We start from the raw sequence: 66,905 nt of genomic DNA, 5'->3' as shown, positions 1-66,905 counted from the left end.
AATCAAGTCTGTTTTGGACTGATAAAAGAGAAACCAGCCTCAGCTCCACAAATCGCTTTTCTGATTTTTCTCCCCACACAAACAGCAGAGGGGTCTGGGCTACCAAAACAGCCAGTTGTCTCCTGGGCCCATGCCCTCACCCCTGTCTTCCTTCTGATGCCCTCTCACTCTGCCCTTGTTCCCTGACAACAAACAAGTCGACACTCTCCCCTCCCTTTCAATTACGGGTCCTTTCTGACGCTCACCATCCCCATACATCCCTGTTAGCAGGGCAGAGGAGGAGGAGAAAAGGCAGTAAATTGGAGAGGGCGACCCCTGAGGGGATAATCTTTGTTCTGTGGCATGTTGAGGGTCAGCTCTTTGCATCCTGCATAGCAACGAGCAGAGCATGAGAAGGAGAGAAGAGAGACTGATTATTCTGATTAGCTATGCATTCTTCCATCCATTTAACCCAATGCAACGCTGCCATCCACACATACACACACGCACTTGCACAAAGCCTGACCAGCCAGCCAGCAGATCCTGAGATAAGCAAGCTAAAGTGCAGCATGTCCACAAAGCAGAATGCACACAGAAAATCATCAGCAGACAGACATGTCGGTCCTCGTCTTTTGACCTCACAGATAAACCACTAGCTATATCAACTCAGTCACAGCCTGAAAAGCCATCATGCCCCCAAAGTGGCACGGCTTCTACATCAAATGCTGTGTGTGAATCAGACTCGGGCATTAATAAATAATGATTTGGAGTCTGTTTAGGTCTCTGCATTCCCATCTCTTAGATGTGCGGTCGCCATCAACCTCTCTGTGTGTGTGCATGTGTTTGTGTGTGGTTACTAGTGGAGACCTACTTTCCGCAAAATGCCAATTGATGGTAGTCAAGTCAATGGCATCCTTGCAATAGTCATCCACACAGTCAATTACCTCACAGAAAGGCGGGTTATCTCCCAGATAGTCTGCGCTGGAGCTGGCAGTGCGCCCGGAGTGCCTGTTAGGCATGAATGTCTTTCTTGAAACAGCTCCTTTTTTAGGAAATAATAGGAATTCAAATATTGGGCCTGTCTGCAATTGACACTGGAATGTGCAGAGAAACTGAGGTCAAGTGAGGAGAGCAGTTTTCACCTACCTTCTCAACTTGGGTTATGTTTAGGTTTATTTCCCATTAATTATCCCATGAGTGATCATCTTAGGTAGCCTATTGGTTAAGCAGATTTGACCATACATGTAGCTGTGAGGCAAGTTAGAGACACCGGTTTAATCTCACGACATCCAGTTGATACTATGATCCATAGGCCATATGGCTTATTAAGTATTCTAGTAGTGTTATGATGTGGGAAAGAGACAGAAACTGGACTGTTGTATTGCCAAAATGTTCCCCTTGTTCCTTTCTTCACACACAATCAGGGTTTTCATCCGTTACATTTGATGTGTTTGTTAGCAACAAGCAGTGTTGGAGGAGTTACTTGAAAAACAAGTAATTGCATCACTTTCCTGATTACTCATCAGCCGAAGTAATTTCTTACATTACTCAGCAATGCTTTACTCCTCAACACTGGCAACAAGTAGTTGGTGGCATTACATGAAAGGTCAGGGAATTACCACAGTTTCCCAGGATACATCATCTGCGAACAATGAATGTCTGTCCATCAAATAGTTGTTGAGGGATGGACTAAAGTGGTGGACCGACTGACCAACCAACATTGCCATCCCTAGAGCCACGCTAGAAAGCCTGAGACATAGCTTCCCACATGATCAGAATGGACCTACATTAATTCATGTTATAAATGTTTAGGCACCTTCATTAACATTCAAAGTACTTACATTTTATCTTCCCTTTTCTTTGTACAAAAATCACTGTTTAGTGTATGTAATATGCTTTGCAAGCTAATGAATTGTTTTTCTTCATGTGATCTATTCTCTTACTTGGTGATCCTGTTATCCTATTTAGTGTGTTTGTAGTGTGTGCACAACATTAGGACAATGGTTTTGACTTCCTCTAAAAACAAAATCAGTCCCCTATGAGACTATAACAGTGTGAATGAAAAAGGTTTTGACCAAGTATTGTTCTTTAAGCAGTTATTTGAAATAAACAAAAATGGAGTGGCCTAAAACAAACAGGATGACTAGCTAGACAGAAGGGGGGGGGGGGGAGAGAATATGAATACAACTCATCTAAAACCACCCAGGAGTTTGCATCTAGCATGTGTTAATTGAGCACTACAATAAATAAGCACGCATCAGATGAGACCTTCCCATTCAGGCGTTGATCAGCTATGGGAGAGTGATGAGAATTGACTGAGAGTCTCAATTTCCAATAGCAATCACAGTGTGACATCTCCTTCCCTAATTAGGACTGGAGGGTGGAAGAGATGAATCCAGTGGGAGCTGGTATTGCTTTGAATAAGTTGGCGTCTGCTTTAATAGTCTCTCTCTTTCTCTCCCTGACCTGTAAAGGATGTGGACACTGTTGAGCCTACGCACACATTATGTCGGCAGCTATTGTCGGCTGCTGGGTGAATTACATACCACATATAGTGTTACTTTTGTCAAACAACTCTCTGATTTGCTTAAACTGAACAATTTGGCTTCATGGGGAATGTAAGTTATCCCGTGAAGGCTGAATTTGTTCTGGTGAAGACAGAGGAAGCAACATACTTAACAACGTAAGTAAATTAAGATGAGAAATATGCATTGAAGATGATAATAACATGCATCTGTGTGCTGTTAAAATAATTTCAGTTTAACTTGTTGATGAGATATTTTCGGGACGGGCAACACAATTGCAAGTGGTTAGTTCTCTCTGACTGCATGAAAGCGTGACAGACAGAACCCACTCACATGTAGGTTCATGGTAACCACAGAGACGATATATTCCAACCAGACAGTGTGAGAAAATTACAAAGGCATGTCATGACTTGGCAATTTTGCGACTCCCCACATGGCCTTTTTGGGGCCTCTTGTGGCCTCTACAATGAATTATTGTCATTTTTGTGTACACATTATATCATATTTATTCTTCATTACTGGTGCAGCTCCATAGTTTTTATTATCATGTATGTTATTGTACATGGAATATGTTTACTTAACCTGCGTAACTTCACCTAAAAATGAATCAGTCTTATTCCAAGAACATGTTATTCCTGACAAAATATATGGTGTTTTGATGCAAGCAATCATGCAAGCATTTCTGTACTTAAATTAGTGTAAACAACATTGATTATATTCACAAACCTGTTTCTTTAAGTGAAAGTTATGTCTATTTAATTGATACTTTCATCATCTACAGTATAATAAGGTTGATCCACTAAAGTAAGAATAACTGCTTAAAATAAATGTTCCCAATTAGTAGGAAAGAAACACCGGTGACAAAGCTGTACCCAAAAGTAATAAAACATTAACACCTTATACCAAAGTGAAATGTTGCTTTATATGTCAGCTGCTATGACATGTCATCTTACCATAGCTAATTAGCACATAGCAGCAAGTGTTTAAACCAGCAGTGTCAAGAGCCACAGGTGTCAAAGTAATACTTTATGATAACATACATTTTATTGGATCACAATAGAAGAAGATGCATGAAATGAAAATAGAGATGCAAATCCTGACAATATTTTTTTTTTACTGTTTTAATGAAGTCTAAGGCCATGGACAGCACTGTGCACTCAAGCACAGCATGTAACAGCAACTTCTCTTGCCCACTGTCCACACTCATTTATGAAAGATCTATTAAAAACAGGCAAAGGCTAGACTGTCCACTCCACTCCTCTATCTAAAGTAAAAGGCAGCAGAGAGGGTTGTCAGGTGTTCTCCATTAGTGGTAAAAAGCAGCCTCTCACTCCCTGCTGACTGTACACTCACATAGCAACATGGAGGTGTGTGCATGTGTGTGTGCCTGTGTGTGTGTGTGTGTGTGTGTGCACGTGCACGTGCACGGCCTGAAAAAGAAAGAGACATACAGTATCTGAGAAGGCAGAGAGAACAGAGCAGTAACAGAGAAAGATGCAGGTCACAGCAGCAGGTAGAAATCAGATTTTCCTTTTTGGGCAGTCACTTAGTTTCCAAGGTAACTTTAAACATGCCTTCTCTAAAAATCTAGTAGACATGACCCAGTACTGCCTCAGTGGGCAGTGAAGGTGAATCCATCCAGATCTCAGAACAAGTTCATGGAAAACTACAGAAAATGTGTGGTTCCTCAGAGAGAGGTATGTTGTTTTGTTGGTACAGCACTTCTCCATTAAATAAGCATAACGAAATGTGTCACAATCAAAACAACAAGAAGGAAGAAAAGATTTGCTGGAATCTAAATAAATAAAAAGACTCCAGTGTCAAGGTCCTGTGCTTTGTACAGTAAACATCCACCCCTCAACATGTACAGTACTTAAAGATACAATAGTCAGTGAGTGTGTGACACTTTTCCTACTTTGTTACAACAATATAACAGAAACCTAAGCAGAAATGGGTCGGGTTTGCCAACATTTCAACAAAAAGTAAAGAGACTGATAAGTTGACTTCCTGTTCACGCACAATTCCTTCATGGCAAAATCCTGTCAAAGTAACCGTAACAGCTTAATTATGTGAAAGCGCCTTGTGGGTACTACATCGTCTGTTTGCCTCAAATTAACTTTTAAATTGCTTTTCCTTTTGGTGTATCTTTCTGTCCCACGAGCAGAGACTAGAGAGGTAGAGCTGCAGTGAACAACAACAGAAGCCCGTAATGTGACTGAACACCTCCCATTGTTTGTCATGTGTGGACGTGTAGCAAGTGTGTGTGTGTGTGCGCGGTAACTTTCCCTGGATCGATAAAGGTTTATGAGACCTTGAAAGTGTATAGTTTAATTTCATTACATACATCCCATAAACACTTTTTCATGATGATTTGCCTTGCGCATAGTTTACAGTGTGCTCAGTTCCAGGCTTAAAGTCATTTGGACTGCAGTTTATGGTTTATTTTTGGGGGGGGCTAAGTTTCTCTCTCACAAACACACAAACTGCCTCCTCTCTGAAACCCAACCTGGATTGGGTTGTCCAATATCATGGATCACTCTGGATAAATAAATTTGCTTTCCTGCTTCCTCTCCACTCAATCCCGTCTCCTGACACACACACCACAGGCCTCTGCAAAGTGTTAGCACCCGCTGCCTGTAATGTGATATTACAACAATTAGCAATTAGACACTATACAGCACTGGTACATTGAATTTATGTTTCTGTCTTCTGCAGATGCGATGGTGCTGGGTGTCATTGGGAAATTTTATCACTGCTTGGGTAATGGAATTGGGGAGGGAGGTGGGAGGGGTCTGAGAGATTGTGTTGTCAGGGCTTCCTGACAGACGAGCAGAGCTCTTCCTCGCAGACCCTTACCACCCTCATCCCGACGCCCCTTCTCCTGCTCCTTGTATTCACTTTCAATTTAATGAGCTTTATTGGTATGAAAGTTCACAAACAATATTGCCAAGGCAATTACACAAAATTGACATATAATTTAGATTATGATTAGACCTTCTGTGAGTGCACGCTTCTGAGTTTCTGTGTGTGTGCGTGTGTGAAACAGAATAATTGAATTTAAAAAACAGAACAATAAAATAATTACAGCAACGTGACAGCTCACGACAAAGAAAAAACAAATGGGCAGATGATGAGGAGAATGTTAACTGTTTCATGTGTTGATCAAATGTTTTTTATTCTGCCTCCACTGGAGGTTTTGAATTATAAATTGGTCAGAGGATGTGTCAAATTCTTTACATTTATATGTTAATCATCAACTTTCTCTAGGCAGCCAGGGTTCTTTGAGTCTATCATAAGGTTGCGGTTAATGAGTCTATATATATATAGTTCCACTGGTCAGGTAGTCTGCTTCATAGAGATTAAAAGCACTGAAGTTTGCTATATGTTTTTCTTTGGTTATAAGTTGGTTGGGACCAGTGGTGTGAGGGCTGTTAGTGGAGGAGACCAGCGGACTCTTTGCTATGAGAATTTCTATGAGAATTTCAAAAACTGTCCCGTCAGCACATAGCAACTCAAAAATAACTGTCAGGTATAAACGTATAAACAGAAAATTAGCTTTTTGTATTGTCTGTACCTCAAAGTATGTGTCACAGGACTATACAGAGAAGGATGAATTTAACTAAGAAATTCTTATTTCTTATTCTTCTTTTCCTCTTCTCTTCCTTTAAAGAGACAGTGTCGTTTTCAGCCGCAGTAGGCAACTGATTTCAGTTTTAAAAAAAAGCTCTAAAAATACTACCTGCTCAACAACAAACGGCAGGCAGACACAGTTAGAGACCAGCTGGTGAACAGAGTGGAGCATTTAGCAGCTGAAGAGACAGATATTTCCCTCCAGAGTTTGTGGAGACCAAAAACAGAGCTAAAGGAGAGTGAATGTCGGACTAACAGTCATCAGGTAGCCAGAAACACGACTCCAAATGAATGATAATGTTGCTCTGTAACTGCTGGATGTATAAGCAACTGTCTGTTAACAGGTTCGCCTTATCAACTTGTTGATGTTGTGTTCACAACTTGTTCCTGCGGTTCCTGAGTGGCAAAAAGAATTGCAGGTTTAAATCAAGGAACCCTCCTGAACCAATCATTATATTTCCTCTCTCTGTCTTCCTCATTTGGGCCATGTCCACATCAGAAACAATCAGCAGTGAAAATGATAGGTGCATTGCCAAAGCACGTTATTATGCTTTGGCGATAATTGAGGGTCATAGATGTTACCTGCCCAGCAAGGCTGAGTAATTCCTGGGGTGATTACTGAGGTGTTATTATTTAGGACCCTCAATCATTCTTGAATACTTGTACATGCAGCTGATAACAGAAAAATATCTCAATGACAACATCTGCACTGTTTGAGCAGCTATAGTGAAACACAAAAGAAGACATCACAGAGGGTCAGAAGCCACAGAAAGACGGCTTCTTAACATCACTGGCGAGCAGCATGGTAGCCATGTCTGTCATATTTATTACTGGAAATCATCTTTTTCAGAAAGATTACTCTTTTGATTTTTTGAAAGGCTTGATTTTTAGTGGTCAAAAATACTAACATAGCTTTATATGCCTTACACACACACGTGCGCATACGCGGTGGCTGTCTCTCTGTCCTATAAAGCCGCTAGATCAGCAGCAGATAAGAAGAGCAGTGTGTGAGAGAGATTATGGTGAATATGAAAGATCAACAAGGGTAAAGGGACAGATAGGAAGGAAGACAGAAATGGAGACAGCAGAAGAGAAAGAGAGAGAGAGTGCATGTGTGAGTTCTTTGGGAAATCATGGAATATGCAAGATAATTACTGGTCAGACTAACTCAATGTTGAGCTCTATAACATGTGTTTCTGTCAGAGGAATGGGACGGAGGAAAAGGGCTTAGAAAAGATGTATGTTTGTGTCAATGTTTCCATGTGTGCGTCTGTCTGTGTGCATGTGTATAAGTGAGTGTGTCACCCCTCTGAGGTGTAGTTTAAAGGCAATTTAACATTTAACAGCTAACACCATAAAATAACTAATCCAAAACCTGTGCAATGAAAAAGTTGAGGCTTACTCAGGCTTACATTTACCACAAAGATACACACTTTGGAGGCACACACATACATACAAAGAGCAGATGCACTCACATATACTGAGACACATAGGCATGCATACAATACATGAACACACACACCCCTTGGGGTTTATCCTGGGTTACCTAAGATCCCATTTCAGGAGATGGGTCTCCGCTTGGATTGGTTTCCCACTTGGGAGAGACATAAATGGATTGTAGGGCTGTCCTCTGATTGATAAACCATGTATGTGGTTTCCTTTGCTATAACCCCCCTGTGTGTTTGTGTGTGTCTAAAGATGAGATGGTGGAAAATGGAAGTGTTACAGATCGAGCTGATACTGAAGGACTCTTGATGTGATGTAGCAGTGTGCGTGCATAATTGTGTGAGTTTATAAGCTTCTTTCATTCAGCTCTCGAATAGCTGAGGCAGTAAAAGTGTGATTGACACTTGCATGTCAAACAAGGATCAAATCAAGTCACAACAATTGTCTTCTTTGCAAAAGGCAGCTGGTAGCTTCTCACAGAGAACACAGCACAAATACATAGCTTTGACACTTGTGACTTGGCATGAACCAACAAAATGCCAGTAGAGGAATAATTGCTACTGTTCTCTTCGTATTATTATTTTATTTTAAAATGTATGCTAAAAGTAACCAGGCTCATTAGAGAAAACAATAAGAAAGAAAAAAGTTATGGCCTTGAGTGAACAGTGAGTTTTAGATCTTGATAAGCTTGACATGTATGGGCGTGGATCACAAGCACAGTCTCAGAAAGGACTGTATAGAGATTGTAAGACATTTGTAAGGATTTTCTTTTGGCACAGACACATTGATTGAAGCTAAGTGTAATTCTGTCTGTCTGTCTGTCTGTCTGTCTGTCTGTCTGTCTGTCTGTCTGTCTGTCTGTCTGTCGGTCGGTCTGTCTATCTGTGTCTCTACGTCTATCTCTCTCTCTCTGTCTCTTTCTGTCTGTCTGTCTGTCTGTCTCTCCCCCTCTCTCTTTCTCCCTCCCTCTCTATGTCTCTCTCTCTCTCTCCCTCCCTCTCTATGTCTCTCTCTCTCTCTCCCTCCCTCTCTATGTCTCTCTCTCCCTCTCCCTCTCTCCCTCTCTCTCTCTCTCAAACCCAACCGGTCAAAGCAGAAGACCGCCCACCTACAGTCTGGTTCTGCTCGAGGTTTCTGCCTCTTAAAAGGAAGTTTTTCTTTGCCACTGTCGCCAAAGTGCTTGCTCATGGTGGGAACTGTTGGGTCTCTGTAATAAAATTATTAAGAGTCGGTCTAGACCTGCTCTATTTGTAAAGTGTCATGAGATGACTTTTGTTGTGATTTGGCGCTATATAAATAAAATTGAATTGAATTGAATTGAAAAGTGTATTTGAAGGCATGCAATACTCAAGTTCATCAAGGGCATACAGTATCCAAACAGTATTTCACAGTCACTGTCTAGCTGTGCTCAGTTCAATGGGAACAATGCATCAGACACCAATGTTTTCCTACCAAACCATTTAACATCAGAGCTAGAAGGAAGTGTATTAGTATTGTCTGAATCACAATCAGCATTTTTTACAAGTGGCTTTTAACTTGAATGATGTGCTTTTATTGAACAGATTATAAAGGATATGCGGCACATGTATTAAAGAAAGGTTTTAACAGATGACATTGGTGTTTGACATGTATGCCTTAGATTACAGTCTATTACCATTCACTGTTACTCATGGTGAACTGGTGTGGAAAAACACTCTATGAGACTTGAATGGGACCGAATATAAGACTTGAATGTTGAATTGTTGTGAATGGCATTTAGTACGGTTTTGGGGGATGACCTGTGCACATGACATGTGACACAGACAATGAAAAATAGAAAAAATGACATCAGTATGATACTAAATGACAGTACATATTAGACACAGCCCAGCCAGTTTTTGACATTAGCTTCGATTGTTTTGTTGAGTTTATGAATAATGAACTAAGAGGTGGTTCAATAGCTACCGTAGGGACATTTGTAGACTGAAGATGAGACCATCCAATGACCAAATGATGTCACTCAATGCTAATTTGGGGGCAAAATGGATGGCAGGTCAGATCAGCTCCAATATAGAGGACATGTCTCTTTTGTATGTCTGTCAAGTATGTCTGTACAATCTCAAAATAAGTGTTTTTAGCACTTGAGAAAATGTAAAAATGGATTCATCATCAAAAGCCATGGGATTGTATCCTGCACTAGGCAGGGAAAGTGAAAGAGAAACGTCATCTGTTCTTTCTGCATCTGTTGTCAATGTTCTTCAGGAGCCGCATCCCCCAGCTGCTAACCCTGGAGGATTGTGACTCAGCTGGATAGAAACAGCGCCCATGTGTGAATGGGTGCTGGTTTTGCATGGAAAAACAGCATGCAAGAAATATGTCAAAATCCCGCTCTTTACCCTGAATTATACTATGAAATTATCAAAAAAGCAAAGACAAGAAAAAAACTCCACTGTTGACCAAGATGTTTCTACTGGCAGCTTGTGATTTGCACATAATGTAAATCACTGATGGAAGGTCACACCCGCTGCACATCCTCCATAAAACAAGCCACTCTTTAGTGGCAACAAGTAATTAAACGGAGAAATGTCTTCTATCAAATGAAGTTGAATTTTAGTTTTCATCTTCATTAGCAAAGCATACATTTATAATTAGAATCTCTTAATAAGAATGTAATTGCACACAGATTGCGCAGGTGTAGTTCACAGGGTGTCTATTCAATGATTGATAGCAAAGGTTGGCGAGGAACCACATACGTATGATGCATTACAGATACATGCATAATATATTCTAACACATGCAAACTATATCAAGAACTGATGTAAACCTTCATGATGCATTATGATGTCATATTAAAAGCAGCCTTAAGGCACTGCAAGTATTGCCGAGCATTGCCATTAACCAATAATTGCCCATATTTGCCTTATTTTTCATAAAAGTTAGTCTGCTTGATGTGTTGAAAACTGCTATGTATTTGATCCTTTACACATTTTTTGGTTGCTTCACATAAACTAAAAAGAAAATGACACTTCCGCTGCTCATGACATTTACTACACAGTAGCAAATGTCAAGATGTAACACACGCACATATCCTCATTAAAATGAATTCCGTTCGGGTGTAGAAATATGAGCAAAAGCAGACTTGGATGGAAAACCAGTTGCAGTGTGAGGCGTTCATTGACATTCATACTTGTGTTTTCTGATGTTATTTTTGAGACATATCCAGGAATATGGGGTCTGTGGGTCGTGCAGAGCCAGTATTCCAAGTCAGCTGGTGATTTTCCTCTAACAAAGCTGTGGCTCTGCTTGTGCCGCCACACTTCCACTTTGAATGTCTTGTCATGCTCTCTCAAGGTTGTGAATGTGGACTGAGGTGTTGGGATCAACAAACAGCATGATGGTTGTATCCTGCCCCTGTCAAGAGCCCTACAGCAAAGTGTGTTCACTGGATACTAAACCAATATAGCCAAACTTAACTAGAAGCAGAGAATGAGCTTAAAAAATGCACACTGCTGTTCATAAGACTTCACATTTCATAACAGGGTTAAGTGACTGGGCAATTGTGACACTGTAGACCATGTTATGACTGATAATGCCTGATCTTAATGCTTAATACGCGTGTATTATAACCCACTAAGTAGGTATACTTTCATAATGCAATATAGATATGATCTTCATATCAGGTGTTACTCAAACCTTCAAGAAGGTGTGATTTAATAGGGGGTAGATAAGTCAAGTGCTTTTTTGAATGTTGTTTTTTTAACCCCCAAAATGAAAACTTGATTTTGCTATGCTAATGCTACAGGAGATAGCAAGTGTTGCAGCTCACACATTTAAGATACCATTGCAACATAAGAACACGGTTTTCAAATTTAATTTCTGTATTGGTTTACTGTTAAAGAGGTATTCCGACAATTTAACATTGCACTTCTATAACATTTGGGGACTTGCATGAAACAGATTAAAAAAAGAATGGTCACAATTGGTAAAGAAGAGGCCAAGATATCCTGAGTCATAGTCATGGGTCTAGCCATGTATCCTACCATTCCCATAATGCAACTTGATTATGTCTTCTTTTAGACCCTGCCTGCCTGGTAAATGCCCACATCCTTTGACCTCAACACACCTAATTTGTAACACAGGGCATCTGTTAGAGATTTGAAGTCTCAAGCAAAATCTGTTTTTTTTCTGAGACTTTAAAAAGCTCATAGCTCAGAGCCACAGACGACATACAGTTGTTCACACGCAGAGTACTGATTTTTAGTGTGTAGAATCGGTGGAGTGTCACTTTAGTTTTGTATTTTGCAATGCATGAAAGCACTGCACTAAATACTAACAACAGAGAAGTATTACAGTTACCACTCTTCTAATCAGATGTCAGAACGTTGATAAAAGTGGGGAGTTTTGCCCAAAAAAAAGCCAACATGGTTTTTTAAATCCACTGAAGCATGACGTGGGCAGAATGTTTTGCTGCTTATTATGCTGCAGCTGTCAAAGCTGCTTCTTCAGTCCAAACTGGATTCAACTTTTTTTAACCTCTGGGTCTTGGAAACAGACCAAGCATACCAGCGACAGAAGTAGAGCAGAACATTACACCAATGAGTAAGAAAGAGGCGGAAGCCGAGAGGGGACAGTTTAGAGATAAAGGTTAGGAAGATGAAGGACAGAAAGGGAAACAGAGAGAGAGAGAGAGTGATCCATACAAGCTGCCCAGTTTGGCTTCGGTTTCGACAATTGAGAAACAGGAAATCAATAGTGGCAGCCATCCAGGCAGCCAAAAAAATGGAGGCCTTACAGTGGCACACAGCAAACGATGACTACACATTAATAAGGAAAATGCTGTTTGGGAGGAAAATGAGACACCATCATACTGTTGTGGCCTGGTAGTGGAATGAGAAAGAGACATTGAATGGGTGCTGCAAAAATATGAAATTCAATGCTAACAAACACACTTTAAAAATGCTCACGTTGATGATGGTTACTTAGTGCAATTAATTAAAACATGACAATGTGCTGTTTACCCTATGGCTTTACTTATGTATTGGTCGAAGATTGAACTGTGTGTAAGACTGAACAGCAGAAAACCTTTCTTCAAAGCCTTGAACCACTTTTAGTAAAGGTTAAATTAGATGAATCTACTGGGAGTTGTTTTGAATATGCTATTGATTGCGGGGACTGTTTTTGTAGCCTTCAGTTTCCTTTAACCCTCACATAAAGGCATTTAATTACAGATAAATAATGGCTGAGGATATAGTGCAAAATTAAATATATGTCAGTTAAAATTGACACTTCAAAGCATAAAAGTATACACACAGCAGGTGACTTTTAAGATTAATATAGCTTTGTGAGCAGGTCATTTTGAAATTTGAAACCTCTCCTTGTCATCCATTACAGGCCCTCTCACGGTAATACAGACCTCCCAAATCATCAGTAATTCTTCTTCATCCTTTCCACTGGTTTATCTCACTCTGTTGAAGTCATCCAGCAACTGAAGAGAAGTGTGCTGTCAGCTTCTTTCTTAAAGGTCACATGGGGAAAAAATGACAGTAATGGCTACACTGGGATTGGATCTTCCACCATCGCTGCTAATTTCCTCTTAAACCTGACCAAATGTCAGCGGCACGCCTGTTTGAGGCTCCTACAGCATAGTGTCAGTTTGTGGTGGTTCATGATGGGTGGGTGGTAATGAATGGGGCTGGAGTCATTAGCTATGGTATGAGAGAGGATTATGCCTTATGTGTCTCTCGGTATAGAGAATATTAAAGAATACATGCTTATAAAATAGATAGCATCCATAGGAATATACTTGGGGTCAGCAGAAACAAGTTGTGAACACCACATGGTGAACTTGTTAGCAAACAGTTGCTAATTACACATCCAACAGATTCGCAGCAACATTATCATTAAGTGATGAATGAGAGCCCAATAGTTACGCTCTTTTAGCTCTGTTTTTGGTCTCTACCAACTCCTGAGGGACATTTCTGGTACTCCAGCAGCTAAAGCTACACTGATCTCCAGCTAGTCGCTAACTTTACCTGTCTGCTGTTTGGTTCTGGGCAGGTAGTGTACAGTGGGTTTATCAGAGCTTTTCCCACACAGCTGCCAGCTGCATCTGGAAACAATGTTAATGAGAAAGTGAACCAAAACAACAAAGTCGTGGGCCAGAAAACAAAAACAATGAGCTTAAAAATGCTATAAAACTTAAAGAGCTGAGAGGAACTGCAGAGTCGGGTGGCGATTTTCTATGAATTCATCACCATGAGTGACCCCTTTCACATTCCACATCATTTGATCTGTTGTTACTGACTGAAAAACATTGATTATAGCCGCATTAATGGTTAAGATAACTTTGACAGGTTTTCTCAAACTTAAAGTCAAACTAAAGGGAAACTCACAGTAACCTGGCTCTTCTCCAAAGATTGTTGGTTTTGACATGATTTAAGCAGGAACCTACATCAAATAGTAACTGGAATTCTCTCTCTCTCTCTCTCTGATGTCCGTTGTCCATGTCTGTATCATTTATTTGCATTGTAAATGAGAAAGGAACATCACCTGTGCTGAAGTGAATGTAATGCATCAGATGTAATTACACACATGCTTTCATACTAACAAGTGCTCATCAAATTTAATAAGACTAATGAGTGACTTTACCATTACACTGTGTCACACCAGCACTGCCTGGAGAACAGACTATAACACACGAGACAGTGAAACTGATCCTGTGATTACTCTGGACATGGTCACCTTCCATTGCATTTACCGCACGTCTGAGATCATATCTTTCTCTACTGTCTGATTCAAACTGGTGCCGGCTTTTTGAAGAAGGAACCACTACATCAGCGCTTTCCTCACTTGTGCTCATTCACTCTTGTTCTAATGGTTTAGAGGGAGTCTGAGACAGAGCAAGACAGAGAAAGTAATCACAGTCGAGATATGAAGGCACAGATAGAGTAGCAAGAGAGACAAAGAATTTAACAAAGCAAAATCCAATACAAGGATGGTGTATATAACTGATGTTAGCCTATTAAGGCGGTGAGAGTGGCAGGCTTCCTTGTTTGTTGAGCTGTAAGGAGATTACTTACCACCGGCCACAACATCTTATCCCCCAAATCCCTCTCACTAGGCGGCCTCCAGCAAATACACATCTCATGCTCCTTGTTGCCACCCAATCCTGGCACGGTGCTTCATCCCGTGTTGTCAGGATATAAAGAGAGAGCTCTAAAAAAGCCTGAAGGGGACTTTCATTTCATAAAACATTATTAAAAAAAACAACGAATTCCGGCCATTTTTTACATTAAAAAAAAAATGCACTCTTCATTAGAAATAAATGGGAGGCAGTGTTAATATATAATTTCAAGGTCTAAAAAGTCTCATGATATCTGCAGTTAGAGAGTTATGTGTCAACATATGCCATGCTTTTATATGCAGCACAGAGGATGGATCATAAAGAAAGCATAGATTTCAAGCCCATCTTTTAATTAAAAATACATCAAACAAATATCAGTTTATCAATCTTGCAGATCTTCTCCTACTGTGTGCATGTTGAATGACCCAAAGAGGAGAAACTTTGATGGAAAAATCGACAAGGGATGTAAAATGAGAATTACACAGGGACACGCAGGGCAAGTTTTAAGAGACCTAAATGCTGTCTGTAACCCAGGAAGGTTGTTCAAGGTTTCAAACACCTTGACAAAGGAGAAACTACTACAACTACTTCACATTTAGGCACTAACTTGCATAGTTTTGGCTCAGTTTGGGCGAGGAGGAGGGTGAAGAGATTACGCTCAGGCTGGCGGCCGGCCAACTTCAACGTTTGAAGATTCCTTTTGATCATAGCTACATATGTTTTCTTTTTTCACAGCATTAATTAGTGCAGCCGGCCCACAAGACTCATCGCTGCCATCAGAAGCCTCTTTAGTCAAAATTCTCCATTAGTGAGCACACATGTTCGCACACAAACACACTCAAACAGATTTGTTAAGTAAATTAGAGTAGCTTTATAGCAGCCCTCTGTGAGCAGTAAACAGGCGTTTACATCACTATAAAAAATTGGCAGGATGTTAGGATATGGCAGAGAGCCAGCAACATGTTGTAAGAAGGTTTCAACTTTTAACCAACCTTACCTCATACATGCAGTCATTAAAAATAAATGTTATTCTAAATATGTATATATATTCATCCCACTTCCAAATTTCCACCTTGTAGAGCGTGACTGCAAAATCAAATCAAACCCGATTGGGAAAAAAAAGATAAAACTGCTTAACTCTCCCAAACAATCCTTCGTCTTCCCATCCACCCTGTCAATAAGTGCACTAGAGATGTTCACACTTTGTCTAATCCAGTTTATTCTTTCTCAGTAAAAGAAAAAGTTGGAAAGGGGTAAAAAGTAAAGCAATGGAAAAAAAAAAATATATATATAGAATTTTCCACGTTCATCTTCCCATTTTATAACCACATTACAACCAAATAAAAAGCAGCTCTACACTAAAGTGTAAGTGAAACGCAAAAAGGGATTAAATAAGGTTTTCTTTAAGATACAGAATATTCATTCATTGTGCATTTTCTGTTCATTTCTTCCACAGTCCACCAGGAAAACGTTTGGAAAGTAATTATTTGCTTATTTTAACTTTTAGCACTCTGCTCACCCCTGCCGCCACCTCCCTCCTCTACAGCAAGAAAGACGGAGGGAGGAGGGGGAGACAGAGAGGGTGAAACATGGAAAAATAGAGCAATCAATAAGGGAGAAGATGAGAAAAGGAAAGTGAAAGGCAGGAGGAGGAGAATGCATGGGAGCTCATCATGCTAGCTGGAAATGAAAAAATGGAGCATTGAAGGAAGGAGGGACATTAAAGTACCGGTAAAAAAGGGGTGAAAACCAAACAATATGAAGTCTTGTATCAAAGCTGGTGCCAAGAGTGACCTTAAAAATGTGGATAATTGAAATGAAGGCGTAAGACATTATGAGAAACCTGAACTATAACAACCATCACCCATATTAAACAGGAACCTCTGAGTGACGCTCTGCCATCTCAGCTTCAGTCCAAACTCAAAGTGTACAGCAATGTTTGATTTTACCTGCTTGTGCTCAATGAGAACAACAGCTGAGCACAGAAAACAAAACAGTGTGAGTGTGTGTGTATTTGCAAAAGCATAGTGATGTGTGGACGTGTACAGTGCAGACATTTCAGGTCCAGTCATAAATCATACGCACACTTTAATGCACGTCGTGTCCTGTAAATGTTGTCTTCTTGAAGTTTGTACACACCAGCACATATAATCCACGTTTCTGAAAAGAGACTATGGGTGGGAGGACATGTCTTCACGTGGAGAATAAGGAGATGAAGACTGAGACGAAAAAAGAGGAAGACAGAGAAAATCTGCAACAAATTAAGTCTTGATCAATCGCATCCCGACATTGAAGACAGATCTGTGAGGACAACCAGCTCGCTCCCACCAGCATCATGTGTTTGAGTTACAGCATCACCCCAGTTTCATCGTCCACAATGGCCTCCTCAACAAAGCATAAAACAAACAAAAGGAGTAAAAGGTGTCCTATAGAGTAAAAGAGAAGGATGCGAGTTGGTGGGAGGAGGGAAAAGAATGGGCTTTACTATCCTGATAACCTGAGGTGGATGATTAACAGGTGTTTCTAAAAGTGAAGGATTAGGGGAAGTGGACGGCCAGGGAGTAAGACACTGACTTGAACTGAGGCTGGCTAGCTCGGTTTGCTTCACAAAGTCTATGCTTGGCGCAGAGTACAAAGCAAGCTCTGTCTGATTTTGAGGTAAAGAGCAGTCTATAAACAACGCCAAAGCAGAAGTGTACTCAAAGGGTAACCACCCCTTCCTCCTCCACCTCTTCGTCATTCTTGTTTTTTCTTTTCTTTTTTGAGGTAAAGAGTATAGTCTTAAACTGGCTTCCGGGGACAAACATTTGTATAAAGCGTTGTATTTCTTCTCCTCATCCTTTTAGTCGTTCTTTCTCTGCTCACACTTGTGTAGTCAGGAGCTTGCAAAAAAAAGTGAAGAAATTAAAATTGTTCTGTCATTCCTGGGTTTGGATTTTCCAAAAGGTGTCTTAGCAGCAGGGATATGATCAAGCCAACAGAAGCAGGAGCCCACCAGGACATGGGGAACAGTGGGATTTAAAAAAAGAGCGAGCATAATTTAAAAGAAAAGAGTGGAGATTTGTATCCAAAAAACCTGCAAAACGGAAAAGGAAAAAAAAAAAAATCAAATCCCTGTTAGTGCTTAGACACCGTCTGAACACAGAGATTCTTCCGAGGGAATGGCTGCTCAGGAGCACTCTTCTCCAATGCGCTGGCACGAGCGGCCCACCTTGCGGTCGAGCTTGACCATCTTTAGGACAGCCTCCTGGCGGCCGCGGCCCAGGTGGTCAAACAGACAGTCATGTTGCTCTGGGAGCCGATGGAGCATACAGAAGACATAACCTGGAGGGCGGGTGACGGGGATGGGAGCAAGAGAGGGAGAGTGGTGAATTTGCCAAGTTCAGCAAATGGCTGTAGTTTAATGAAACTTATAATGACCTCAATAAAAAAATAAATATCATAAGATATATAAACAGTACATTAAACATGTATCTCTACATATAGGCTAATTATCTGAACATTTTTGAAACCATTGCAAATGAAACAAAAGGTATAATAGCAACAAATACTGTGTGGTAATGCCAAAGATGCATCCCCATAAGTATACAAGTCTTTTTAAATGGCCAAGGGCAGATAATATTTATTGCCTTTATGAGAGGTCTTGTTACCAGAGCAGACATTTTATTTGACGGCTTCCTCTTTTGACTCCATTCAACAAAAGGTAGACAACCCTCATCTCTCTCACCGACTCTCTGTCTACTGTAACACTCTCAACAAAAAGCCCTGCCACTGTAGGAGGCTCGACAAGCTCAGAGAAGCTCGTTAGCTCTCATCGCCTTCAATTCATTCATTAATACACATAATAACACTACTGGCATTCAATGAGCGGTGATTAAAAGCCCCGTTTGACAGCTTGTTGCTATGCAATTAAAACCTATGTGATTACAGCGCACATAAATGGAGTGGAAGGGAGAAAGTGGGGGGTGGGGTGGGGGGGTGTCTTCTTTTTATACAACTACTTCCAGTTGCTTACTGCAATAAAAGAAAACAGACTTGAGGGGGCTAATGCAAGATACTTTATACTATGTATAATATCATTTACAAACTATCTATTCTAAAGGCAAAACAAACACAAATGATCATTCCTTCAGGACATTCATTTGCCAAAGAGTTTAGCTGCCTGACAATAATCTGTGTGGGTTACCATAGATTTCCATTTCACCAGTTTGTCCCTAATTGAACTGCACCCACTGATAATAAGCCCAGTATTTAGGACTCTTTCACTACAGACTGTGATTTTGTTGTTCCAAATCAAAACAATTTCCACCAAGTGCTGCTGCTGACGTTTTACAACTTAACTGTGAATCAAGTTGAGTTTTAAAACATCAGTGAGCTGGCAGGAAATGTAGTGCTTTTGGATAATATAATAAAATCAGTAAAAAAAAGTTTTTACTGCATAAAATTGAAGTTGTCTTAAATATGTATTCTACCCAAAAGGTAAAAATGAAAATAAAGCAATTTTATGAGAGCAAGGTCAAGTTGAAAAACCTACAGTACATCCAGAATAACACCGCTTATTTTCACATAGTGGAGCCAGACCAGTCGACCAACAGCTAACATCTCGATGACATCTCAACATAATCAATGTCACTTTTTCAGTTACCGATCATGTTAACACCAAACTACAATCAGAACTCTCTCCACTATAAACTTTTACAATATTGCGGTTTAAGCCTCTAATGTCTAAATGAATAAGTTACATTTTACCAAACTCTTTGTATTCAGTAGAGAAAGTAAATATTGCAACACATTAATATTGAGATATGATATTAGATGCTTATCTAATGTTGGTCTTACAGCCGAGGCCTGGTGACATCCACTGGTTAATACTTAACCATACAGCTTAAATTATTAAACTAATTCAAAATTGGTTACTGGTTATGGGAAAGATATTGTAGTGAGGAGAACCTGTATGATTTAATTAGCTTTTTTTAAGTTCCACTGTCTTTAGTCATACAGTGTCATACTTGGTGAATATTACACTCACTGGGTAACACCACAAGTCTGCCAAGTGTGACAGCGTTGTATGAGATATTTTGCTGGAGCTATCTTTTCTCGCCCATTTACAATCTGAAAAGAGTTTGTGCTTTCAGCTCATTATCAGACCTTCTTGGCTTACACTGTGAGACATTCTGCAGAACCATTAGCAAAGTAATCTGCAATTACTGCAATAGTCAGAAATCACTATAATTGCCACCATTTCCCCTTCAGTCTGTAAAAAGCATGTTTTCATAGTAAGCACTGGACTATCAAGGATGGATGGCCCGTGCATTAAGCAGCGCCTAGTGGGAAAAAAAGGCAAGTCAATTTCCAATTTAGAAATTATTGCGTTAGTTTAAGCAGATGGTCTTTAAGCAGTGAAGAGCTGTGACTTTTTAAGTACTTTAATTTGTATGCAAACAAGTTGATTAGCAAGCAAAGTATTGGTTTAAACTGCATTAGTGTTTGTGGTAATTGGCTTCTGTTTTATGTGCAACGTGAAACATTCAGGCTTTCTGTAATTGTCCCCTAAGGCTAGCAAAAGCACTCTGGACATCGACATCTCTGTCAACACTAAAACACACGCATGGGCAGTAGATGCATTTCACTGCACTGGATGTAAAATTCACAAAAGTATGACCAAGTTAACCAACAAGTATTTATGTATTTATGAGAACAATGTTAACCACTGCAAAAGTCGTTTATCACCTCTTTAATAACAGCTTCCACTACTTACTGTCTATGCTCCTGTGAGTGGGCCTATGCATGTATTAGCGTGTATCTGTTCAAGGGTTAAAATACGTGTTCTTGTGTGTGTGTGTGTGTGTGTGTGTGTGTGCGTGCGTGTGCGTGTGCGTGTGCGTGTAGAGTTGTATCACCGTACCACAGCGACAGGAACCCAGCTCTTGCTGTACCAGCTCCAGTTTGGTTTGGCAGCGATGGCAACGTTTGCGGCTCCGCTGTTTAGAGCCACCGCGAGACGAGGATGATGATGATGATGATGATGCGGACAAAGATGACGATGATGATGAAGACTCCTCACCCTCTGGCACCTCACCCACTCTTGCTCGCTTCTCGGGTGAGACATCGCTTTCTGACTCCGAGGCTGGAGACATAAACAACCAGCACATGCACACAAAAATAAAGAGAAGAAAAAAAAGACTGTTAGCTGCAACATAAATTCTTTTTCGTGTTTAACATTTTTGCATTTTTAACAAAAGTAAGAAAATGTACAGTTAAGAGCTCTTGGATATACTGTTAATGCAGTGAGCAGCTGAAGGTCTGGAGCCAAATGCAAAATGAATAGTAAAACCCTGATAGCTCAACAGTGGGTCTTAGACATCTTTATCCTGTTTCTACTGGGCTAAAACTTGTCTACACAATTTAGTTACACACCTCCATCCCATCTGTTTATCACTACTGTTCAACAAAAGGTAATTTCTGGGCAGAATGTCCGCTGTACTTCATTCTATGTTTCAAATATCCAACACTAACAATAGTGAAACAAAATTGATATCAGCACAAAGGCAAATAGACAGCTATGAAGAAATTTGTTTTCTGATACAAAAGTGAAGGTTAATCGACCTGCTAGAAATGATTTTAAATAATTAATCTACCAATATACTTGCAGCCAAACCTTCTCCACCTTTTATTACTCCCTTACACACATAATAATCCAAAAAGCATTCATCTCCTGTGGGTCCAGGACCGCAGCTAGACTAGACTAGCTGTGGTCCTCGACTAGAATTTCAAGAGAAAACCTCCAATAATAAGCTCCATAACAACTTTCATTTAATATATATATATAAAAACATCATCTCTGATTTAGTGAGGTCTGCAACTAGGAGAGAACACATGATGGCGCACAGGAACAAAAACGCCTCTTAAATAAAATAGGCACGTTGGAGATGAATGGTTCTCCTGCATTAGATTACATTAAACCCGGCACCTGACAGGAAGAGCATATAGCGAGTTCCACTGGTCGGCTGGAATTTCAACTCAGCTTTTCTCATCAATCCTGTAGACTTTTTCCCTGGCCCGGCCGAATGCTGATCAGTGCTCAATAAATCTCTGAGAACTAGGCCAAGCTGAGCAGCCAGATCCCCCTCGCCTGCCCCATCGATCCCCATATGTGGGAGAGTATGTGTGTCTGTACATGTTGTGAAAAAAATGTTCCTCCTTGCCTGCCTTTTGTTATCCTGGTAAATCTCTGTGTCCAATTTACACCAGCTGAAACATCAAATTTGAATATGAGTCAACAACAAAGACATTTGAAGGCAAGACATTTTACACTGTGAACTGATTTTATGAGTGTAATAGGTTGACTGGAAAAGCCAAAGTGTATCCAGGCATTAAACTAAAATACAGAGGGCACCATTTTGAGAGACTGTAAAAAGTGAAGCGTCAACTCAGCCAAAGCAGGTTTAAATGATGCCTTGTGCACGTGTGTGTGATCACATGATCACACTGCATTAGACAAGGGATCAACATGTTCACACACTACTGCTGAGCCTTGCCCACTCGGCAGTTGTGTTCACGTGTGTGCAGCAGGTTGTGTCACCAAAGGATGAAAGCATAATAAAGAGAAATCTACACTAGAACAAAGTCTGCAGTGTTTAGACATCTGCGTTGTTCAACTTATATTAAATCAATGTTGCTGATAATGCTATGGTTTGCACCAGCTCCATGCATGTACACGTTTCAGCTCTGTCAGAAGTGCTTCATTGGGACCTGCTTCCTCTTCAAGTCTATTTTTAAAATTTGTAGAATCAAACATGGGACCTTGTTGTTGTGATGTGACAGTGCTAACCACTCCCACCACAATACTCCCCTCTGTGTGTCTACTGCATATGTATGTATGTATATACTGTATATTTGTAGCCAGCATTCACTCTAGTAAACGCTTGGCTTTATATTTGCACCCTCTGGCAGATACACTCTGTTGCGTCCCCAATATCTGCTGTTTCCACTGGAAGTACAATTAACCTGGCCTTTTTGGATCAATCCAATACCATTGATGCTATTGGGTCCTCCACTCCAGTGCCTTTAAGTGGACACGACAAGTACACAGTGCAAAAAGCAATAATGGACATTGTAATGGTAGAGCTGAGGCCTACCTGACTCAAAGGAGCGTTTTGTGGGAGTGGAGAGCAAACTGAAGACTGTGTCTGAGCTGGATACTTCTGAAAGAGAGATATATAGATTTAGAACACACCAATAAATAATTCACCAATAAACCATCAAAAACAGAAAATATAATTGTAAACAGGAAAAAAGTCCTAAAATGTACACACCAACACATAAATAATCATGCATATGCACACACTTCCACACATACACACTGTAAAATATGAAGACCAAATATAGAAGCCAAACAACCGTGTGAAGAATTGGTAAACTGTAACTGATTGACAGATTAAGTCGTGTTAGGTTGCCCTGAAAGGAACATAGTTTATAAATCATAACAGCCTGAGGACAGAAGCTGGTGGAGAGTCTTCTGGTGGTTGCCCGGATACCACGGTACCGTTTTCCACACAGTAGCAGGATGAAAAGACCGTGACTCGGGTGTGTGGAATCCTTTATTATGCTGTGAGCTTGTTTTTTTTTCCACAGAGACTGTGATAGATATCTGTGAAGGAGAGACCGTAGTGTGCATGTGTAGAGACTGAAGGGTGTGGGGGGGTGGTATATCATCCACCTGATCTGGATACTGTTTTAAAAGTTGGTTGGCAATGAACACTAGAGATGCAACTGAGTCAAATGTACACATTTGACCTTTTTAGATATACATATACTGCAACTCTGTTAGTTGTAGCTTAAAAATCATGCCTTGACTTTTCCTAGAATGGTGATATTAAACATTTCCTTAGGTAAAAAAGTGGTATTCATTATTTGCTCTTAGTAATATTAATGCATTTAAGTGCCAGCTCGGAGTCTTGTAATCAGACTTTCTGCCACAGATGAGGACTAGTCTGAGCAAAATGAGCCACAGCTTCATTCACAGCTTACATGTTTCCCAACGAAACATGTAACCTGTAGGGCTGCAACAAACAATTATTTGCATTATCAATTAATCTGCCAATACTTTTCTTGATTAATCATTTAGTCACAATTTTTGAAAAGCCTGTGGTGACATCTTCAAATGTCGTTTTGTCCAAACAGTTCAAAACCCAAAGACATTCAGTTACATTTCATAATATAAAACAGAGAAAACCCTAACAATTTATTAATTATGAATTAATTAATTTTTGGTAGAAAAATTACATAAACAATTAATTACAAAAATAGTTGCACATGAATTTTCTGTCAATTGACTAATCAATTATTTGTTGCAGCTCTAGCAACATGCAATATGTAACATTTTAGCATCAGTCTCAAAGTACAGCTGAGGCTGATGGGTATCCAGTCATTCATTTTATGGAAGTTTTAACTTGTTGGTGGAGCATGAATGAGCCAACATGAATGAATGAGTTTGTGGGTGAATTACCAAAAGAGCGTTTTTCATCAAAAAATCTGCAACATTCATGTGCTTGTGTATATTACTAAAAGGCTCCTGCTGTAACAGAGGAGCAGGTTAGTGTGGGCAAAAGTTCCACACATTCAGTGGGTAGCCACTTTATTGTCCTGTCCTGGATTGGCCTCCGCAAATAACCTTGTCACTGTATAGCGATGACCGATGCCCTGGCAATTGTAGGTGTCCTCTTAAAACCTTCGCTTCTGAATGGATACCCTTTCACATCATTCTCTCTATCTGTGCCATGAGGACAAATATAGCCAGGGCAGGGGCACTGCAGCTGCTGCTTCAGTTGGCAGAAACTAGTAGCAGTCTTTTGTGCATTAAAACACACCATATTACATAGCCTAAGTTCTAAACTTCTGAGTGAGAGTGCTCCACTCTCCATAGGTTCAATACATTTGAGCCGAAAAGAAAACCTGACAGCATGAATTTCTTACTGATTAACTGCCGTCTTACCGTCCTGAGCAGGTAGAGATGCCGCTCCTGTCTCTCCTGGCGAAGGGTCTTCCGATGTGTTAGGCATCGACATCAGTGACTGACTAATGCTGCTGTTTGTTTCATTACAGAAGATGTCTGCTTGGCTGCCGCTGGAGCTTGAGGAGGCCTTTGGGGCACAATCGTCGTCTGGCTGTTTCTTCTGAATGTCTATCGGGAAAAAAAGTCAAATGGTGAGACATTTGTATGCATCTGTGCATACATGTTGGAATGCATCTATCAGCTTTGGAGCTATGAAGTGGTTGTTAACTTGTAGGCCAAACAAGAATAGCATAGGGGGCTACTCTGGTGCATCTTTGGATGATGCTCAATTTCATTTAGAGATGGTGGTACACTGACAACATTCTGTTCAAATGTAAATTAACATAGTTTTCTCTCATCTTACTGGTGAAAAGAGGCAGCAAAAATAGCAACTGCTTCATGGATTGTCAAGCAAATACCAACAAAAATGTGAGTCAAATTCCAGTTGGATACAGGTAAGGTATACAAGTTGTTGCTGAGAAAATGGTAAAATGCAGTTTGAAATGTCCTTTCCTTTAAACTATTTCACAACAATCTGTACAGTAAAATAGACTTAGGGGTGACCATAACAGTCCACTTTACCCCCTGAGTTTCTTCTTCAGACTTGTTTCCCCACTTATCACTTCAAGGCCTTTCCACAACAGCTACAGAAGTGGAGACAGTCTTTGACCCCCACCCCCCCGACTTACACAGCACTATGTTAGACACAAGATCAATCAACCAAACAAGCACAAAGAAGAACAAGAACTTACCTGCAAAACATTTTGAGCAGAGATTCATAGTTTTGCTTGACCTGGGGAAAAAGAAAGGAAAGAAACTGCGTTAATCAAATAGCATGTGTAAGACTTCCAAAAAGATACGGTGGTATGCAAAAAAATGCTTTTTGCTGGTGGGTATCCACACAGCAAGAATAACAACATGTTTCAATGACCCCAAGTCCCAGGCTGAGATTTTATATCTCACCTGGGATCCTGGAAGGGAAGAAGTCAAGATGAAGAGTGTGATCCAGGCTACAGTATTAAATAATTCACTGAATCCAAAGCTGCCAAGCTATGAGGCTGTCAAGGTCTAAGTAGCAGACAAACAAGGGGGCTACATCAACTGAGGTGTAACTTTTGTTTAGAGAGGTCATTTTAAATCCACATCAAGCTATTTTTCAATATCAACATTCAATCAAATGAGTTGTTCCAACAGACAAGCTCACTAATGCTGACTGTAACTAAACAGCAACAGAGAGTCATAGTAAACTTGTGATTGGTGAAGGATGTCCAGCATCTCCTACCAGCTAAAGACCCAGATGTGGTTCTCTTAGAACAAAAAGCAGGTAAATACTGTACTTATATTCATCAGGTGGCAACAAACACAACTCCAAATTGATGTACATGTGGTGTGTCTGCCGGCAGGTAAGTGAATTAATGTTTGCTAACATGTGAACAGTGGAAACTTGATACACCAATGTTATGTTAGAGCTGTTTGAATGCTTTGGAGACTGTTTTGGACTCTTTCTGCCTCCTTGTGGTCAAAAACCGCTTAATGCAGCTATAAAATAAGCTGGTTGAAAGTTATTTGTTGTTGCCTGCCTGTTTGTCATATAACAATTCTATTGATTAGATTTTCATTTATTCTTACATAGTTATAGATATTGGTCAAGGTCAATGGTCTAACAAACATTGATTCTGTAAAATGTAGTAGCAGTGGAGTTAAAAATGTCAGTATGGTGGAACGAGTTGGCTCAATTTGGCAAACAGATGATTTACAACTAAAATATGAAGGCTTCTAAACCATGTGTTGGCGCGTGTACACAGCTGACGTGACCATAGGCGTTTTCGGACCAAACCGTTCTGGGGGCTCCCTGAGAGGAACTGCCCTCTGGGGAGCCTCAACTACATACCTTCAGGGGCTTTTTTTCTGTTTGCATTCACACCGCCAATGATGTAAGCCAGCGGTTGGTACAGCATCACACACACACACGCACACGCTCACACGCATGCACGCACACACGCACACGCTCACACGCACACACACACACATATATTCCTCTTTGATGAGTCAAAGTCATGTTGTATTTCCCCCCGTCACATATACGCTCAATAAAGCCTGGACTTCACTTTGGGCCCATTTGTCCAAGTTTTGGTATACTTTATAAGGCTGCCATTATGAGCTCTTAAGAACTATGATCGTTCCCAGTTGGTGCAGTGCAAACACAATAAAAAGGGGCGGGGTCCTCCAATTAAGAAACTAGAACTATGAAAAAGTTCCTTCGGTCTGAAAACACTTATTGAGTCAATTGGTCTGATAAAGGTGAGCAAGCGGCATGAATGGAGAAAATTATAAATCTCATTTCCCTCTTTACCAGCTACCAGCTAAAGCTTCTATTAGCAGAGTCATTCGTGTATCTCAATGGAAACATTCTTACTGTTACTGAAGCATACTTTTCCCTTTTTAATTATGGATAAAGACCTTTGATTTACAATAGCTGTTAGCTAATAGTACTTGTTATAGGGTTGCTCACCGAAGCCTTGCTGATTTCAGTGGCACAACTCTGTCACGACAGATGGCTCTGGCTTTCCTCTGAGAAGGCTCCTCTCATTTCCTCTCCAGCCCTCGTCCTTACTGTCTGCGCACTGAGCGTGACGGTCGCTGCTATCAGTCACATTCTATTTATTTTGGGTGCTTTGTTGCACACCTTTGTCCTCATTTCTAAATGTAGGGTCAGCTGCAGTCAACCTGATGGCTGTCTGTGTGTCTGTCTGTCTGTCTGTCTGCTGGTGTGTGGTCTTGGGAGTAAAAGAGAAAGGAGGAAGCAAGAAGTAAGGATAGAGGAGAAAACTCATCATGAGACACAGGCAGGGAGGAAGCCGATACTGGGTAAACAAGTCATATCCTGTTGTCAACCTTACAAATCAGAAGTAATCAAATCACAGATTAATTAAGAAACTCAAAGGGGTGAGAAGGGATTCGAAAAAAACCTGCAGGAAAGAAGTTTGAATGGAGTGCACACAATCAGTCTATTTCATAGTTGGCCCACTGCTGTTACTAATGAGAATATCTGATTGGAACAGACAGGAAGATGGGCTCCATTGCCTTGGTGATGCAGTTTGAGTGACATGAGGCCTAAAATTAAAAATAAATTCCTAAATACAGAGAGAAGTCTGTTAAAAGAGCATTCACAGACATTTTGTCACACATGGACGTGGCTGAAATGGTCATTAGACAATTGTATATCTATCAGGAAAATAACAGAGACAGAAGGGCTCAGCTGTGTTTTATGTTACAGGGGGAGGAGAGATTATAATCTACAGTTTTACATTTGCACCTAGAACATGTCCAGTAGTTTTGCTTTGCTGATGGGCCCTGCAATAGAAACTAAGGGCAGCACAAGTTTGTTCAGCTTGTCCACCAAGGATTCAAAATGGCAACTTCCATGTTGAAAACACATATAAAAATCCCTGAAAAGAACATTGATCTGAATCGTTTTATAACAACAGGATTATTGAGATTTCATAATAGGCAACGTAGCAATAACCTTATGATTTATACAGCTGTATAGTTGCTTGCTGGAATATAGACAAATAAGTGGATCGGGGGCCTCTCTCACAAAACAGTCCATTATAAAGCGGAACCAGACAATGACCCCTGGGTTGTGTCTTTTGCAGAGTGAAAAGCCAAACTACAGCTGCATGGAAAGTTTACACTTTTCTCTAAGGTCTGGAATTTCAATGATTGTGAGCCAAAAGGAGAGTGCCAATTTATTTGTTCGTCATTTTACTTTATGTAATGCAACCTCTGCCAGCCATGCATTCAATACTTCTATAGTTCTGAAACATTTTTTGTTATGGATAGCAATATAGGGCTAATTAATGAACTAATTGATGAAGCAATTACTGGATTAACCCAGCAAGTCTCTACAGCAACCTTCATTACTTTTCAGTATTATACATCTTTTGTGCTAATATGAAATCATTACAAGTTGGTACTGTGGTAGTCAGGAATTTTAGAAATCAATTTATTTCTCATGTATCACAGTGTATTACAGTTTACTTAAAACAGGAAACACAGCATTGTAAATCAGCTTTAATAAAATAAATGTAACATTAAGGGAATGCTCCAAGGAAACCCTATTCAAGTATCAAAACCTAGCAGCTAACCACAGTAGCAACAAACAGAAGCTGTGTCTTTAGCCATGTTTTTTTTAGCAAACAGAACGTTGGGACATGACGGAGATACAGGACTATGTTCAACTTACTATGTGAGACAAGTCCCAGTTAAGCTGCACTTGCCAACCTTGACAAGGATTTACACGAACACATGCACACAACTAACAGAGACCAACACAAACAATCCACACCTGCAAGGTAAAGGAATGTAACATTCAAACACAACTAATAGCATGAAACCTGCACAAGCACATTGTAAATAGCCAGGCTTGTATCTGTTACAGGCATGATAAAATTAAGCTGCTACAAAAACAGAAATCTTTATTGGATGTGAAAAGTTCAACACAACATTTATGATTACTAAAGGCAGCTGTAGTTCAGATTTATCCCATTTGCACTTAAAAATCATCTTCTCCTCCACCAAATCAGGCAACCTAAACAAGGCATTCAATCTCCTTGCTTTATTATGGTAACATTTACAAGCCACAGTGAGTGCAGCTCTGCCAAATTAGCTCTAAATTTTGATTTTACTCAAGCACTCCACAGCAAGAGTATCATTATGAGGCGCACAGACACCTCTCTGATACAAGATTTGAGAAAAAGTGAACAAAAAGGAATGAATAAACATTTCCTTTCCCTTCGTTTTTTGCCTCTCCTGTCAAAGATCACTTTGAGACAATCAAGCATTCAGCTCTCACAGGGAAATAACAAAAGGAAGTACAAGCATTAATCTCTTGCTAAATGTCAGATGCAATTATGGTTTATGAGCCTCAGAGCACAAATCACAGCCATACATGGTGCACCTGAATGTGCCTCTTCAAACAAGTTTGAGGCAGAAAGAGACAAGTGGAAGTCAAACTGTGTGAAAGAGACACATGAGAAGTGAGTGCCCTGACGCTATGCAACAACCTGAAGGAACTTGTGTTTCAAATGTTGTCATACATCATACTGACAAGCCTGCAGCATACAAAGCAACTTACAGGTGACTCCTACCAATAGCCATTTTTTCCATCCCAAATTCAATGACATAATGTAATAGTCCTTCCTGTCCTATGGGTGATCCAAGGACACACACACTTATCACAACAAAGCTTACAAACAGGAGAATCTAATTCAGGGGCTAGATTCCTACACCAAATCCATCATGACCAGGCAACAAGGCCTGTTGCTCAGTGTACCCTCAATATCCCACAAGCCTTTGTGCTCTGGTCAGTGATATAATGTAATGGAGACATCCTGAAAACCATTGTCAACTAAGTCAAAGAATGTGTGGTTCAGGTGCTCATTAATTACTGCTAAATGTATCACCTTGTAAGGCACATTAGTTTTGGTCTCTGTGAGACCCCACCATCAAATCTGGGGTAAAAGAGCAAAGGCAGCTTGGCCTTCATTTCCTATAAAGTAGGATAGCACCCAACGATCATTTTCATTATCGATGATTCTACTCATCAATTTATGAAGTGTATGATGTCACTGAATGTCATGTGAGGAAATGGCAAACCCAAAAAGTCTTAAAAACAGCAAGGGGCAATACTCCAGTAGTAGTGTTTCTTATCTTCAATGGGGGACGTGCATCTTAAAATCTGAATTGACTCATATGCAGGAAATACTGTAATTGACAGCCATTCTAATTTGACTTAAAAAATAAATATCATCTCTTACATCACAATGGCTGAACATTATCTACAAGTCATGCATCGTCAACTAACAACTTATTCAAACCAGCATTCAAAATGACTGCATATAGCATTCATTTTGCATTAGTGACTGGGTAAAAATTTCACAAGGACAGATAGACTGATATTACAGTGAGAACAGTAGTGAGTGAAAATGAAATCATCAGTGCCCACACTCTGTCTAAAATGGGCCGCAAAATTGTGGACTTCCTCAAAAGAGTTGCAAAATTGGGGCAAATCAGTAATAACAGTCTGTTGTAAATGTGAAGGACATTTAATGCAGAAAATAAAATACTTTCGTGAGCAAATTTGGAACTTTTAGTGCTTATTTTTGACACTGTAACGCAGAGATGCCATGATTTTGGTGCAGACTCCACAGATATTTGGAACCCCGGTGAACTCTGAGAAAAGCATTCGGAAATGTGCTTGTGTTCGTTGAAAATACTGTCTCTGGTACTGAGATCTGGTGACAACATTGCAACAGTTTTTGTTTTCACTTAATTTCCAGGATTGTCACCTCCAAACTGATCACTTCCTAAAATATGCAAATAGTGAATTAGGTAAGGGAAAGAAAACAAACTATTCTATTCATAATCTAGAAAAAAACAACATAGTCCTCACTGGCCTGGTGGGGTGCCACAATGCTTCCACTCATTTACCAGTGAGCTGAAAATGTAAGACTACAAACAAATTATAATTCTCTAAAGTCCAAGAAGTCAAGCATATTATGCCCCAAATGTTTACATAACAAAGCTAGCCCTGTATAAAGTGGAACCTCTGTACCAAACTTGACTCATGATAACCTTTAAGTTAGCCCACCAAATGCAAATAGTAAACAAACTGTAAATCAATCTCAATTTAAAGCAACTTCAAGTTTTTCTATTTGTATATTTTTAAAATTTATGTGCATTACTTTTAAAGTGCCATTTGAAAAAAAAAGATTGCCACTGCAAATGGGGCTGTTTATGTTAATTAACCTCTGTCAATTAAAGCAAATATGTAGCAAATTGAAACACCGAATAGTACACACCTGCATAACACTCGTGCATGTCCATAAATGCCACAAAACCTTCTGATATATTGGGTTCATGACTTGAGTTTGGCAAAGTTAACGTGTCAATAACACTTGACACAAGAAAATGTATTCATGAGGATTAATGTGCTTGGGAAAACTTCCTGTGTCAATGTGTGTCCATATTGTTGTCAGTCTGTGCAACTATGTGTCAGTGTATTAGCACATATCCTGCTTTTCAGCAAATTTGAACCGATAACCATCGGTGCCTAGTTTCCACCCAAGTCCAGTTTATGGTTAAACTGTTCTGTGTGGTATCTCTAACCAACTGCTTCATTCATGAACTGATACTTTAAAACTAGACAGTTTATTAGCGCTGTCACATTACCTGGAGGGCTAATCCCGCACTCCTACCCTGCTCTCTACCTCTACCGGAGAAGGTTACCGAGGCCAGCTGGCGTTAGCTAGCAGCTAATGCTACAAAACAATGGGGAGGGGGGGTAATAACAAGAAAAGCAGCTCATCCCTGTTTGAGCTGCTAACGCTAGCGGCTAGCGACTCTGCTAACTGTTGGCAGAGAAAGAAAGCATCTGCAAGGAAGACATTTGAGAGGTATTTCGCCTTACCCCCAGAAACCACAGGGGCAGCGCGGGGGTATCACGTTAACGTTACTCGGAGGCTTGCTGCCCTCGCTCCCCGTGTCCCCCATGTCGGTCTTCCGTGTGAGGCTCTCCGCGTAGCAGATGAATCCGGGGATGGAGTGAGGGCCTCGTATTTGCGTTTAGATGCCCTGGCTTTGACAAGTACAGAGTCAATACCCCGGCCAGATTATCTTTCAGAGTTTCACTAGACGAGGAGCGACTTGCCGACACGAGCGGCCACTGACTCGGTAAAATTAAAACAGTTTAAATCGACGTTGAGACACCGGAGCCGTCAAAGCCGACGACGGGCAGAGCCACCGGGGAATCCTGGGCCGATCAGCTGGAGTGAGGAGCAAACCACTGCCCGAGAGGGGAGCTGTGTGGGTAAGTGGCTAGCCAAAAGTTAAACTGGTATGTTTGTGCTCAATAGAAAGTGACAATAAATACAGGTGAAATACGTTTAAACAGTATACATGCTAAAATGTCATTTGAGCTAGACAGTAAATGGTTTATTTTAAAGGTTTGATTATGAGAAGGACTTGAGTGAACATGGTATGATCCATACAAAACCGCCTTCTACAACAGCACCATGGTACAGTACTTTCACTGCTGTTAGCAGGCGTATTTTAAGTAGGAAAATGTTTAATTTAGTGTATAATTCCTTCACTTTCCACAGTAATATCTGCTTTTGTTGAACCAGACCCACATTTTAGTTAATATTGATATGCCACCCTTGTCTTGTGGATGTGTGGTGCTATGGTGACAATGTTTAATCCTACCTGCCTACTGTTCTTTCATTGTATGTAGGTTGATGGGATTTACCTGGCAACAGGTAGCAATAGGCTGAAAATATTGTAACTATATTGTAATAGATCATTTTGACATGTCACAGTAGGAAAAGCACAAGTGTAAATAGTAGAATTAACAATGGCTGAATTCCATTTAGCTGCTTCAGTTTTAGGGTCCTGGTATTGTGCATGATGGGCTCACTGTCACAGTGTCATGGCTCACCGACCCTTGAATAGAACAGAGCCATTATTAATGTTACTGGTCCCACTTGTGCCTTACCCACAATGACAAGTCAAAGTGTCTGCTGTGAAAAACTACTTTGAGAGATTAATGCTAACAACCTGTTTGCATGCAAAATGTTTATATGACATCCATTAGGCCTTTTTCATTTTGACTCATCAGGCAGAGGTGGTAATAATTTAAACTTTCCAGTTCCAGGGCCCTGTCATTGTGCATGCTGGCTCACTGACTTACTAATGGCTTGGCTTACTAATACACCTAAATAGAATGGAGACATTATTATATGTATTAGTTGGTGTGAATGCTGGAAGCACGGAGTTGCAGTCCTTTTGAGATAAGCAGGACTCTGAGAGGTGTGCCTCAACTAAAATCTCTATGAAATGAACTGTCTGAAGCAGGAGTCACAAAGCAGTTACCATCACCATGGCAACCTTTGGCTGCATGTGGGGACGCACAGCTGATTGAGATGAGCTAATTAGTGGAGTATGACACACAAACACCATCCCAAACAACTACGACATCCTCACACTTTTTCAGGCATTTTTCAAGTCTTAACTCTTTATTTTAACTCCTTATTCATGCTTTTTTACTACATTCAAACCTTAAAATGTTCCTCATTTTTGAATGTAATAAGAGGTTTATTCCACATCTCTCCTCACATGGTAACAGGAGCTTACTGGGGGCCGTGGACAAAATAAAAGCCCCAGATGGTAACAGGAGCTTAACAGGTGGCCACAGACAAGATTTTTCTTGAATTTTCAAAATAAGTAATTCAGTTCAGATTTCTGCATCTTCAGCAATTCTTTGCAATTTGTTCTTCTTCCGTATGTTTTTCAGTCGACGACTACTTCTGCATATTTTAAGCTACAGAAACCATTCAAATGTTAATCGTTGCTCTTTAAGGACATTTGTGCTTTTTTTCAACTTTTTTCTACCTTTTTATACTTTTTAAGATACAACAATTTATGACGATAGAAGTGAAAACCATTGACAGTATTACAGTTTGCGTCCAGCTTTTCTAGCAATATATTTAAACACCATTCAAACCTTAAAATGTTCCACATCTTTCATGCAATGAAGTTTCTTGGAGTTTTAAATCCTATTCATTGTATTTAGACCATTTTCCACTTTTCCAACTCTTCATACTCATTCAGCTGCTTCTTCATAAATCCAGCAATCCAGTTTAGCATCAGCTTTACAACAATTCTTAAAATAATCCTCATCTCTATCCGACTTTATGAGCCAGCAATCCAGTTCAGCGTCAGCCTTTCAACAGCCAGCATTCGCCGCAATTTCTTCAGAAATTGCCCTCTGTAGTTACACCTGTGCTTTTTCTGTTTGGACAAGTAAAAATACCTGCTGTTAGTTGTTATCATGCAAGTTAACATATTAACTATAGGTCTGTTGATCTGCACTCTGACATTAGCACTAACATAAAATCACCACAATGAAATGAACATATAATGCTAATGAGCATTAGTGCTGGTGATATTATTTTTCTTATGGGGCATTGGAAAAGGATGCTTGTTTTATGGTTGTTTGTGCCCCTTACAGTCATCCCACCTCCCAGGCGTTTACTACACTTGTAATGTGAAAATAGGAAATGGGTTTATATTTTTCAAAAGTGGACACCTTTGTCTTGTGTAGCACTACAGTATGGATGGCTTTCAAATTGATATTGTGGGACGGCATGTGTTTCCTTTGACACTCTGTATTTAACGTCAATTTCTAAAAGAGCAGTTTGCATATATTGTGCCATTAACAGTTTATTTTGTTGTTCTTGAATTGGGGACATAAACAAAATGAGTATGAACAGAACAAGTCAACCAAAACTAGACAGCCAACAGGTTTGTGCTGCTCCAAATTTAATTCAAGACCAATTAATAGGTTTACTCACAATCTAATCTCACTAATCTCCTGCAAGAATTTACTCCATAAAACCATTCTGCAACTTGTTATGACTAAGAAACCTAAGATTTAGTATTTTGCTGACATTACAGATGATTACATCTGTTTGCCTTCTAGCTTGGGAATGGGGTTGTTTCATGTTCACAAATATTGATGGTGCTGTCTAGGACAACAGAAATAGCATCACTGGATTCAGCTCTTTACCTCAAAATGACTTTCAGAAGAATGCAACACTTTATTTTAGAGCCAGGAGGTTTGGATTCCCCTCAGCAAGACCTGCCAAGAAGTAGCTTCTGTCTGCAGGGAAAGACAAGTGGGCCCTGGGTGGAATGAAGATAGATAGCTGATAGTTCATTAGCTAGTTAGGCACAGGGAGGTATACCGCAGAGGATTGCAGAATTTGTTGCTAAGAGCCCATATTCCATTGCAGGGCCAAACAACGCTAGTAAAAGCTTAGTTGTTATTTGCCTCTCAGTCTCAATCAAAGCAAAGTTTTCGTCTTTTCTCTGTTGACCTTCTGCCGCCTTAAGACTTTATATTTCTGGTGGGACACATTGTCTCAAATAAACAGATAACAATGGTAATTCAGTGTAGCAAACATGGCCATGGCAAGCCCCAATTTTGGCCCCACAGTGGAAAAGTGGTTGTTGCTTCTCTCCCCACAGCCTGAGTCCAGCCTCGGGCTTGGTTGTCCTCTAGAGATTTACAGAACACCACTTCAAAGACAGATCCCCTCTCCTTACATACCGTATACCCTCTCTCCCCCTCCCCTACTATAAACACAAGAACTTAAGGAATTAATTAGACACTGGATCAAACACGGGTTAGTAAATTCAGCTCACTGAAGATACCAGGAATAGTCTAATCACATGTCGAGTGTTGTATCCCTTGTCATGTGGGGTAACTTTGAAATGTACGTAGGAGCTTTTATTTCATTTCAGATCCAGCATGACACCGTACATTGGCAGTCTCTTGACCCCTCTCTTATTCACTGAGGGATATGTTTAGGGATATTTTGCAGGCTTTGCTCCTCACACTGAGGGACACCACCACAGCCCTGTAAAAAATGCAAAGAACATTTTCCTTGATACAGAAACTGCTCCTTGGAGGCCCGTTCTTTAAAGAGAGTTTCTGCCACAAGGGCAGCTCCCAAATTCATTTCCCCATGGCTCACATCAAAGGCAGAAGTTCTGATCATCTGTGAAACATCACAAAATCCTGTTCATGTTATAGGTGAAAAGGTGGAATACTGTACATTTTATTTAAGTTTGGGGTAACCCAGGATGGTCTCATCAATATCCAAGGTTTTACTTCTCCATCCTGCAATCTCACAGCCCCTGTGTAGCCAATCTAATATCTCTATTTATAAATACAGTAACAAATCACAGCTTGTTCTGTACATGCTGATTACCCAGCTACACTTGCATTACTCCGTGTGTCAATAAAGAGAGTTGATTCATGGCTGCTAATATGAGAGGCAGGCTCTCTCTACAACATGCCATAGATGGATTGTATAGGAAATCTATATGAACACATTTATCCATAAATGGGAGTCTTTCTTATCTTTTAGTGATATCCCCAGGTAGGCATGCTAGTTGTTATTGACTGGTGGACAAGCAACATGTCACAGCTTGTAGATTTTCTCTGAGGGGGTATATCAGAAAACAGGATTACCTAGTTTAGTCCGATAACTGTGAAAACAGCATTATTGATTTAAATAAGCAGGCTATTTGGACTGGAAGACAGCTGATGTAGTTTGCCTTAAATTATTAGCTCATGTTCAGCCTATCCTTCTTGTCGCTGCATTTTTTGCAAAACATTTGGCAATTGGCATGATGTATTGCACTTGCTGTGTGTTGATTGAACTCAGTGTAATGATGCTAAGTGCAAATGCTTTTTTATCAATATGGCGGCCTCTGCTGCACAAATGTTCATTGACAGATGAGGAAAACCATCTTTGACGAGGAGCTGTGAGATCATAACTTGGCTGTGCAGCACCAATGGTTGGTGGTAATGTTTAGAAGTCACACAGGCAGGATAAACATCAGAGAGGACCCTGCCAGGCAGCCAGTAAACACTTCGCACTCCTTCATTCAATGCAAAATGCCCTCTCACCTAATTATTAACCATTTCTTTCTTCACCTATCTCTGCTATGTATCTCTTCCTCTCTCTTTCACATATGCACACACACACCCCAACAGTCCAGCCTCCCACTGTGTGCAGAATGTGTAACGGAGCCACCCGTGCATCAGGCGGGGAAGCCAGCATAACCAGCCTCCCTACCATCTCACTATCTGCTGATCAAAGAGCCGCTAAACAGCCAGAAACTACAGCGGGTGCAAGAGCGGAGCATGCACAGCAACACAAACAGCAAGCACCACCTTTTTTATATTTCTGAAATTCCACTCCACACAAATATAAAAACAAACATGCAAATACCTCTACTTGTTTTAAATATCTTGCACACATACACACACACACACACACATATATATATATATATATATATATATATATATATATATATACACAGTATGCAAAGTAAGATGAACTGTGGTTTCACCTGTGAGTGACTGTTCACGACGGCACCAGCCACTGCTCTCTAAGTTGCTCAATTAAAGTTAGAGAAGAGCCTTAACAGGGCGAGGAGAGGTGAGGAGGAGGAAGATCAAAGGGAATACAGAGACAATCCTGGCAGGAGAAAGAGAGAGAGAGGATGTGAATGAGAGGAAGACACTGAAAGAGATGGATAGTACTGGTAGAGAGAATGTGTACTAAAAGAGAAGGGATGGCAGTGTAGACAAACAAGTTACCCTGATATTCAGGTTTCTGTTGTGATTAATTGTCTGTTGTGATTAATTGCGAGTCATTTTTATTATAAAACCCTCGTAAGCTGGCAGAGTTTGTGAGGTCAGTCATAAACAATTTATCAGCAGTATCCACCGCCTTGGGTGTATCTCATCCACACCTGGAAATGGTTGAAACAACCAAACAAACAAATCCAAATTTTTAAGATTAGTGAGCAACTATGTTTTGTGTGTGTGTGACAGAGGGAGAGAGACAAAGCGAGAGAGAGAAAAGGCAACTCAAGCTTGGATTTATGGGAGAGTACCAATCATTGAGTGCCAGACAGTTTAGACGATCACAAAAAAGGTATTTAATTTTGTGCTACTCTACTTTGCTAGCACTTTATTACTTTTACAGTATCCAACATAATCATATAGAAAAAGAATATTGTAAAGCTAAAGCAGATTTAAAAAAAATACATAATTGTCACAATTTCAGTTTTGTGCAAGTTTAGCAAGATAATGCCTCCCACATAATGCTTGAGAATTAAAGCGAGACTGTAAGTTTTGCAACATGACAGAACACATTCATATTCTCACAAATGAAAAGTTCAATAAAACATCCCCTTGCTCAATTCAATACACTTCTACAGGCTGACTTGGTCTGATAGGAGCAGTAGCTTATAGTGGCTAATGTTAGAAAGATATTGCTGTGTAACTGACATCACTGAGTTGATTTTCCACTTGTGCTACTACATTTTAGCATTCAACATTATACCATAGATGCCACAAGTGACATTATTCAGCATAAGTTACATAGTTTCACTGTAAGTAAACCAGCAGTAAGTCGACATTCTGGCTGGAAAACAAAGAAAGACAAACAGACATTCATAATGGCAAGAGAAAGGATGTCAAACAAAGTTATTAATGTGACATTTGTGAGCGAACAGTCATTTGAAACATAATAATTCAAATGAAGAGCATTTTTTCATAATGTTCTTAACACTAAAGGCATTGCCAGGACATTTCTGGGAGTGGTGCCAGGTGGGGGTGAGCCACAAATCTGGGGAATGTGTCAGGGAAAAAATGGATGTGGATCCTCTGCTGTAAAAGGATCCCTGTGTACATGAAACGGCTCTGGCTCACTTCACTGCCACTGCTTATTCAAGTGTGCCCTCCAATGGAAGAAAACGGGTCATGTTGACAAAATAGACTCCTCTGCTGGATGTTTAAGTGATACTTGGTTCTTTTTCCCACCTGTGTTTGGAGTCTTACGAAAATGTTTTACCGTTCCTTAATTTTCTCTGCCCTCAGGTGCCAGAATCAGTAAGCTGGGTGTATTTACAGTTAAATTCTGAAATGACAGGCACTTCTAACCATTAAGTCTTAATTTAATGTCACAAAAAACCCAGTGGAGCAAACAGTGAATGAGTCAGGTCAAATATTAGGAATGTCAGATAAACCCTGAGCTAACCCAGGAAATTACAAACCAAAACTTTTGCAAATTGAAATCAGCCCCACACACTTGTCACTTGAAGCATTATTTCTGATAATCCAAAAACAATCAGAACAAGCATTTGTAGCATATGTTCATTAGTGACACATTATAATGCAGTTTTTGGAAAGGTCGCCGCCGAATGATTGCGAGGTTCTAATCCAAATGCTAATTCAGGAACTGATTGGAAAATTGCCGTAATGTGATGATAATGATATGCAGATGAGCTCTCATCAGAGCTGTGTATCCATTAATGAGATGATATTTGAGTGTACTGTACGTGTGTGTGTCCATGAAGGCAAGGCTGCATGCACATGTGCAGAGCGTGTGTGTATGTTAGAGTGCCCATTCACTTTCATCAGAATATTTACCATATTAATGTTCAATCAATCTGCCACTGCACTAATGCAAAGTTTGATTAAGCCGTGCCATAGCTGCTAATAAACAGACGGAAGCAACAGCGCTTGATTACATCACAGCCAGCTTACACGACCAGCTTATCTCCTTTTAGGGAAGTTTTGAAATTAACATTAACACATGCCGTTTAATTGGATGGCCCAAAAGAAGCAAAGAGCCTAGGGAGGGTAGTGCTGGCTGGGATGTCGGCCAAGAAGGATCCAACGACACAATCCTATTTGCCCTGGTTTTAATGTGTTAGCTTGTTGTATGTGCCAATCCTTTTCCTAGTGTACATTGTGTACTTGTACTTTTTACTCCACTACATTATATTTGACAGATGAAGTTACTCGTTACTTTACAGATGAAGATTTTACATTTTAAAAAAACACAGGGCTATGGCATTTATCTAGTCACCCTTTGGAGGTGCCACACACACACACACACGCACCATCAGCAGCAACAGGATAAATGAGGCCTCATATTGTCGAGCACACTTGGCCATTCATGAAAATACACCAAAAGAACTTAAATTCCCTGTGATCTAAGGGAGTTTAGTGTGCATCTCTGAACATGAATTATGAAGCTCTTTGCCTCATACATTCACGTCTCACTCTCTTCCTGCTTCTTTTAATCAGCTGATTATGGGTGTTTACTCTCTCTCTCTCTTATCCATCCAGACTTTTCCACGACCTCTATCAGCCAATCATATTGCTGTGTCAAACTTTAAATCTGTTCTCCTCTCGCTTGCTGTCCCCCCCACTCACCTCCAGTTCATCACATTCAGGGTCCGGGTTGGGGTCATCAGAAGTTCACTCCTCATCACATCCAGTTCTCAGCCATCCTTCCACCAGTGTCTCGACTCCATCAGGGGGTTTTCCTATACTACTCACTTCACTACCTGTCATATGATGACGTCATGGTGGGATCTAATCGCTAAAGACTCTTCCCGTTTCTCATTTGTATTATATGCCTGTGTCAATACATATTTGTTCAGTCATGATGAAGTCTCTCCTGATTGAAAATATATTTCGCAACCACAAATAAATTGCTAGTCTCATTCTGTAATGCCATCAAATCCCTGAACTCCGCTGACACTGAGTGGAGAGTTGTCTTGCATCATCTCAAAAGCACCAACACAACACACAAAGATAAAACTTTTTTTTTTTTGTAAATTGAGAGTGATTTTACTTTTTCTTCCCAGGACCCAAATGAAAAATGTTGTTCTTTCATCCTGGGACCCAAATGCCCATTAAAGAGTGATGAAACAGAATGCAACTGCTCGTCTCTACTCAAAATTTCAAAAAGCCAAAAAATATAGGAGGAGGCAATGTGATGAAAGCCAGGGCATTTATGTTATGTTACAGCTACGTGCACTGAATCACAACTTCACCTTTTAGCTGCCAGGAGAGTTCTGCATTTTGTCAGCGTGCATCCAGTCTTCATGTGTGGGACCTGATGAGTTGATTCTGCAGGACAACAGCATTCTTTGACAAAAGCACCATGCGCATTTAAACAGAGCCAAACACAACAGGCTGCACAACCAACATGCTGCATCTCGAGACAGTTCCAATCTAATTTGGCAGAAGTTACTTAACAGCATCTCTGTAAATGTCTTCTCATTCAGCACAGTCAGTGCAGATTTAATGGTACCTCTTGCAGAAAACCTTCACTTTTACACCAGGAGATGTGACTCAGGAGTGGACACACTGTGTGCCAATAGAGGGCAACAAAGGCCAAATGGAGTTTCTGCACAGGTCTGCTTTTGAACTATTACTAGTGTTGAGCTATAATGTGTACTGGGCCTGAGACATGTTCCCTTTACTTGCATTTTCTCATTCTACATCCTACAAGTACATACTTCATCAATTATGACAATAATGACAACAACAATGAAGACTACTGCTACTTTCACTACTATTACAGCTACCACTGCTGCCATTAATCACAATAACATTAAAGCAATATTATATTATATATGTATATTATTGAAAATATGAAATACACATATATTAATACATAATATAGTAATATACTAAAATAAACATATGACAATGACAGCAAAGACCTGCCATGCCTTTGCAGTTCCATTTAACAGTGTTGTGCTGACATCTGGTGGACAAATGAGACCTTGGGAAAGTCAAATCACTAATTTTATTGATCTTACTAATAACTGTGGCTACTAACATAATCGCCCAGTCTTTTCCATAAGCAAAAGGTCCCACAAATCCATGAATTGATATGACTAGATAACCAAGTTGACTAATAATACAAATATCTCACACTACCCTTCCACTACAGTGATGAATATGAGTTTGGTGAAGTTCATAATGTTACATTTTTGTTTAAGCCATCAGAAATAGTCAACTACAGTCTGTAATCCAAATTAGTTGTGATTTAAATCCAAACAAACTGCTTGCCCCACTGCTAAACATAAATTTGAACCTGGTATTATTCTGACATTGACAGTTTACATAGGTTGGAATTAAATAGTCCTGTATTTCAAATTTATATGGTGAAAAATAATGGATTGACTATACCAAAGACATACAAGTCTCTTCTTTGCAGCATTTGAGATGTTCAGGCTGAGGATCTGTGACCTCATTGTACCTCTGAAAGTTCTCTTATGTTGATCCGAAATCTCACTGAATTAGGTGCCATCAGATGCAGTTGCAGTGCACTGACCTTTCCAGTCAAAAGCAAATACATCTCAAAATATTTCATACTCACATATCACTAGCCAGACAGTATTGTGAGTTTATACCCTATGATTCTATGACCCTAGAATACACACAGTTTCACAAAAATAACTTTGCTAAAGATCAGGAAGTCACAGTAAAGAGATTTGCTTTAATCACAATTTGTTTATTTCCCATGACCACTTTATGCTCAACAAGACTGATACATTTCATAACCACCAGCTGACACAATGCAGCACTGTTCCAGTAAAGTTATTAAATAATGTGGTGAGCGCCAAACAGCGCTGATGTTTGGCTCTGACCCACAAAACCAGGCAGGACGTGTTTCACGACAAGCAGCAGAGGTTTGACCTCGTTGTCAGTTCTGTCCTGTCTCATTGAGTTTTCTCAGGAGGAACTACTTCCAACAGCAGCTGGAGATGCATGGTGATTGGCCCTGCAGAGGAATGGAGGTCAAAGGTCACATCAACACCATTCAAGTGGGTTCACCATGAGGTCAGCACAACATGACACTGTCTTCATTAATGTATTTTCTGGGCACATTACTTCCCATTTTATTGCATACTGATGGAAGAATCAATAGAAATATTTCAATAACTTCAACTTTGAGAGAAACTCGGCTCCTGAATTTCAGTAAAAATTAAGAGAAAATGTACTCATGAGTTTGCGTGCCCAGTTGACCTTCCGGTGGATGAAAGGGTAGTAGAGGAGAAGTCCACTGAAGATGAAGACAGTACAGTAGAGGTACTCCAAGTCTGGCTTATCAATGATGGGAGCCAGGACTAAGTAGCAGGACACCAGGACCATTAGGACTGGTATGACAATCGGTACCTTCGAGAATCACACAATGATACAAGGTCCACTGTTTAGTATTTACTTGTACTTCTGCCATGTGATCACAGTCCCAACTGAATTCCGTTTAAAAATATGCAATATTATAGTCAGATAGTTGCAGGGTTGCATTATGTGGAGGTATATTTCCCTCAGAACAAAAATATTCAATATTCAGTTGTATTTCATATACAACCAATAAAAATTAAAGTGAAAAATATTACTTCTGCATAGGGGTGAGACCAAAAAAGACAAAAATGTTTGCAAAAGCTTGGTTAAACCTTCAAAAATTAGGCCTATATGGGGGTTTCTTTATTTACTTCAGTAAATATTTTATTCATTGTCTCGCTACCTAATCAGTTAATAACACTTTCTCCAAAACATGACACTAGACTGTCATCTTTGCTTTAGTTTGAATGTGTGTAAAGATACGGATTGCAGTTTCGAGTTTACAAAGCATCAGAATGCATAAAACTGTGTCAAAACACTATGAAAGAGGTTGCCTCAAAAAAGACAATTGAAAACTCAGTAAGCCTTACCTTTACTGGTCTATGGAGCTCTTTCCTGGTGAAACGCATGACTATGAGAGCCAGCGCTGTCAGACCATAAAACGTCCACTGAGCAAAACTGAAGTAGTTAATGAGGGTATTGATATCTGCTGGGATAATGTAGAAAAAAGCCAAAACACCCTAAAACAGAGAGAAACCACAAATATCTTGTTTACTTAAAAGGAAACAACACGGTGGATAGATTATTTATCTGAACTTATAACACAGAGCGAACGACCATGTCAAGTTTAAATGTTAAAAAAGTCAGATGATCATGCAAGGCCAAATTGAAATGCATACAAGAAAACTTATTAAATATGCAGGACTCACATTGAATATGAGAGCAGGGGATGGAGTGTAGCGCTTCAAACTAATATAGGATAAGATTTTCACCATGTGACCCTCTCTACCAGATACGTAGGCCAGTCTGTGAAAAGGGGAAGATAGAAATATGTTTTTTGTTGTTGAGTATTCTTGTTGTACTGTACTTTCTTGAGTTTCTCTCTGTCTCTCTCTTTCCTCTTGTCTGTCAAAGTCTTTACGCCTCTAATGCACATCAGCATTCTCACTTTTTACTTTCAAACTTGGTTTGTTTGTGCAAAATATGCACACCACACAGTTTTGCACATACAGGCAGAAAAATGTATTCTTCAGCTTCTGTATTTCATATATAATGTGACAGTTGCCTCTTTACCTGCCAGCAGTGAAGCAGCTTCCGTTGGCAGAGCCGAATGTAGAGAAAACAACAAAGAAAGGAACGATCCAAGACATAGGGTAAAGGACTCTGTCTCCAAAAGTCTAAGGAGGTACAAACAAATCCTTCAGAAAAGACAGGGAGCAGAGTAAATTAATACTGAGCTGTATCTGAGGTTTAATCTAAAATTCTCTGCAATAAACAAAAAATGTACACATACTGTATACATGTGTGAAAAAAAGGACTCATTACTGTATATTCTTTTATAACACCACACTGACATTGTCATTACCAACTTATTTCATAATGCCATGGCTCTCAACTTCTCTATAACCATGGCAACTTTCTATGCTTCTTACCACGGCAACAGCTGGAGACAGCAGCAGTTCAGTGGCGGTCATAACAGTGAAGTAAGCAACGTTGACCAACACATAGCACACAGATACCAAAGGGATCCCAATGAGAATGGCCAGAGGCAAGTTCCTGAGATGAATTGACAAATAATCACACTGTATATTCGACACATTTGAACAGAATCTAAGCTCTGCGTCATATATCTGACACAAATTATCTGTTTGAAGACTTGAAAAGCATGCCCTCTTGTTTGTCCAATGTACCTGTGTGAACTCAAGTGCACATTAAGGTTGTGCAGCCTACCTTGTCAGACATGCTGCTCTGACTTCCTCTGACCTCTTAAAGATGACAGTTTGTCTTACCTGAATGGGTTTTTCAGCTCTTCTGTAATGAAATTCAGTTGATTCCTAAAACATGGGAGTAAGAAAACATGTGACTTCTCTGAGCGTAGCATACTGCCATAAAATACAAATAATCTTTATTATTACAAGCTTGATCACTCTCCTCTACAGAGCGCCACACTGAAATCTGCATGGACTTGGACAGACAAGCCTAGTTTTTCCTGCAGTACTATTTTGGTATTTTATGTGGTATTTTACACTGGCTTTGCCCTCTAATTGACCTTATTGGAGGGTTATAACATGACACTGTGATCACAACATGACATAAAAATTAAAATGTATTGGTTACATGAGGTCAACTTTCCAGGTCCCCTCTGACAAGTGACTGGAAGAGAGATTGTACCCATCCAAATTGACCTTACACATTACAAAGAAAGGAACCTCAGTCAGGTAATAATGCTCTGCCCCTCACTCCTGCACCAGGAGGAGATGGAGGGGAAGCCAACCCACTCATGACTATACAATGCTCTGTAATGCACATACACCTCTCTAAACCAACACAGGCCTGTTTTGCTGTGCAGACTCAGTAAAAACAAAAAATATCCCACACTGTTCAACCAATGCATCCTTCAAGTACAACTTAAGGTGGGAAGACCGTGACTGAAGGCTGGCCAATGGAATGGTAAGATGCTGCTTGTGAATGTCCAAGTTTAGGGACATAAACCACCCATGCATGCATCTAATATGCACAAGACCTGAGGGAACAACTGGGGGAGTTTCTGCCACTCACTATGCCCCACTGCACTGCCATGTTTTTGCACTCAAACAATATGGTATCTAGTCTAAGGCATGAGGCTCAAGAATAGCTGAAAGGCTAAGTAGGGTCACAGTGCTCCTTTATATAAAGTTAGTACAGCAGGAAAAGGCTCACTGTATTGGCTGACAAAGTACACGTCAATGCATTGCTTTTTAGAGGAGGGTGGTCAATCCTACAGTATGCATCCTGCTAAAGGGCAAAGTGAAGTGAAGTATAACTGTTACCATCCATCATAAGCCCAAAGCCCATTATAAAATGCAAGTCCGATTGCTCCAATAGACGGTGATGTGCCATCAAATGCATTTGACAAAGTCTCAGTTTTTCCTGGACACAAATACACAACAATACATAATAATATTAATATAATTTATATTATTAAATGTTTCATCAAAGGACAAACATTTTTAAAGCAGAGTTGTATATTTAAGTATATTAGAGACACTGATAGTGTAAGCAGGCCCACCTTGTGCCATCATAACGATGCCAGCCCCCACTATGACAAGAATGATGAAGAGCTTGGCCGCAGTGAAGAAGTTCTGCACATAGCTTGCCAGTTTGACACTCAAACAGTTGATGGTGACGATCAAGACTGAGAAGACACAAGAAATGTAATAATATACAGAACAACATTGTTTCTCAGACATTTGAAATGGATTGCGTCTCTCAAAGAAGAGAAATAATTTATTTTCCCTTCCCCTTTGATATAGATGTGGACAATCCATCCATCCATTTTCTTCCACTGATCCAGGGATCTGGGCCAGATGAAATATGTAATCCCTCCAGTGTGTTCTGGGTCTACCCCGGGGTCTCCTACCAGTTGGACGTGCCCGGAAAACCACCTCAACTGGCTCCTTTCAACGCAAAAGAGCAACGGCTCTACTCAGAGCTACCTCTGGGTGTCTGAGCTCCTCACTATACCTCACTATACCTTCTTTTGGTCACTACCCAAAGCTCATGACCACAGAGGGTTGGAACGTAGATTGAGTGGTAAATGAAAAGCTTTGCCTTCTGACTCAGCTCCTGGTTCGGTTCAATACCCGTATTATTGCTGACGCCGCACAAAACTTCCTGTCGATCTCACACTCCATTTTACCCTCACTCGTGAACAAGACCCGGAGATACTTGAACTCCTTCACTTGAGGCAGTAACTCTTTCCCAACCCAGAGCGAGCAAATCATCTATTTCCAGGAGAGAACCATGGCCTCTGACTTGGATGTGCTGACTCTCACTCCGACTGCTTCACACTCTGCTGCAAACTGCTCCAGTGCGTGCTGGAGGTCACAGTCTGATCAAGCCAACAGAACCACATCATCTGCAACAATCCCTGTTATGTAAGTGCCAGAAGGTTTGTAGCAACGGCCCCGGTACCCCATAATCCTGCAGTACCTCCCACAGGACCCCCCAGCGGACACAATCGTAAGCCTTCACCAAGTCCACAAAACACATGTAGACAGGATGGGCTAACTCCCAAGATCCCCCCAGTAAGCCTGCAAGGGTAAAGAACTTCGCACTTATGCCACTAGCAATACCCTTAGAGGGCAAAACCTAAAGAAAATAGAACGCGGTAAGGACCAAGCCTTTGTACATGGGATGCACGCTTTACCAGGTGAGCTACCCAGCAGCCCTCTAAGCTGTGGGCCCCACTGCTTACTTTAACTGGCTGAAGAAAAAGCTTTTCTTGGGTGCTGATTGTCCGGTCTCAGTAAAACTTATATACATGGTGAGACGTAGGTGGAGCCCACGTAGTAGGCGGGCATAGACTAAAAGTCTACAATGCGCAAGCAATGGATGAACCCACTAGTGATAGCCCTGAGGGGTACGTCGATACACATAGGATGTGGAGTTATGCTCTGTAACTAACATTCACGCCTATTCATTTCAAAAGAGCAACAGCCAATGGGGTAATTGCAACACTTGACCAACCAATGGTGTAACTTCATCACTCACTCAGTAAGTCACGGACAGACTTTAGCGTCTTTAGGGCTGGCCCCTGCTTTGCTGCAGTCCAGCCAAAAACATTCATTATAACAGCTTTAAATGGCTAACTGTTTATATCACATAGATACTGTTAGGGTCAATTTGACCCAGCAGTCAAACTGGAGGTAAAAGGGTGTCAGAAATGTCAGACTATTTCTTTCTTTGCAAGTGTGAGACATATTTCACCCCAATCTCTCTCTCACACACACACACACACACACATACAAATTCCCCCATCCCCTTTTTCTCTCCCAACCTGTAAAGTGCGAGAAAGTGCAGGTGTTATGACTTTTGACGGGAACCATTTATGTTCTCACGGGAAAACTCCACCCACATTCAGTGGACACTCAGCAGGTGAGTCCTACCAACATTACACACGGTCAGTCAGAGCTTTACAAAATGAGCAGCAGAAGCAAAAAGATGACATTCCAGGAGGCTCTGGAAGCCATCTTAGATCATGACAGTGAAATAGAGGAGGGTGTGTCTGAAGATGAAGACTATCTTCAGACTATCTTTAGTAAAATTTCCCCCCGGGGATCAGTAAAGTATTTCTGATTCTGATTCTGATATCTTGAGCTCAATTCTGATTCTAATGATTCTGATTTTGAACCAGATGAGGGAATCGCTATTCCTATTCCTCCAAGCAAGACATTCATGTCAAAAAATAGGGAAATACAGTGGTCTTCATCCCCAAATATGCGTCAGGCAAAACTGTCTGCAGAAAACACAATAAAGACAGTGCCACTAGGATGGCAGTGACTCGTGTGACAGACATCAAGTCAGCTTTTGAGCTGGTCATGCCTAATTCAATTCAGAAAAACATTCTGGAAATGACCAATCTAGAAGGGAGAAGTGGAAGGAGCTGGACAAAACACATTTAGATGCGTATTTGGGGCTCCTCATCCTGGCTGGGGTCTATAAGTCGAAGGATGAATCGACAGCCAGTCTGTGGGATGCAGAGACAGGCAGGGCTATGTTTCTAAGGAACACCATTGCACTAAATATTGATAGAATAGTTAGTAATGGAGTTAGTAACTGAATATTAACAATGCTTATTAGGATTTTTTGTTTTCGGACATCTTTTGGACAATTAAACATGCACTGGGTCAAATTGACCCGGGAACATCATTGCTGTTCCTGACAAATGAACATAACAGGAGGGTTAAAGTAAAACTTACATATAGCTGCTGCTGACAGGCACTTGGTAACAACAACAGGAGGAGTACAGCCTGGGTAGAAAGGAGTGGAGGCATATTCTGCAAAGCTCAGTGTGATGATGGCGAAGGAGGTGGGCTTCAGCACCATGACAGTGGTCCAGGAGTACAGGTAGGCTACAGGGGAGCCAAAAGCCTCCATTAAATACGAATACTCTCCGCCTGATTTGGTGATCATGGTGCCAAGCTCAGCATAGCACAGAGCTCCTGTGTAGCCAAACGTACAAACACATACACAGAGACAGAGAGAAGAGGAGAGATATAAAACAAACTCATAGGGGCTTCTGGTAGAAAATACAACGAAAGTTCAGAACTTTCTCCAACCACAAAACATTGGGTTTAAACAAACAAGCAAATATAAAAACTTTAGAAACAAAATACTTGAAATAAGTCAATTTTGTAGGATAGACACTTTCTTCTTTTAAGATGATTTCAGATCCAGTGTTTTCCCTGGGATTTGTGGAAAATGTGACAAGACTTTAACAACCTGAAAACTATGGTTCAATAAAATTATGTTATGTACGACCGCTGCTGTTTGTGAAACTTGCAAACCAACCCTTTATGCTGATAAACATTAACATTTACCACCTTCACGCCCAAGACAAAGTCCTGTGTATCTAAATTCTGACAAATTTAACAGTAGTTTTAGCAAGGAGTAGCTTGGCTATGTGGAAATCCTATCAAAACCAACAGCACGACTAACATATACATATACAGTATATATACATATATATACATATATATATATATACATAAAGGGTTGGTTTGCAAGGTTTGCAAACTGACCTCAAAGATTGCAAAAGTCAATGTGCATTACATCATAAGATCTGTTGTTATTTTTATGTCCGTGTTACAGCGTGGACTCTGTTGGTTTGGACGCCGTTCTCACCCAGAGTGGATAACACGCCACAGGCAGCCCAGATGAGGAGGCAGGGTCCCACAGCTCCAGAGTACAGCAGAACACCCTTAGGAGAAATGAAGATGCCCGAGCCGATCATTGTCCCCACAATCAGACAGATGCCACTTAACAGACCAACCTGCACAAAAGAACGATGAAGAAAAAATAAATGGTTGAGGTGTTGGTGACATTTGAACTTTCTTGATTGCTGTCTTCAGTGAAATTCTAGAAATTGTTGAAAGAAAATGTTCATTTTTACATGTTCTGTGCCGTTAGATGTAAATAGTGTTTAAAACATTCTGGGATTTGCACTGTGATAAAGTATAAACTACTTCTGCTTAATTAGGTGTTAATAAGGTCAATCAAAGCTAAAAGGTAGGTGAATATCACACCAGTTACAAACTTACATTGGCCAGAAGCACAACTCAGACAGGATTTTCTTTATTCTCTGTGTAAGCGGACGATGTTACAAACAAATGTCCTAGATTTGTTTCTTATTGTTCTTATGCAGTTTATACATTTTTGAATATCTTCAACTAGATATTTGGTTTATGACCAAATATTTCCAAAACTAATGACATTCCCATCCGTCTCAGTAGTATCTTTTGCTAGACAGTATCATGGCCGCACACTAAACTAAGATGGTGAACATTACCTGCAAAATTCCATTGTGAGCATGTTGACATTAGCATTCAGTTCAAAGCACCACTGTGCATAAATCCAGCCTCACAGAGCCGCTAGCATGGCTTTCGACTCTTTTGTGTCGACACAAAAACTTAATGACCACCATGTCACCTCAATTATTTCTTTAGTAGAATGAGGGAAAATTAGGTAGTGCGAAATGTTAATTGTTTAGAAAAATTGTCATACTAATCCAAATGTATCCAGTGAAACCCTTTCAGCCTCCTAAATTCACTTTAGGGCTTAGGGGGCTTAGGGGGCCTGGACAGCACCACTGAGTGGATCATTGTGGAGTTAATATGTAGAGACGGTTGTTGTGGTACTGACTGGTACTCAGTTCCAGCCCCCATTACCGCAAAATGGTACGGATGGTGGGATCCTACGTTGTGAACATCTAATGAGACTTGTTCTCATGAACACACACATACAAAGTCAGGCAAATAGACACACATACACACACTCACATCTTTCTGAAGCACAGTAGCCCTTGCAGGCCGCTTGTCTGTAGTATGACAGTCCACGTTGTGGCCAGTGGAGCCGTTGTGTGGCTCCTTCCTCCTCCTGATGCTGCCCTCATCCATTTCAGTCTACTGGTGCATGAGAGAACACAAATGCATGCACAATTTAGTTCCAAACCAGTTACCAGTTAGTTAAGACAGGTTGCATTGGTTTACATTGCATAATTAAGTTATCTAATCTAATCTTTGTTCTTTTTATCAAAGGTCATGACACAGCCACCAGGAGTACAATTTCCACTCATCTAGCCAAACAATGACTCTCACACAAGAAAAACAATGTCTCAGTGAATATCCACCCAAAACCAAATGTATTTACATTGTTAATCCTGTTAACAATCTTACTTATCGTATTATTGTAAAAGGCACTGATCCGGATCTACTGCACAGATTCTGACTTTGAGTTTGCAAAGTGTTCCTTTAGGTTTCCAAACGATAACTATTTCACTGTGCCACAAATCTGCCCACACCAAGTGATCTCTTACAGTGCTAATTGTCAGTGGAGCAGCTCATGAAATGGTTGACAGGTTTAGTCTTTTAGAGAGAGACTTCATCCACTGAAAATCAGCTAAACGTCTTTATTCTGGTTTAGGGTGGATTTCGACTTTGCTGTGAGAGTACCACCATAAATTCCAAAACATTATGCGCCATTGTTTGTGTGGAGATTTTAAGTCAAAGCACTGCAAACTTCAGTACAAGTACCATGGGGCTATTTTTTATTTGTGTGATGTCTCAGTCAATCTGAGTAAGTGTCTGTGGTTTCTTAAAACTGAAATATGCAGACTAGTGGTGTAGTTTAAGGACAGGAGTGGTTGAAAATGTGTTTGTAAGAGTAACAGATTATTTTTGTTTATCATGCCAATGATCCACTCAAAATGTAATCATCTACTTTTCCCCCGCCATTCTGTAGTCATTCTATAAAGTCAAATGGCTTATCTGCGTATAATTTCCCCACGGGGATCAATAAAGTACTTCTGATTCTGAGTCATCTTAGTTCAGCTATATAACACCAAACACTAAGGCCTTCACAGAGCCACTCTATTAATTCTCTATATCAGTCAATAGATAGATAGATAGATAGATAGATAGATAGATAGATAGATAGATAGATAGATAGATAAATAGATAAATAGATAGATAGATAGATAGATAGATAGATAGATAGATAGATAGATAGATAGATAGATAGACTTGACCTGAGACTTGAGACAGACATTAAGAAAGAGAGAGGGGGAAAGCCCCCACTCAGTCCACATGATTGTGTTAATGCCTAACAAACATGACAACTTGGTGTCTTATTCACTAAATATAGTTAAAGACAGAATGCCTTGAATGTAATGAAAATCTTTTAATCCAATGACTTTGTTAAGGTGCTACTTGATACATGATAATAAATAAATAGAAACAGAAACATTACGACAGGTTTTTTACTTACATATGACTCGGACAAAAACCACCTCAGTGATGCTCCATGTACTTTCAATGTAGCTATTTTCAGGCCCAGGTACAGTGATATGGATTCACAAATGACAGGGAGCCAGGTTACATGAAGGAGGGCAGAAATGTCTGTTGCAAATGAAAACCTGAGGCTCCCTGCGACAGAGCACACTCCTCCAGTGGGAGGTTCCTAGATCTGATTGGACATCCTGGACAGCCCTGGACGAAAGGGAGGTGGGTGAAAGCGAAGATAGTTCAGTTTCTGAGTTATTGAAATCCGTTGATCAGGGGTCAAAGGAGTGTTTTGAACCACAGTACATTTGTATTTTTTTTAGACAATATGCATGTCATATCAACAAAATATACATTGTCTGACTGAAACAGTAATTGAGTGTAAAAATAAAGGGTGGCATTTTAACAGCTGTCATGCCAACTTACAGTACAAAGAGCATGTGATAATGCCATTACATATTTGACAACCATTTTATTATGAAGTGCCTTTTTAGACTAATCACTTCATCTGTTGCTCAGGTAACAGTACCATAAAGATGATACAAGGACACACAAAGTAAGATGTCACTGATTCAATACAAACCATTTCATCTGTTTTTTGTTTTTGTTTTTTTTGTTTAGTTTTTACACCGCCAACACTTTCAGGACAGTTTCAATTTTCAGAAAGAAAACAGAAAACTCTGAAGTACTTCCTCCTCTCTGAGCTTACCAAGCCTGACTTCCCTCACAATGCCTCTTTGATAAGGATATATGACACCCCTTTGTGTGTGTGTGTGTGTGTGTGTGTGTGTGTGTGTGTGTGTGTGTGTGTGTGTGTTACATTCCCTTTCTACTCCGGCTCTCTCCTTCTCCTCAAAAGGCTCTCTGTGCCTGAGCAGACCTTTTTATTATCAGATTTTATTACACATGTGTCTCCACTTCAAGTCAAGTTTCTGTTTTGTTGACCCCTTGCGTATGCATGTGTGGAAGCTCCAGCTTTTATAATATCCCTTGAAATGAGAATAATTTGTCCATATGGTAGGAAAAAAAGAAAGACGTACACTGGAATTGTTTTCTATGACTGTAATGTATCTGCAAGGCATGATTTTTATTGAATTTCTTAACATTCAAAATCATAGGTAGAAATAACTTTCAAAAACTGAATATGCAGGGTGTAGTATGATATATTCTCAGTGATAAACAGAAATAAGTAGAAGGTTTGCACAGTATGCTATTTATTTACACTATTTCAATTTCTTCATTTAGGCACTTAATCCCACAGATGACATCCCCAACAAAATGACACAGGACACACACGAATAGTCAAATGACAACAATTTTGAAGTTTTACTGTCTAATCCACAACTGGTTTGTAACTCTGACTTCCTCCGGTCGCTGCAGCTCTTGAGGTACTTGCTGAAATACAAAGGACATGTTTTTATGAAGCTTGTAAGAGAATTTGTTGCAGTTGCCGCAGACAGACAGCCTCGCCTGCTCGTGGTAATCTGCTAACACAAGAATACATATGAACTCAGTAACCCTGAGAACAAGACCTTCTAACCAATAACAGAGTGCAAGTTTCAGGCTCACTCAGTGAGGCTTAGGATCTGACTAAGTGCATTTACAGCAACAAATTCAGTCTCTGTGAGCCTGTGTACTTTCAGTGCTACATATCAACTAACTGAGGAAGAAAGTATTCCCCAGACAGAGCTGAGACTGTGTACACTGTGTAGAAAACGTAGTCAGATCATTTTAACATAGAGACAATTTGCCATCATTGAAATGTCAAACTCACATGAAGCTGAACTGCCAAAAAGCAGAACGATTTAGAGTTAAATCTTTGAAATTGTTACAGCAGCAGAGTTTGGAGTGGATTGAACTATGCAAAATGACAAAAATTTTAATGATTTAAACATCATGTTGAAGCCAGAGTAAGTCAAAGACCTTTACCCAATACCTTTTTAATAATTGTGTTTTCCAATATGAACATGCCTTTCTCAGTATGAAAAGTTGGAATTAAAAACAATATTGTGAAAGTGAATACAAGAAAGCTCATTATAAAAGAGTCTGGAAGGGAGGCTGAGGCCTCCCTCTTACTTCTTCAGTGAAATGAATGATGTATCTTCCAATATCAACGGGATGTGTGTATGTGGAAAGGTTAAAGAAGTAAAGGCAGGTGGTGAATGTTTTGAGATGATGTAACACACAAAGGATAAGAGAAGATATATGTTCTTAAGCCAAGAAAATGACCCAGTAAGGAAAGGTCATGACAATTTGGGTGACATCATGTGCATCCAGTTCTTTGTCTACAGCTAATGTGCGTCATCTCAAAGTACTATAAGTACCGACTGGAGACTGCCTCTAATAAGTCAGTGTCTGTGTAATGCTGACTCATTGCTTGCGAGCAATTAAAGGTGTTTGTAAGGATTCAAATATTGTGTCATATTTGATTACTAAACTGATATTTCAGTTTCCAGTTTTTTTTAGTGTTAGGTTCACACCAATGTAAAAACATCTCCCAGTAGATTGTAGAACAATTATTACATCAAAAGCAATGCAGTGAGGAAATAGGTTTTATTTTGATATAAAGTAGCACAAATATGCTGTTAAATGTAATGTTTTTTTAATTGTACTTACTTAATTGTACTGTTAATGAACCATAATAGAAAATGAAACATCAGGTTTACAGTTTATCCAAATAGAGCAGTATCATAACGTAGCATAGTTGGTGGGTTGTGTGGACAGTTATATTCAATTACATCCAGTACTTTGCAAAAGAAATATAAGGAGAGAAATGTTATTGATCAATGTCAGTCACGTCCCTGTTAAATGAATAGATGTTGGGATATCTGGGCTTCCTGATTAATCCAACATGTTTTGCAAAACACAGTAATGATTAGATTTTGAATATTTTGAGGGCAGCACACAGTGAAAGAAGAATTAAAGAAATTGTCTGTAAGGGGCACCTGTCTCTCTGCAGATAGGTCATTCAGCCTGCAGGGGGCGATAGCAGCTCGTGGCTCATGTGCGCGTGTCTGTCCCGAATTACGTCACTTCCATCAAAACAAAAGTCGCGAGACAGCCGGCTGTGCTGAGCAACTAGGTGACTGTAACTTTCAGAAGCATTGAGTGAGAATTAAGAAAACACGCTGCTGTTTTTAGGATGAACACCGCTCTGAAGCACTGGAAGGAGGCGGCCACTCTTATTTTAGCCGCAGGCCGGAGGCTCGGCGCGGACACTTTATCGTCAAGGACACCGCAGACGTCGTCACACCTGCCGCACAAGTCCAGCTTTGATTACGACGTTTTACTGCTCAAGCGAAGCAGTAAAAGTGGGTTCATGCCCAATGCTTATGTGTTTCCGGGCGGCATGGTGGACTCCTCGGACTTCTCCAGTGAATGGCTGGACATTTTCAAATCTTTCAGGAACTCGCCTAATTTTGGTTTAAGAAGTGTCAAACAGCCCATGGAGACTAGACCTCCAATCTTCGCCACAGACCGACTGAAACTGGGCTCTCCCATCCCGGGGGAGGTCGCCTTCCGCATCTGCGCCTTGAGGGAGACGTTTGAGGAGTCTGGTGTGCTCCTGGTTGTGTCTAAACTAGAGGAGAATCGTTTGTTAAACACTATAGAGGAAATGTGCTTCACTGATCAGGCGCTACATTACAAAGTACACGAGCTGTGCAGCAGTGAACTCGCCAAGTGGAGGGCTCTGGTGAACCAAAACCCCTCCAACTTCATCAGGATGTGCAGAGAGTTGGAGGTGTTGCCCAACATCTGGGCTTTACATGAGTGGGGCAACTGGTTGACTCCCGCCGGCCGATACGGTGTGACGAGGTTTGACACAGTGTTCTTCATCTGCTGCCTGCAGGAGATCCCACACACACTCCAAGATGAAAAGGAAATAGTGCGATTTCAGGTGATACATAGCCTAAATCAGTCAATCAATTTATTGATTCAGGAAATGTTAACCAAAGTGCTCTACAGGGAAATAAAAATTTTAATTCCAAAGAATGAAATAAATGGCTAAGTAAGTGTGCAGACAAAAAAAGATGCAGTCATTACAGCTGCAACAATGTATTGATTAATCAGTGACTGAAAATGAATCACAAGTATTCTGATTCATTTGTTAGCCTCTCCGTCGTGTGGACTTTCTGCTCTCTGGCTGTCTTGTGTGACAGTAAACTGAATATCAGAGCGAGATCGATAAATTGGCCGAGCAGATGTAAAGGCCAATATTATCTTATTTCAGATATGTCAAGAAATTGCAGTGCAGAAATGCCACAACAGGTATGAGGTTATTTAGAAACAGTGTCTCCATTACATGGTTTGTCCACTAAAGAGCACTGACAGGTTTGTTTTTACTATACTATAAAACATATTATTCAGTATGCAAGCAAAGTGTTGTTGCTGAAGTTTACCAGCTGTCAAGTGCAAATGAAATGAAAACTGATAACATCAGTTTCCCGAATTACTCAATCTTGCTTCATGATTATTAAACTATGATAAATTGTAATATAATGACATGACAGGTGTGGCACATTAAATGCCGTGCCCCTCTAATAGCCACGAGATCTTGGCTCCATAATAACTCAAGACTGTAGTTGGCCAGGTTAAATTTTGGCCTAAAGGAAACGTTACTTGACAGGATGTTTGAGTATTTCCAACACTTGGATGGGCATGAAACTGTCCTTTCTCAATCATTAATATTGACAGTAAGAAACTGCTTTAAAAAATGGTTCATTAACTATAAAAGCAGAGGTATAAGACTGTACATAACTTAAATCACCAATAAGTGCCAAAGAGCACAGTGGTTTTCACTTTGGGTCAGTCACACAAATATTGTGCAGTGTTTCTTTTTAGAACAGTGGCTCTGGCTGGTGTCTTCTGCATAGCAACAGCTGATCAAGTTTATGGCTACTGCAGTATTTAGTGCCATTTCATTTACCAAAGTAAAAGAAAGATGACACACTTGTACAGCTGTTAAACACCCCTCTCTGTGTCTTTCAGTGGTCCTCCCCCTCAGAGGTCCTGCAGAGCTACCAGGAACGGGAGTTGTGGATCGCCCCCCCACAGCTCTATGAGCTCAGCCGCATGTGCCGCTTCCCTTTGCTGAATGACCTCCACAACTTCTCCGGCCAGCGAGCCACAGAGGGCTGCGAACAGTGGCTGCCTGTTGTTTTCTCAAAAGATGACCGCTACATGTCGCTGCTGCCAGGTGCTGATTGTCTACCTCATCTAATCCACATCCCAACGAGCACTGAAGCATGCCAAGTTGATGTTTGGCTGCTCTAAATTGTATATTGTATATAATATTATATTGATCGTATGGCTACACTAAATTATGTATTTAGTGCAGCTTTATGATAGGATGAATTAATGTGAAATGATATTCTATATATTTGTTATTGTCAACAAGCCAACAATGAATTGAACCTACAAACAAGAATTGTCTGTGTAATCAAAGCCTGATAGAGCTTATTATTCACTGGGTGACAACATGGTCCTTCAATACATGTGGGCACTGTAGTTTATTTTGTGGGCACTGTAGTTTATTTTGAGTCAGTCCCACATACTCCATCCTAATGCCGTAAATGCTCACTATCACACCCAGTCAGCTGCTGAAAGTAGTCCACAACAAATGCATTATTTATTCCTGTTCTAGTAATGTTTGCTAAAACCAACCGTGCCCAGTACCACAGTAAAGATTTATATCTGGAGTACGAAGGAATGGGCTTCAGGCTGAGAGTCACAGACAGGGTGAGGAAGTTGGAAAGTATTATAGTATAGTGTTTTTGGTCTTTTCATGGGATTGAATGCTCATGATTGATTAACCATTTGTTTCTCTCCACTCTTTCCAGGTGACAAACTTTACCCGTTGGATGCTTCAGGAGAGGCTAAGGTGGATACGAGCACAGACACTCAGGATGATTCTGGACTGCACCGTATTGTGATCTTAGATCCATACAATACAACTCTACAGGTCACCATCACGCCCAAGTACAATCATCTGCTCCCCGTTGTAGGTGAAGTCCCCCCATATGACTCAAAAAGTCAGCCTTGACTTTGACCCTTCATGCTGTACTTGTCATTGCCATCAGATCAAGAGAGATCTATGACTTTTTTTTAAGTAACATATTTATAATTGACAAATCTGAAGTGATTGCTAATGGCCTTATTGTACAGAGGATTTCAAGGTTCACAATCATTTCTATTTTCAGCACAGGTAAAGTGAGGAGAAGAGGATCATCAGACTTGAAGTGGTTCAGGCAGAATTAAGCTGCTGGGTTTAGTTTGATTAATGGAGCCCATTCCTTATAAAATAGATATAAAACAAATATAAACATTAAATCTGACTTTGTTGTAATTGTTTATTGTACCCTGAATTTCTAGGGACCCCCCTGGACCACTCCTGTGGTGAGATATGAAGAATATCTTAAGGAAAGGACCTTTTTACATTTTAGTTTGCTCCTAACTATAAAGAATAATATGAACCATTTTATATTGACCAAATTTAGCTTGTAACCATAGTAACAGACTGACTACTAAATATATCAAAGGGATTTATAGACTACACCTGCAGCTAATAGGTGATGTGTGCATTTGTGGGTGGGTGGGTGGGTGGGTGTGTATTATGGTGGTCCCTCCCAGTAGGAGTGCATATGTCAGTGGTGGAGGCACTGCAGGACTTCCACCCTTTCTCCTTTGGGTGTCTTCCCTGCTCACAGTGGTGTCCTTCATGGCAAATTGATAACTCATAAGAAATAATCTCTGTCATGGGTTGTAGTCAGTGTCTGCCATTTAAAAATCCATTTATTATTAAACGGATCAATTTGTTCATTATTAATTTGATCTTTTTACTGATGCTGTTTCAAACTGCTTTCAGGTGATTTGTGCTTATGATGGTTTGTGATGCACATAGTGAAAACAAGTCTAATAATAAGTCTAATGGGTGCTTGACAAATGTTCACATCTACTGTATGTTCACAATGCATGCTCTTAAAGGGCAATTAATATAAAGTAACTGTGTAGATGGAGCTATAATATCTACACAACCATCACTCTGGCCTGATATAGATCGATAGCGCTCATAATGAAGCTTCTTTCTTTTAATTTCTCTGCCTTTTTTATACAATATAAGCAGTATAATGCACTGGAAACATGTCAGTGTTGATCAACATAATGTTTTACTGTAAGTGTTATAAAAAAAAAAGCATAATACGTTTTCAAAACAAACTAAATATAGAATATATATTTAAGGAGCACAATTTCTGGCCATAATTTCTTATGTTTTTGGCACAGAGTCACCAAGTGCACTTTAGACGTGACAGACCAGTCAGCTGCTGAGATGAGCAGAAAGAGGCTGAATCAGGGAGAGCGTTGAATTAACGGCATCAAAAAGATATAGATATATATATGCAGAAAGAAGGAAGAGAGGGAAAGATCTTTATATAGAGTGGGAAGAGTGATTTAAATCTATTGATTTTGAATTTGTCTCTCTCCACATCAAAGTCACTTAAGGAAATGTACCCTAAAGACACTGACTCTGACCTGATTGAAGCACTTCCTTCTCACACATTAGGACAGGCCAGCACAGCTCAATCTGATTTTCATCTTTTTGACACATTTCGTCTGTCAGCGTGGGGGAGGATGCTGAGGTTTTGTCCCCTGTTCAGCGCTGCCCTCCTCTGTCCTCACGCTGCATCTCCTCCTGCCTCAGAGTGCTTTGAGTGTGTGTGTGTGTGTGTGTAGGATGGTGGTGGCAGAAAGGGAGGGGCTGAGTTGAAATAACATTGCTCAGCCTTCTGTGCCGTTTGTGGTGGATAGTCAGTTGAGGGTTTCTATGGCAACCCACAGCCTTGGAAACCCATCATCTTCATCCAGATGAGGTGACGATGCAGTGGTCTGTCTCTGCCAAGTGTGTAGCTCGCCTCTCTGTGAACCAGTCTGCTTAGTTTATTTGTTTCCAAGCAACGGAGTGAAGCACATAGATGGCACCGTCATGCATGAGTTCAAATGAAAACTCCTCCAAACATCTATCGAGAATGTCGATTTACTCACCTGTAATATAGTCATTTTTTTACCTAATGAAGCACATGCGCTTAAAACTTTGATGCTGTGGCTATTTTGAGAAGCAGCTTACATAACAGAGATTGCAGCTAAATCATTTCAGCATGCCTAAAACAGTCTCAAAGTTGCATCAAAGTAGACTTTTCCTCCTACTCTTGAAACGTGAGGCACACATTTTAAAGTGCAGCGCTTCAGGAGGCTTTATCTTCTCCGCTATTTAAACCCCCTCCCTTTCTTCCCCATGTTTAATTAATCGCCTTTTATATTTTTGGATCTGCGGATGACAATATAAGTCTGTCGTGAATTTTCGGGAGGTTCATGACTCACTGTTAGCAGAGCTTAGTGCTCTCTGTGAAATGACATCGAGGATAAACAAGATGTCAGAAAGCCCACTGTGAATCGGGTGTGAGTGTAGCATGCCACTGATTTTCATGCATCACAGTTCTGCCTAAAAGTGCTCGGTGCTTTTAGGAATAGAGCTATTCTTTTTTTTTTTTTTACAATGTTCTATTAATGTTTCTCCACAGGTTTCCAACATCGAGACGCTGAGAAGACACAGACAGCCTGGAATAAGATATACACAGTGGGAAAACAGGAAGAGGCATTAGTAGTAACATGTAATGTCCCAAATTATTTGCTATCTTAATCTGCACCTTGAATATTTTACACTCACAAAGTGTTTTTAATATAATAAGAATGCTGCATGCAACCCGTTACTCCCACAAGGAGTCAGGCGTCTGCTTAGAAGAGGAGGGTAGCTGTAATTACATTTGATCCTTTGAGATTATTACATACTTCATCTTCGTCTATTAACCGTATACAATTATGGAAGAAGCTCCTCAAGAATGGGGGAGGTGATGATCACTATGGTCCATTTAGAGCTTGTTAGATGTGCAAATGTTGATTTTCGAGCAATTACAACAGACTTTTCATTAGAACTCACACTGGAGCAATAACTCAGCAAATGCATTTTGTAAAATGATGATGACAACTAAGAACTGCTGATGTTTTCCAGCAGCTGTGATAATAGATGTGGATTTATTCATCCTGAAAGCACCAAGTGACAAGCCAGATGATGAGTCAGTAACAAAGGAGAGACACAGAATGCTTACTGTAGCATCTCAGCATTGATCATTTTCACTTCTCTTTAATAGTTGTTTAATAGCACTTTACACCCTTTTGATGTACTGCCTATACCTTTAAATCTGACCTTCACATTTTTACCTGAAAAGATTTCCATACAGTATCTTCTCTATCTATATCTGCGTTTTAATCCCCCCCTGCCAAAGACCCTGTGAACAGTGATGCAGTCTGGGGTTTCCTACATAAATTCCCTCACAATAATGTACCACAAGCTTTATAATTTTCTATAAAAATGGAGACTGTAATAGTTTCATTTATTTAACTTTGGATTAATCATTTCAATTCCAGTTTTTGATAAAAAATCAAAATAATAATACAGTTTTGAGGAAGAAATCAAGTGTTGAGCTTTGAACATCCACAAATATTTTGACTCAATATTTTAAATATTTAGATTGTTTTCCCCTGTAATGTATGTGTGAGCTTTACTGTCCCATTACGGTGAAAATAAGTTACAAACGGTCCTCAAAATTGTCATCAGGTGAAAGGAAGGTAGGAGTGAAGTAAAATGAAACGGAGTGAATCTGACCAAAAAATGATCTGCCACGGAAAGTGCATCTTTTCAGTTAAACCTCTCTAGAACCCTAATACAGCAAGGGGAATGTGATCTTCCATAGCAGAGCATTATATCATGTCCTGTTCTTGTTAGTTATTTCATAAAAACTGTTGTGCAAACTAACATTAGCCCAGCCTTTTGGTCTTAGAGTCATAGAATCTGATTAAGATGTCTGACTTGAAACTGGACCAGGACAACCGCCCCCCCCCCCCCCCCCCCCCCCGCTCTGACAGCCCTCAGCTTTAAGTTCACCAATACCATTCCAGGAATACCTTCAAAGACTCTTACAACTAAAACCATTAGGGAGCTAAAGCATCTCTGCTCGTCTCCTCTCCATTTTCAAACGAGCACTATTTAAAACCCCAAGGAGGTTACATCTAAGATAATAATCCTCTGCTTAAAATACCTCTGTGTACATCTGATGTACTGTTTCCATCTCAAGCTCCCACAATAGAAATTCAATTCATAGAAATTCATGGCCCTTGTGCAAAAACTGCATTGGCATTGCTTGTAAAACACCTGGGAGCTAGCAAGTTTGCAAGTGTGTTTCAAAATTTTATTATAATAAATATACTTATGTATGTACATTATCTGACACAGCAGTCTGTATATACAAACCCTCATTTCACATGTTGCAATGTATACATTCAACACTGTTTTGCAAGAAAAAAACCCTGAAAAGGAATATGAGCAGGCTTACAGTGAATGGGTGCATTATTAAAAGACTGTGGACTGTCTCTCAAGTCCCAAGGCTCTCATGAAGCACATTGTGATTTAATGCAATGAAGTAAGATGCAGGCCTACTACAATCTGGCTATACAGATTTGATGAGAGTATTCAAACTGTGCTAACAGGAGTGTAGTAACAGTGCAGGTGTGATCCCATCCAGCCTGTGTGATGTGGAGAGTTGAACTGTAACAGTGGCTCTAACATGGCCATACCTCTCTGACTGCTCGCTGCTGGAGCACATCTGACTTTTGCTGGATTGAATTCATAAATTGAAAGCATCAATCAGCAGAACATCAAGGGGAATACTTAACAGTAGGCTACATTTACGCTTGAGCTTTTCCACTAATCCATTTGGATTACGTGTTGTTTGTATCATCCTGATGGCCAGACACTGTCACGTAATTTCATGACTTTTTTTTTTTTCCCTCTTCCAAAAATACACGACCCCTTGGCCCCTCAAAATACTTAACCTCAAATTGTGCCCGACGTCCATTCTCTCCAAATGTCACACACTGGCCTATAAACTATTGTTCTACTTTTTTTTTATCTAGTGCAACTCCTCACCTCCACCGAATACATTCACAAATCCCAGAAAGATTAATAACTTCATGTGTCCCCTCAAAGCCCACCAGAAAAACCTCTTTCTTTCTCTTGAGGCTCTGAAGCCACGGTGGCGCGCGCCCGTGGGGCAGCCGCTCAGGGTGTCCATCGGGGGAGGGGGGGCTGTTGGTTAGTTCAGGACATATTGATGACCAAATATCCGAGAACCACAGCGACTGTAACGATAACAAAGAATACGAGCACGGCGCAGATGGACGCGAAGCCAGGATCCCTGCTGCCTCCTCCTTCCTCTTCTTTGGGCTCCTCTTCGCAGATGGAGATGACACCCACGGAGGAATTTCCCACACTCATGTTGGACTTGAGCTCCGCGCCAGCCTCCTGCTTCGCCTCCACGGCCCACGGCGCCACTTGCACCTTCATCTCCATCTCCTCCATCATCTGGCTCATCTGGGAGATCTCGGACTGCAGGTCCCGGAGGTCCGCCGTGTCGATGTTGCTGTCCGCCTCGTACTTCATGTTCTGCACGCTCATGGCGCGGGCCGCCACGGTGGTGGTGCTGCCGGTCATCCCCGTCTGGATGAGGTGTCTCGTCGGCACCTTGAGGGGGAAATCCTGCCCTATCTCCAGGGACCTTTTCATGTCCACCTCCAGGAGCTCCATGCTGCTGGAGAACAGCACCCATAGGCGCTCGTACTCGGCCCGGTCCTCTTTGCTGATGGTCTTGTCTTTGAGCAGGGAGGTCAGTTTAGTCCTGTTGGCCACGGCCAGCTCCTGGGCCTTTTTGCGGGTCCTCTTCAGCTCCTCTCGCAGGTTCTGCGAGTCCGAGGTGCTTCCCAGGGCGATTACCAGATGCCTGTAGCAGGCGGTCACTTTGTTCAAAGCGTCCAGCATTGTTTTGCACTCCTCTTTCCCCATGGTCGATTAAACAGATGATGTATCTCCTCGCCAAAAAATATGAAATATCAAAGAAAAGAAGCTTGGAGAGATCTGTCAGAGACGGTGCAGCTGCCACTGTCCTTAGTTTAGTTTCCACAGGAGCACACCCTCAGCTCTACAAATCCCCTCAGCGCACTAGTCAGAGCAAATTCCTCTCTATCCATGCTCCTTCCTGTCTGCAGGCAGGCACAGAGAGCGGCTTAGAAATTAATGCGTCCGTAAATGGCTTTAGGGCTACCTTTGCGCTTCCCCACTCGAGATCAAACAGCGCCGGAGCACCTCTCCTGCAAGACGGATGCTGAATGAACGTGAAACAATCCAATCTCCGTGTTGTTGTGTTTTTATGAGATTGAGATCCAGATCCAGCTACAGGTGTCACACCATCCGCCTGTAACTGCTGTTCTGGAGAGAACAATTTTCAAAGATGATGCGCAGCCGGAGGGAAAAATGAGAGCTTCACTGAGAGTTAAAAAGAGAAAAAGGCTTCAAAGCGTCCATACCAGGGAGCCAAACGCGCCATTGTGTTTTGGCTTGTTTACCTGTATGGGGAAGCCGTCCACTTCTGAACCCAATCGATGATGTTTAAATACCAGTAAGCGCCTTCTGCGGTCACATGTGCGCACTAAACAGAGCCATGCAGGCAGGGAAACAAAGCAGCTCCGCTCCCATTGGTTTGGTCACACAGGCATCTGGCTCAAGTGCATCCTGCCATTGGCTGCTCTGTCCCTAACGTGGGCAGGGCTCTGATATGTATCAGCGGGAGGATGTCAAATCACAAAAGCCCTAACCTATCCGCCACTATCTGCCATTTGTCATCAGGATCCCTGCATATGATGTCAGCTGCATATCCGGAGACTAGTGAAGCAATGGCTGACTAACGAGATACTCAGCATGGTTTAGTTTAGCATTTGAAAACGGTAGTGTAAGAGCAAATGTGTACACACTTTTCCAAGTGACACCCATAATTTGAACCACTCTAAACCTGGTTAGTATAAAGATATATTACATTTTCAGTTATATAGAAAATGGATAGTAACTGTGTCAGATGTGTGCATAATTGGCATCCCATCTTCTCTTCCTGATAGTTGCATGCTTTGCAGTCAATTAGACACACACACCTGCTTTGCACACAGTTCATGGTGCCAGTTGTTGCACACAGTATTGGTTGGATAATGTGTTGTTTACCTGGTTGGCTCCTGCTGTGTTGAGAGAGGCAAGAGGCAGATAAGGCTGCGAGGTGTTTGCTTGGTTTGCTCTTTTTGCATTATTGAAGCGGATGGGGCCTAATGACCCGTTGACTGCAGTGTAAAGCTAATGGACTGAAGCGCAGAGGATGCCAGAGGAACTGAGGGAGAGGCTCATTGTTTGCTTTACATAAGATGACATCTGCTGTGGCATGGGGATTTATTTCTTCTATTCCATTTATTCCTAGTTTGTAAAAAAAGAATACTTTATTTTAGCTCATATTAGTTTCACTCACTCATTGCAATGTCATCATATAACATATACAACTCTGTATTTCATGATAATCTTCCTGTATGTGCCTCTGCTCTATTTGTACTGTACTGTTCGATATATTTGAACTGCTGGTAGCCATGCCAGTAACGTCTGACTAATAACAAATATCTTGGCTGAGTCAGATGTTTTGTTAAGATCTTGGCAAATGGATGTTCTTTTCCTCTGAATACGTTTCCATGGCAACCTCTCACCTCTTGGCAAGCTCTCTTCAGTCATTTTTTTTCCACTAGGTATTCAATGACTGACATGCAGTAAACTGTCAACAGTCATTCTCATTGTCTCTCGTGTCGCATGTGGAGTTACAGTTTAGCTGTCGTCAAAAGAAAGGCTCATGAACAGAAGTTGGATTGATTGTAAGAAGAACGTGAACGATTCGAGAGCTGATTCTTCTTCTTACAGTTAGGATGGCTCTTTCTCAAAATTATATGATATGAATTTCATGGATCTATCCATTTTTTAAAAATTGAAAAATCAATTTATTTCTGACCTTTGAATGTTATATAGTGCGGTGTATTTCCTGAAAACACACTCTTTTAGCTCACAAAATATCAAGTTATTTCA

At 40.5% G+C, this 66,905-nt stretch overlaps 4 protein-coding genes across 5 annotated transcripts; 1 reads left to right on the top strand and 3 right to left on the bottom strand.

Annotated features, from left to right (window-relative positions):
- Positions 1-17,202: 17,202 nt before the first annotated feature.
- LOC139287555 (AN1-type zinc finger protein 3-like) lies at positions 17,203-32,377 on the bottom strand. Its single transcript, XM_070908648.1, has 6 exons — positions 32,208-32,377; positions 25,489-25,529; positions 24,677-24,865; positions 22,821-22,886; positions 20,588-20,809; positions 17,203-18,006 (listed from the first exon to the last, which is right to left on the bottom strand). Exons 1-6 carry the CDS (start codon positions 32,288-32,290, stop codon positions 17,852-17,854), a joined length of 756 nt encoding a protein of 251 aa, XP_070764749.1. The 5' UTR covers positions 32,291-32,377; the 3' UTR covers positions 17,203-17,851.
- A 10,533-nt stretch (positions 32,378-42,910) lies between these two features.
- On the bottom strand, positions 42,911-51,490 carry slc7a9 (solute carrier family 7 member 9). Its single transcript, XM_070907009.1, is given in 12 exon segments — positions 42,911-42,972; positions 43,193-43,367; positions 43,907-44,056; positions 44,246-44,342; positions 44,610-44,713; positions 44,969-45,092; positions 45,326-45,370; positions 46,346-46,445; positions 46,585-46,710; positions 49,277-49,519; positions 50,202-50,349; positions 51,356-51,490. Coding segments are annotated over 12 exon segments (1,509 nt in total).
- A 4,507-nt stretch (positions 51,491-55,997) lies between these two features.
- nudt19 (nudix (nucleoside diphosphate linked moiety X)-type motif 19) lies at positions 55,998-59,238 on the top strand. 2 transcript variants are annotated; one of them, XM_070909592.1, is made up of 4 exons: positions 55,998-56,753; positions 57,845-58,052; positions 58,696-58,856; positions 59,056-59,238. In XM_070909592.1, exons 1-4 carry the CDS (start codon positions 55,998-56,000, stop codon positions 59,062-59,064), a joined length of 1,134 nt encoding a protein of 377 aa, XP_070765693.1. In that variant the 3' UTR covers positions 59,065-59,238. The 2 variants fall into 2 exon arrangements, with proteins under 2 accessions (XP_070765693.1, XP_070765684.1); XM_070909583.1 differs by having other exon boundaries at positions 58,696-58,860; positions 59,061-59,238.
- Positions 59,239-64,064: 4,826 nt separating this feature from the next.
- On the bottom strand, positions 64,065-64,805 carry LOC139289095 (regulator of G-protein signaling 9-binding protein). The gene has a single exon (XM_070910610.1). The coding sequence runs from the start codon at positions 64,803-64,805 to the stop codon at positions 64,065-64,067; it is 741 nt and encodes a 246-aa protein (XP_070766711.1).
- Between the last annotated feature and the right edge of the window lie 2,100 nt (positions 64,806-66,905).

The sequence above is a fragment of the Enoplosus armatus genome, chromosome 1 (assembly GCF_043641665.1).
Source record: "Enoplosus armatus isolate fEnoArm2 chromosome 1, fEnoArm2.hap1, whole genome shotgun sequence".
In the NCBI taxonomy this organism is placed as follows: domain Eukaryota; kingdom Metazoa; phylum Chordata; class Actinopteri; order Centrarchiformes; family Enoplosidae; genus Enoplosus; species Enoplosus armatus.
Note: the sequence above shows the minus strand (reverse complement) of the source record. Positions and strands in the feature narration are given on the sequence as shown.

What these genes read in the sequence shown, in the direction of transcription:
- LOC139287555 (XM_070908648.1), bottom strand. Translation starts at nt 32,290, where the DNA reads ATGGGGGACACGGGGAGCGAGGGCAGCAAGCCTCCGAGTAACGTTAAC. An exon ending in ATCTCTACCTGCTCAGGACG is followed by an intron (nt 22,887 to 24,676) that starts GTAAGACGGCAG and finishes TCTCTCTTTCAG; the next exon opens with AAGTATCCAGCTCAGACACA. An exon ending in AAAACGCTCCTTTGAGTCAG is followed by an intron (nt 20,810 to 22,820) that starts GTAGGCCTCAGC and finishes TTATGTCTCCAG; the next exon opens with CCTCGGAGTCAGAAAGCGAT.
- nudt19 (XM_070909583.1), top strand. Translation starts at nt 55,998, where the DNA reads ATGAACACCGCTCTGAAGCACTGGAAGGAGGCGGCCACTCTTATTTTA. An exon ending in CTACATGTCGCTGCTGCCAG is followed by an intron (nt 58,053 to 58,695) that starts GTGCTGATTGTC and finishes CACTCTTTCCAG; the next exon opens with GTGACAAACTTTACCCGTTG. An exon ending in TCATCTGCTCCCCGTTGTAG is followed by an intron (nt 58,861 to 59,060) that starts GTGAAGTCCCCC and finishes TTTTCAGCACAG; the next exon opens with GTAAAGTGAGGAGAAGAGGA.
- LOC139289095 (XM_070910610.1), bottom strand. Translation starts at nt 64,805, where the DNA reads ATGGGGAAAGAGGAGTGCAAAACAATGCTGGACGCTTTGAACAAAGTG.